The 71,657-nt window shown below is 31.9% G+C and overlaps 8 protein-coding genes and 1 long non-coding RNA gene across 10 annotated transcripts in view; 5 read left to right on the top strand and 4 right to left on the bottom strand.

Moving 5' to 3' along the window:
* Nucleotides 1-2,838, bottom strand: part of LOC144546232 (uncharacterized) — a 7,978-nt gene extending 5,140 nt beyond the window's left edge. Inside the window, exons 1-3 of the mRNA XM_078294777.1 lie at nt 2,694-2,838; nt 2,519-2,587; nt 1-1,453 (exon numbers count right to left, since the gene is read on the bottom strand). The exon at nt 1-1,453 is cut by the window's left edge and continues 1,383 nt beyond it. Of these exons, the coding sequence (XP_078150903.1) occupies nt 1-1,364 (1,364 nt within the window). The 5' untranslated portion in view covers nt 1,365-1,453; nt 2,519-2,587; nt 2,694-2,838. The remainder of the gene's footprint in view (nt 1,454-2,518; nt 2,588-2,693) is intronic.
* Nucleotides 2,839-16,449: 13,611 nt separating this feature from the next.
* LOC144546445 (uncharacterized) lies at nt 16,450-20,678 on the top strand. Its single transcript, XM_078294983.1, has 7 exons — nt 16,450-16,829; nt 17,116-17,174; nt 17,791-17,850; nt 17,952-18,021; nt 18,723-18,792; nt 19,869-19,895; nt 20,358-20,678. Exons 1-7 carry the CDS (start codon nt 16,521-16,523, stop codon nt 20,405-20,407), a joined length of 645 nt encoding a protein of 214 aa, XP_078151109.1. The 5' UTR covers nt 16,450-16,520; the 3' UTR covers nt 20,408-20,678.
* Nucleotides 20,679-26,049: 5,371 nt separating this feature from the next.
* Nucleotides 26,050-28,484, top strand: LOC144546425 (protein TIFY 3-like). 2 transcript variants are annotated; one of them, XR_013508778.1, is made up of 5 exons: nt 26,050-26,208; nt 27,216-27,318; nt 27,651-27,867; nt 27,952-28,118; nt 28,154-28,336. XR_013508778.1 is itself a non-coding variant. In XM_078294963.1 (5 exons), the coding sequence occupies exons 1-5, from the start codon at nt 26,135-26,137 to the stop codon at nt 28,275-28,277; spliced, it is 540 nt and encodes a 179-aa protein (XP_078151089.1). In that variant the 5' UTR covers nt 26,050-26,134; the 3' UTR covers nt 28,278-28,484. The 2 variants fall into 2 exon arrangements, 1 of the variants encoding a protein (XP_078151089.1); XM_078294963.1 differs by having other exon boundaries at nt 27,952-28,009; nt 28,190-28,484.
* Nucleotides 26,257-27,209, bottom strand: LOC144546426 (uncharacterized). The gene is made up of 2 exons (XR_013508779.1): nt 26,866-27,209; nt 26,257-26,792 (listed from the first exon to the last, which is right to left on the bottom strand). It is a non-coding gene; the product is annotated as an uncharacterized LOC144546426 (long non-coding RNA).
* Nucleotides 28,485-34,926: 6,442 nt separating the features above from the next.
* On the top strand, nt 34,927-35,967 carry LOC144546231 (uncharacterized). Its single transcript, XM_078294776.1, has 3 exons — nt 34,927-35,158; nt 35,255-35,310; nt 35,873-35,967. The coding sequence occupies exons 1-3, from the start codon at nt 34,927-34,929 to the stop codon at nt 35,960-35,962; spliced, it is 378 nt and encodes a 125-aa protein (XP_078150902.1). The 3' UTR covers nt 35,963-35,967.
* A 1,661-nt stretch (nt 35,968-37,628) lies between these two features.
* Nucleotides 37,629-40,033, bottom strand: LOC144546418 (uncharacterized). The gene is made up of 3 exons (XM_078294960.1): nt 39,585-40,033; nt 38,294-38,428; nt 37,629-37,924 (listed from the first exon to the last, which is right to left on the bottom strand). Exons 1-3 carry the CDS (start codon nt 39,979-39,981, stop codon nt 37,788-37,790), a joined length of 669 nt encoding a protein of 222 aa, XP_078151086.1. The 5' UTR covers nt 39,982-40,033; the 3' UTR covers nt 37,629-37,787.
* A 4,354-nt stretch (nt 40,034-44,387) lies between these two features.
* LOC144546378 (vacuolar cation/proton exchanger 3-like) lies at nt 44,388-49,568 on the top strand. Its single transcript, XM_078294920.1, has 12 exons — nt 44,388-44,545; nt 45,019-45,272; nt 45,394-45,461; nt 45,583-45,611; nt 45,977-46,176; nt 46,469-46,684; nt 47,391-47,570; nt 47,887-48,003; nt 48,121-48,174; nt 48,269-48,385; nt 48,571-48,664; nt 49,230-49,568. The coding sequence occupies exons 2-12, from the start codon at nt 45,045-45,047 to the stop codon at nt 49,238-49,240; spliced, it is 1,314 nt and encodes a 437-aa protein (XP_078151046.1). The 5' UTR covers nt 44,388-44,545; nt 45,019-45,044; the 3' UTR covers nt 49,241-49,568.
* A 3,794-nt stretch (nt 49,569-53,362) lies between these two features.
* On the top strand, nt 53,363-54,287 carry IAA33 (indole-3-acetic acid inducible 33). The gene is made up of 2 exons (XM_078295041.1): nt 53,363-53,698; nt 54,145-54,287. The coding sequence occupies exons 1-2, from the start codon at nt 53,403-53,405 to the stop codon at nt 54,224-54,226; spliced, it is 378 nt and encodes a 125-aa protein (XP_078151167.1). The 5' UTR covers nt 53,363-53,402; the 3' UTR covers nt 54,227-54,287.
* A 3,110-nt stretch (nt 54,288-57,397) lies between these two features.
* Nucleotides 57,398-58,964, bottom strand: LOC144546446 (uncharacterized). Its single transcript, XM_078294985.1, has 3 exons — nt 58,788-58,964; nt 57,868-58,549; nt 57,398-57,558 (listed from the first exon to the last, which is right to left on the bottom strand). The coding sequence occupies exons 1-2, from the start codon at nt 58,941-58,943 to the stop codon at nt 57,875-57,877; spliced, it is 831 nt and encodes a 276-aa protein (XP_078151111.1). The 5' UTR covers nt 58,944-58,964; the 3' UTR covers nt 57,398-57,558; nt 57,868-57,874.
* Between the last annotated feature and the right edge of the window lie 12,693 nt (nt 58,965-71,657).

The raw sequence follows: 71,657 nt of genomic DNA, 5'->3' as shown, positions 1-71,657 counted from the left end.
TCCGGGTCGGGTTCAAACCATACTATGTCTATCTCAAAAGTCGGTACAGTGCGCACAGCTTTGATACGGGCGTAGAAACGAGGCATCCCGTCTCTGTCATCATACACTGTCCAGACCTGGTCCACCGCGAACTTAGTTGGGTCCCTCAGATTATCAAACTGAAAGAACTCTGGATCTGGGTATGTATATTCTTTCGGTTCTGAATTCAAATCCTCTTCAGCTTCCTCTTCCTTTTCATCATCAACATCATCATAATCATCATCCATGTCATCATCCAAGTCATCGTCAGCTTCAGCCTTTTCATTGTAACTGACATTCTGTTTCTGACGAGATGACCGACGAGGCGGGTCATTGGACCCGTTTGGTTGCACCCGTGGTTCCAAAACAATTTCGTCTTCACTATCACTTGAATCGGTTGAATCGTCAGATTCTTCGTCCTCTTCTACTACAAATTTTCTCTTTCTCTTGTTTGATTTCACTGGTGGCACATTTGTACCAGCAGTGGTAGCAGCACTGGCACCTGGGCCTGAATTATGCCCGCTTGCTTTTTGGGCATTGCCAAGATTGACCTTTTCAAATTTTGGATCACCATTGGGAGTGGTACCAGCACTGGTACTGGCAGTGGTGGGGCCATTAGAGGGACCATTAGAGGGAGGATTCGGCCTCAAGTTTGGGTTAGGTTTAACACCATTACCGACACCAGTATCAGTGCCGGTACCTGTACTGGTGCCAGAGGGCCTGACCTGTTCATTCATATCATAAGCAATAAATGGTTTGAGACAGTTCTGACACCTGAGCGCCTTTTTCAAAATGGCCCTATAGTACTGGTACCGCATGCCACACGATTGGCAAATTGTCCAAAAGGTTTGAGCCGCATCTGACCCATTACAACCCACATTACCAGTTGTAGCACGACTAGCTCTTGCTGCAGGTGGTGGGCCCCTCCTGACCTGTGAATAGCTTGGTCTAGCATTTCTCTTCATGTCATGAAGAGATCTCTTGCCTTTGTCAGTTAAGATACCATTTGCCTCACCAATTAATTTAAAGGCTGCTTCGGCACCCGAAAATTTATTTTTATCGGGATGGAGTAATAAAGCAAGTTTTCGGTAAGCCTTTTTTATCGTCAGGTCATCAGCAGTGGTACCGACTTGGAGTATCCCATACCAGTCAGTTTCACCATTCACCTTAGTATTGGCTGAGCAGTGCACTTCACAAACAGTTACGATTTGGTTCAGGTTTTCTAGGTCAGGAAACAGCTTGCGGGCTTTTAGGGCTACTTTGTGGGCCCCGCTGTAGTCTTTTTCAGTTAATTTTCGTTCTGCTAGGTCCCGCGCTCTGACGGCCTCCTCCTTGTTGCATTCCATGTCTTTTTCTTTTACAAAACCTTGTTACAGTGAGTAATTATATTAGATGTCGGTTGTAACTAAAGGTTCTTCATTCTTGATTCAGGGGCCTGTGTGAAAAAAAATATCAGTAAAAAACTATTAGAGTTCTTGGATCTTAAACACATCCAATTTAGAAAAAGAAAAAAAATATAAGAATTACCTAGTTAAATTCTAAAAAAGAAAAACTCTAATAAACATAGCACATGTATCTTGAAAACAAGCTATACTTTCAACCCCTTTTAGTCTCCCCTATAAAACCCTAAAAATTGAAAAGATTGGTCATATTAACAAATTTATTTAACGAACACAATAACTGGATCAACATTTATCAAGATTCAAACAGTGAAATTATAAATGTGTTCTTTCTTATTTCAGGCTATGGATCAAAATATTGTGTGAAAAATTACAGTAAAAAATTATTAGAGGTCATGGATCTTAAACACATCCAATATTTCAAATAATTTCTTAAAAAAATGAAAAATATCAGAGAAAAGAATAGAAGAGCCAAAAAAAAAAAAAATAGAATTACCTAGTTAAGTTCTAAAAAAGAAAAACTCTTATAAACATAGAAACATGTATAAAAATTGAAATTATAAATATGTCTCTCTGATTTAAGGCCATTGATAAAAATATAGTGCAATTTAAAAACCTACTGCTCATGCACCAGAATTACAAAAAGATAACAATTTAGGATGCATTCAACACCATTTTAATTTTTCATATATTTGTTTTTTGAAATTTCTATTATTATTTCTAAAATAATGTTAGACTCCACCAATACTTGACAACCAAATACTTCAAAAAAATTCAATCAAATTCTAACTGATTATTGAGAAAAATTGCTGTTCTAATAAGGCAAAATATTGCTGATTTTCACTTTTGAATCCAATTCACAGAACAAAAACATACTCAAAAACTTATTTTTAGGTCATGCAACAGTACCAGGCAAAAATTTTCCAGTTTAAACCAAATTTACTCAATGTTTACCATCCATTATTCAAATTAAACCAATTTAAAAGTAATTAAATTCCCCAACTGTAATCGAACATACCCATAAACTAAAAAATTAAAAGGAATGCATTAATTTAAGCAAACTTAAACTTGAACATAAAAACAAAAGGGGAAATTAGTACCACAATTAAGACTAAGCACAGCGCTATCTCATGCAATGCTCTCCTTCTCCTGCTGCAACCAAATCAAATCTTCAAAAAAAAAAAAAAAAAAAAAAGTTAGAGAAAAACCCTAGATTTCGCACTAAACTAAAAGAATACAGAAATACATAGAAGCAACCTCTATCAATAAACTCACCAGCTCAATAAACAGTCGGTAAACCCTAAATCAATTGACCCAAAAAAACCCTAGATTTCGCACACAGAGAGAGAGAGAGAGAGATTGGCGAAGAGTTCTGAGCACGGCAGAGAGAGAGGATTTCAATAATTTCAATAAGAATAAGGGGGCGGAGAGGAAAATATTTGGTGAAGTGCAATTACGAAAAAAGCCCGCGAGTCGGTGTGAAAGGACGAAAATACCCCTGCCCTTTCCTAAATATTTCACGTTTGAAAGGCCAATGTGTTAAATTTTGGCGGGGGTAATGTTAGAAGAGCAAAGGGTATGGAGGGAAATGGAATTTGAAGTGAGTTTACGGTAATACCCCTGAATCTTTGAAAAAATTTCAGCGCGACTGCCCTAAGAAAGGTGTCGGAAATAGAGCGGAGGGGCACAAGGAGGGAAAACATTTTTGAACTGAATTTACACAAACACCCCCGCTGCATTGCTAATCTTTCATGTTTGTAAACGTTTGTCCATATCTAAGTAGTGAGTAGGGGTGTTCATTGGGTCCGGTTTAATCGGTTCTGAACCGAACCGAATTAGTTTGGACCAAACAGATCGGTTTTTTGGTTTAATGGTTCGGTCCAGTTTGCTTTCTAAAACCGAATTATAACTTCGGCTTGGTTCGGTTTGAAATTTTTTAAAACCGAAATAACTGAACCGACCGAACTTTTTATATATTATGAATTTGGTCTGGATTGTCCCGGTTTATTTCTTAATAGTCCAGTTTATTTCTTAATCAATTGCTTTAAATATTTCGATTTATTTCTTAATACCCCGGTTTCTCCATTCTTATATTATGCACGTAGTTGTCCTGATCCGTCAACGACTGAGATTGAAAGATGAATTTTTGAATTGAATATCAGCCCTCTAATCACATAATCTACCTTCTTTTGATTAAATACATTTATTTTATGTGTAGAAGTCTAAATTTAGTGAAAAACATTACTACATAGACCGTTACATGGTTTGTCACATTAAAATTGAATGAATTCCTATCAATTTGTTTCCATATTTTTCCTTACAGCTATCTTTGATTCTTGCAATTAATTTATTTCCTTATTTCTCTATTTCGTCCATTTCATTTCTCCTTTTCCTCTATAGTTTTGACAATGAAAATTAAAACAATCATATATTTTCGGATTTTGTTTAGGGCTATTATATCTTTGTGAATAGATGAATAACAAATCTTGTGTTGATATGAACAATCATATCTTTTCGATCTGTAGATAAAATGAAGAATATTTAGAACTTTCGTTTAAAATAATGATATGTAGATAAATTTTCATTGTTAGAATAATTTCGATCCAGAATATATATGCAGAGAAAATCCTTATTTGAATCATTTAAACATATCTTTTTTCAATTTTTTCTAGATCATTTCTCCTCTAAATCGTTTAATGACTTGTCTTGCTTGTGAGAAAATTAGATATTAAATTGCGATGGTACTTCAAGATTTTTTTTCATGTTATATTTGATATGTTTTTTTTTCATTTGTTGTTATTTCTTTTATTATTATTTATTATTTGAATTTTTTTCATTTGTATCTTTTATTTTTATTTAAATATTTTTTATTTTGTATGAATGTCAAATAAAAAGGTTTCTTCATATTCTATTCAATTTTATAATATGTCCCGTTGCAACGCACAGACAAGATACTAGTATTTATTAATATACTTTGGTTTATTATAAATCAATTGCTTTAATATATTTTGGTTTGAACAAACAAACCGAAATAAAACTTTGATTTGGTTCGGTTGCAATACTAAATCAGTTTGGTTCTATTTTTGAAACCGAATTATAATTTTGATTTGCCTAGTTCAGTTCGATTTGAACCGGACTGAACCGATGAACACCCCTAGTAGTGAGTTGGATATTTGCAGTCGAATCAAAATTCGGTGTCTATTAAAAATTTGAAATGTGGAGTCTGTTTTAAAATTTGTGTCAGATTTAAATGGGGGACTTACATTGATATCCTTTTAACTTTTTATCAGATGTATTTGATAAGGTGGGTATGGATAGGGGTGTTCAAATGATCGGTTCGGTTCAAACTGAAGTAAAATGGTTAAATTAAACTTTTTTTCTGTTTTCAAAAATAGAACTGAACCGAATCGATTAAATCTATCAACCAATTAAAAACCGAATCAAACAATCCGAAGTAAATTTCGATTTGTTTGGTTCAAACCGAAGTAAACCTATTGGTACCATTATTAATGAAAAGAATACATTGTCATATACAACAATTGAAGTTCGGTTTGGTTCGGTCCGATTTGGTTTAATGAAATCATAATAACAACAATAAAATTAGAGTCAAACTAATATAAACTAGTCGGTTCAGTTTAGTCGGGTTTGAGAAATCTAAACCAAACTGATCCATTTAAATCGAAATTATTCAAAATTTCAACCGAACTAATCTATTTAAACCGAAACTTTCCAACTCGGTTAAAAATCGAACAAACTAAACCGTTTGACACCCCTATGTATGGATAAGTTTTCTTTTTGTTAACTTATTGAGTATGGATAAAATAAAATTTTTGTTAGTTTATTGAATAAGTGTATTGATAAAAGTTATTTTGTATCGTTACTCTGTAAGGTAATTACAAATAACTAAAGCTAGGGAATGATATGCACATCAAATTTTTAGTGAGTACAGTTCTAAGAATTTATCGGACTGACTTCAAATGACGAACTATACTATTAAAATTCATCTATTTTGTGAGTGATGCATGTACATGCAAAATTTTGAAAGTTTTGAATTAATTTTGTACAAGATCAAGCATTAAAAAATAATGATAATAAATGAAGAGTATAACTAAGGTGTTCTTAAGCTCACCAAGTCTCTTTGTGAGCTTAACTAAAAAACCGATTGTATTGGTTTCAAACGACGCATCCAAATTGTTGAAATCGATTTATTTCACGAGTGATGCGTTTATACATCAAATTTAAAATTTTTTGAACTAATTTAGTACAAAGTCAAGTGGTAAAAAAAAGATAATTTATAAGTTAATTTTAATGCATTCATTTTTCATGATTTTTTGACCGCTTGACTTTATATTAGATTAGTTTGAAAAATTATAAATTTGATGTGTAAACACTAAACACATTACTCGTGAAGTAAATCAGTATCAAAGGTTTGGATGCGTCATTTGTAGCCAATCCGATAAGTTTTTGAGTTAATCTCACAAAGAGTCTTGGTGAGCTTAAAAACACCCTAGTTCTACTCATAAATGGATACATAAACAACTTATAAAATATCTTATAGAAGGTTCATTTTTTTTACCGCTTGATATTATACTAAATGAATTCAAAACTTCTAAAAAAAATTCATGTATATGCATCATTCATGAAGTAGATGAATTTCCAATTTGGTTTTATCATTTGAAGTCAATCCAATAGACTTTTTGCAGTTGTGCTCATCAAATTCTCTTGGTAAGCACATCACACTGTATTGTATTATGTGATATTAGATACAGGATGTGTGTGTACACACACACACACACATTCTTATATTGCACGTAGATGTCCTAATCCTCCAATGACGATGATTAGAAGATGAAATTTCATATTGAATATCAACTCTCCAATCAAATAGTTTGCCTTATTTTAATTCTATGCATATTTTTGATTTTTTTTTCTACGTGAAGAAGTCTAAATTTATTTAGACATACACTCGCTACACGTATTCACCACACTTATTTGATTATTAGATACTTAATTCTCATATTGATTCTGATTTCTTTCCATTTTAAAATATGTTTGAATTGATCAATCAATGATTGATAATGTATTAATTTCTTCTCATTATTTTATATAATTTAAAGGAAAATATATTTTCCATCTAAGCAACATCTTATATAATTAGTCCATCTTAATTTTTTTTTTAATTAGTCCGTCAACCCACCATCTTATATAATTATCAATCACGGTGGCATAACACAAGTGATGGTTTGTGATATATGCTCTTAATTATGTTGCGGGACATATATAATTAGCTATTGTGTGTAGTGTACGAGAATTATAAATTTTACTCTTAAAATAAATAAAAAATAACATAACTTTTTAGTCATTTACTATTAAAAAATAGATGGTGTTATGCTTTCAAAAGTCGCAACATAATTGATTTTAAGATGTAGATGGATAAACAAAGGAAATCGGTCTCCGCAATAAATAAAGTATTGAACCATAATTTTTTTTTCTTATAACATGTTCTCTTGTAATATATGGACACAATACTAGTGTGTGTGTAGAGAGATGAGGATTATAATATCCCATTGTTTTCGTGCTTCAGTTAACAAAAAAACAAAATTCCAGCTTGACTCGAACACAGACTTGGACTCGGTATGGGTTAATTGTTCTTCAATCTTCTTGAAAGGCTAGGTAAGAAGGGGTCTCGCTGGTTTATCATTTCCTATAATGATTAATTGCAATTTAAAATTATGTTGTGTTTTCTATGAGACTTTACTATATTACTATTTTGTAGATTTGACTATTTATATTTTATATGAGACTTTTTAATTATGTTAGAATTTCAAAAAGTTAATTAGAATTCCTAAGTTCATTATGTGATGTTAGTTTCTAAGTTGGACTTTTAGTTTTTTTAAGTTATTTATTATGTGATGGATGTATTATAAGAAGAGATGTCATGTCATCTTTTTCTTTAGACTTTGATTAATATATGAAATATTTTTTTATCTTCTCTTTCTTGTGATTTCTCTCTTCTTGTCTTGATTCTTCCCTTAAATTGTTCAATATCTCCCTTGGAATAGCAGAGTGCAACTATACTGATATGTTACTCACCCATTCAAATACGGAATAGAATTCAAAATAACTTTGCTAATATGGATTCCCTAACACTATTTCTATGTAATCCAAACACATTCTTAAAAGTAATTTTTTCTATCTATTTACAAAATTAGTATTTTTTTTAAGTGTAAAATTTAGCCCGCAAATACATTTTCATATAAAGATCAAATTGAACAGTTCAACTACTTAAAATTTTTGCTTAGATTAATTAATTATCATGCTAAAAAAGTAGAGGTTTAGGAATTTCAACTACTTGATTTTGCTTAGATTAATTAATTATCATGCTAAAAAAGTAGAGGTTAATTAGGAATTGCACTCTCTGAACATAGGATTTTTGTAATGGGTTCGAAACTTCGAATAGCACAAAACAAGAGAGACGAAATAATTTTATATAAAAAAAAAAACCTCAAAACTTGTTCTCCGGTTTCAACTGAAGCGAAACAAATTAGTGGAGGGTTCAAATGTCTTCATTTTTTGTACCTCCACTATACTTTTATTTTTAAAACATACTCAAAATTTAAATCGTAAATGTCAAAATAAAACCGTTAGATGTGATCTATATTATTTTATCTATGTGCCCATAAGAAATTATCACATTTTGGTTTTATTTTTATGTGAATCAATAAGTTGAAAAATCAACGTCTAAAAATTATCCACATTAGTACGTTATTACAAGCTCTTGATTACAACCAAAACAAACTCGAAATGTTATAATTTTTATAAGTGCATAGCTAAAATAATGTAGATTATATCTAACGGTTTCATTTTAACTTGTAAGTTTTAAATTTTGAGTTATTAAAGTTTTTTAAAATAAAAACATAATGGAGACACAAAAAGAGAGGCATTTAAATCCTCCTCAACAAACTAATACTAAACAAAATGATGAATTGACTATCAAAAACGGTGGCTGGAAAATCCTATTGAAATTGAAAAATATTTACTCTTGACGGTTCTTTTTTACTTTTCCAATATGGCAAAAGAGCCGTTCTGACAGTTCTAAAGCGCCGAACTGTCATCTATTAAATATTAGAAAGGAGATAGATGTTGATCTTAATTTTTGTATATTACGGAGGTGATGGAATGATGATCAAGATTATGTGTTAATTAATCTTGTAGAGTTTGTTCTTAGTTTTTTTTAACGATTTTTAAATCATCTCAATTGAAGTTCAAATAAAGAAGTTATGATCAAGTGGGAAATAAATCTGCTACGATTTCAACAAGAATAATAGGACTCTGTTTTTTCAAATCCAACTATGAATATTTTAGAATGCACGAATTTCAAAAACACTTAGTTTTTATGTACAAATCTCGAAACAAGTAAGTGGTTGGATTTGAAAAAGCAAGTTTCTACAATTCTTTAGAATCGTAGCAAATTTATTTCCGGTCAAGTGCGGATGTGGACACATCCTAAACGACACATAGGAGATATTTGGCAAACTATTAAAATAGAGATAAAGTAAAATTTGGAATATGCTTCAATTCTTTACTGTTCCGGTCGTGTTCAGTCGATGGTAAAAGAATGAAATAGCAGAAGAATATCAGTAAACGAGCTAATTAAATATATCTCTTGAAAATTAATGTCAATTCTTCTATTCCACATTTTTCTTAAAAAAGATGTTAGATGACACATGCACAATAATCATGAAAGGTGTCCTAGATGTGTTATAACTAACTTTTTAGCCTATCTTTTTAGCCTATTTTTTTTAGAATATGTTATAACTAACTTTGGTGGATTTATAGTTATTCAAAATTAGTGTTGTGAAACCGTGCCATGACATGCCAGTATGCCACCACGTTTAAAGTTCAAGATGTGTTATGTCGTGCGGTGCTGAATAATACTAGAAATGAACACAAAACGCCTACCAGCACATTATGATCTGGTAAGGTGTGTTTCTGCGTGCCGTGCCGTGCCGTGTCGGTATTATGCAGTGCCAATTTTTATTTTTTGTTGTATTTTGTTGATTTGTTACTTTAATAAAAGCACTGATATAGAATTAACGGACTATATTTCTAAAAAGAAAGCACAATCCGTGGCTTCAACTACAAATAATCCAAGCTGATACGTGGCGCAATCTGATTGGCCCAATTTTGAATTGATTTGAATTCGCTACTCCGTTCGGATCCGTTTGACAAGAGTGGAATAGAAGAATAGAATGGAAAAGAGGTTATATTTCTGCCGAATAAGAAAAGAAGTGAGTGAAATTGAAGAATTGAGTTTAAACTTTTGCAATCAAATCTCTATTTTTTACATTTTGATCCCTCATCTATTTCTCTATTAGCCAATTCTCTATTCCGTGGAAAAGATGGAATAAATTAATTGAGTTTTTTTAAAATATGAATTTAGCTCGTTTACTAATACTCTTCCACTTTTTTTTACCATTAACCGAATACAACTGAAATAGTGAGGAATTAAAGTCTATTCCAAATTTCACTTTTCCTCACTATTTCTCCGTTCCAATAATTTTCCGAACAGCCCTTGGGGATTTTCTTTAATTTTATGAATACGTGTCCAGAACGTGTCTGAATCTGTTGTCTTTTCCATGTCAGGATGTGCTGTGTTTAACCTTAGTCACTTTCAGAAAAATTTGTACACCACATTGATGGATACGACATGGTCATGTCCATGCATGACACGTCTGACATGGTTGTACTGTGTCTTTAGATGACCGAATTTTTTATTAATAGAAATAAAACAAAAAAAATATTTAAAAAGATCATTACTTTAATTTTTTTGCGAAAAGTAGGTAGAACGGGTTTATGTAACCCGTCCCACCGGACGGGACTACATAACCCGTCCCGGGTTTATCGTTAATCCATCTTCCTAATTAAATTTGCTAAAAAAAAAAAAACGGACGGGACTACACAACCTGTCCTAAGTTTAAAAAAAAAAATTGTACACAACACATTGATGGATACGACATGGTCATGTCCATGCATGACACGTCTGACATGGTTGTACTGTGTCTTTAGACGAGTGTATTGACACATGTGTCTGACATACTGTATTTTTACATTACACAATTCAAAACTCTGTGCTATAAAAGGTACTCTTAGGTGTGTTTGGATGAATCAAGGAATAACTCGGAATAACAGTTATTTCTGGGTTCGGAATAGCTGCTAACCCAACATTTCATAGAAATAGCGGAATAACAACTAATCCGAGCTATTCATTTGTTGAGAATAGTATTTTTTTTTTCATCCAAATGTGCTGTGTTGAGAATAGCTCTCCAAAAATAGCAACTATTTCTGGATTAACGCTATTCCTGTGTCAACTAGATAGTAACTGAGGAAAGCACGTCTCAAACTTACTCAGCTTGTGCATGTTACGTTTGATTTATTGAGATATTGAATAGTAAAAGGATAATTTAGATAAGAAATAGAGGAATCACAAGGACAATATTTAACCTAGAAAAATAAAAAAGAATATAACATGTTTATCTCTTTTTATAATACAACCACATAATAATTAACCTAGAAAAATTAAATGAACAACTTAAAAACTAACAAAATATAATCAACTTAGAAATTCTAACTAACTCTTAAAAACTCTAACATAATTAATCTAATTCGAAAATATAAATAGCCAAATTTAAAAATAACATAATAAAGTTTCATTAAAAAACAACATTATATTTAAATAATATAATTAAATATCATAAAAATGATGAATTAGTAAAATCCGTGGGACTCCTCGGAAATTGTGCACCGGCTTAATGATCCAACATTATATGGTAAATATATTGACAGAGCAGTTTTTGTTTTATACAGAACACAAGTCATATGTAGGACTGTTTGGACTTTATTTGTCCGTGCACTGCATTGAGTAAAATCTACCCTGTCAATATATTTACCCCATTTTATCCTAACACATGTATAATACTGATTTGATATTTTTGTAGATTAGTTAAATAAAACCTTGTGTAATGCGTATAGTATTGATTTACAACGAGGGATTTTTTTTTCCAACTATTTCTTTTGATTTCTAAAAAACACCTCCATCGAAGTACTGCCTCGGTGGAGAGATGAAAATGACATTTATTATACCTTAATTTCAATGTGCCATCCATTTCAGGTATTTTTTAAAAATCAAAAGTGATAGTTGCTTGTTCCTTTGAAATCAATCTATTTGTTTCTATTTAAAAAAAAAAAAAAATCTACAATGAGTGTGCTGATGCTTTAATTATGATGTATTATCTTTACCTACTATCTCTCTCGATATACAGAGAACATAGTAGATCCGAAGTCTAGAGTAAGTCCGATAGATATCAGACTTATTTTTGGATCCAATAAACTTTGACACTGTCTGATTCATAATAAGATCTTAATACAAATGGATTTTAAAACGAAGCACACACATCTCAATGCATATATCAAATAGTGATTGAACCCATCGAACCAAAATAAATCTAATAAGCATCGGACCTAATCTAAATTCATATACACTCCGAGATCATGACACCCAAATTCATTTGCATAAAGAAAGAGATAAATAGATTAAGACGAGGGTTCAAATGCCTCCATTTTTGGTGCCTCTATCATGCCTCCATTTTTTAAAACTTTAATAACTCAAATTTGAAATTTAAAAGTCAAAATAAAACCGTTGGATATGATCTACATCATTTTATCTATATATGTAACACTGTGAACTTTTAAAATTCAGATTAATGAAAATAATATGTGGTTAAATCAAATAATATATATATACGTATATACGAAATTAGTGACGTGGATGGTGAAAAATAATTATACGATTAATTGTGTTAAGAAAGAGGAACAATAGGTGTTTTATAAATCATTTAAACAATATCGAACAAGTGGAGGGTTTATTTTGCAAAATGACCACTTACAAGTGGGGGCCCCTTGTCATTCTTCTCTCTTCCCCTCCTTCCTTTCTTTTCCTGCGCCCCCTCCCTTTTTCCTTTGCTTCCGCCAAGAGAGAAAGAACGAGAGAGAGAGAGAGTGAGAGAGAGACACCCCGGTGACCATTTTGCCCGAAAACCGAGATCTAGGAAGAGGAGCTCAAATCTCGCACATCCATCCGTTCCATTGGTAATTCTCGTTTCTATTTCTCACTCGTTTCGTGATTCCGTGTTTTTAGGGTTTCGGTGAAAACCCGTAGAATCGTACCAAATTGATTATTCCGTGCCTTTGTTGTTTCTAAAGTGTAAATTGATTGATTTTGTGTTCCAAAGTGCAACCAAATTTCCAAATTACGGATTTTCCCAAAAATTGATTAGGGTTTAAATTGTAAAAGTGCCGGAATTTAATAAATTGACCTATGGATAGATCCTAACGAGCACGGCTAGCGGGATTGACGAGCTTACCGAGTCGCGAGATCGCGGACCCTCTACGTGCCCTACATAACCAGGTGCGGGGGTTCACGGGATCTGTTTTGGGGTTTATTCGTAGAACTAAATAACGGTGCATATTAATATATTTATGTTGATTGCTTGATTTAAATAAACTGTGCATAGCATGTTGAATCTCTGATTGAAAGCATTTGTTGCCGCATTGCATTAATTGTGATATTAGTGTAATTGAATTGTATAACTGTTATGATTCTCATGTTGGTACAGTTTATCGATTGTTGATCTGTCGTTTTGAATAAGTGAGTGGAACCACAGTATGACTTGGATTGATTGTGTGAAGTGAACAGTGTATCATAGTGGAAAGTCTAGCTAGCTACTAGACTTTCATCCAGGACCCTTATGCGCATCTGGAGAATGGCCCTAGTGAACCCAGTACCGGTTGGGTAAGGGAAGTGCAGTGTAATTTTAGGTAGAACTGTGGTTCAGTGGTTCAGTGATTCAGTGAAAGTGTCAGTGATTCTTTTTGAGAAAATTTATATTCTGTTGCATATTCGCGGAATATGCCCGTGCATATTTTAAGTGATGATTTGATGAAATTGTATGACTTGAAACCAGAAATTAGAACTGTTAAGCCGGAGGTGATCGATAGTTGATATCTGTACCTCATAACCAGACTTATATATATTATATCTGTGAAACCAAATCTTTCTGGAAAATTCGTTAATTGATGTTGATGAGATGTGAATTGAAATCCATTTGAATCTATTCCCGGTACATGTGCATTTATTATTACTGATAAATAAATAAATAGATGCCCTATTGCTAGTGTATTTAGTTCTGGTGATGGATTTCTCACAAATCCAGTAGCCCTTTAAATTCCGCACTGAGAAAACGGATGACAGGTTTTCTCACCCCCTCCCCTCGGGGAATTTTTCCCTTTGAACTGATATGTGCAGGTAAACGTGAGTGAAGTGGGACTCGGGCTCGACGCGTGAGTTTAGGCCGAGCTAATAGGTTATGCCAAACCCTTTTATGTCCATTTTGAATGTGTAGTTGAACCCGTAGTCGGTTATTTTGATGTATAGGTTATTATCGAACCGTATTATGTTATAAAACCCTAACGGTATGTTTTAAATAGTTGTTATGATTTAAATGTTGAAATTGCATTTTTAATGTCATTAAAAGGTCCAGTGAATGGGGAGTAATTGTTTAAGTATACGGGGATTTGATCGGGTTTGAAAACGGGGTGAAATTCCACGAAAATGGGCAAAGGAATGAAAAACAGTACTCTTATTGCGGGCCGCAATAACCCTATTGCGGGCCGCAATGAGAGCAGACAGAGGGAAGTTCGCAGGCTGACTTCCAACCAGGTCATTGCGAGCCGCAATGAATGGAGGCAGAGGCTCCCTTCAGAGGCTGGGAAATTTGGAAATTGTTGCGGGCCGCAATAAATTCATTGCGGGCCGCAATGAATGGAGTCAGAGGCAGTTTGCAGAGGCTGGAAATTTTGGGAAGGGTTGCGGGCCGCAACAGCCCTATTGCGGGCCGCAATGGGTTCCCAAGAATACTGTTTTGGGTATAACTTAGCCAAATTAAATCGGTTTTGAACCAAACTTGTTTTAAATCAAATCATATGATAATTTGACTAATCTGGGCCGTCGGTTAAAGGATTTTGATGCCATTTGACTTCTTTGAAATCAAATTTTCCGGGCTCTATTGAGCGGTGCTTCGTAACCTCAGACAACGCTCGCAGGGGGCTGCCGCCCCCCTGCCACCCCCCGCATACTAATAGAATCGGGCCCACACACATAAACATAACGTTTTATATATATATATATATAGATCTGCATGAACAAAACCGCATTTTAAAACAAAACTGCGCGACCCCCTGTTCCGGGGTGTGACAATATACATGTAAAATATTACAACATTACAACTTTGTTTTGGTTGTCATCAAGAGATTGTAAAAAAATGTACTAATGTGGATAATTTCTAGACGTTGATTTTTCAACTTATTAATTCACATAAAAACAAAATTTAAATGTGATAATATTTTATGAGCATATACAAAAAATAATATATATCACATCTAACGGTTTTATTTTGACATTTGTAATTTAAATTTTAAGTTATTAAAGTTTTTAAAAATAGAGGCATGATGAAGGCACCAAAAATGAAGGCATTTGAACCCTCCTCATAGATTAAACATGTACATAATATTATAAACTATAAAAAATATAATAATTGGTTCCTTTACTTAAAAACAAAAAATCATTAATTAAATAAAACAATACAAAATGATGTACTAATTAATTTTATCATAAATTATTAGTTATAAAATATTGAATAAAGTGATCTTGTCATACCTTACTAAACAAAATATATTACATATATCAAGAGTAGAACTAGGATGTTCTTAAGTTCACCAAGTCTCTTGGTGAACTCAAATCTAAAATCCGTCAAATTGTCTTCAAATGACGAATTTAAACTGTTGAAATCCGCCTACGTTATGAGTGATGCGACTACATGTGAAAATTTTAAATATTCGAATTAATGTAGTATAAAGTCAATTGGTCAAAATTAGAAGGTTAATAAATTAATTTTAATGCGTTCATTTTTTGAACGTTTTTTGACTGCTTGACTTTATACTAAATTAATTCGAATATTTAAAGTTTTCACATGTAGACGCATAACTCGTAAGGTAGGTGAGTTTCAACGGTTCAGATTCGTTATTTAAAACCGATTTAATGGATTTTACACTTGAGTTCACCAAAGAAATTGGTGAACTTAAGAACACCCTAGTTGTACTCCATATATCAATCTTATTATTTATTAAAGAGTAAATTATATAGTTATACATATGAATATAAAACTATTCGAGAAATGCTCGAGAATGCTTGAGAATTTAACAAAATGGGCACTGTTGGATTGTCATCGTATCAAATTCGGTATGATTTTCGATTTGGACTGTCTGATCTGCATTAAAATTCATACAAACTTGATAAATATGAATTTTTAAGTTGTTTGCACGAATTTTGATGCTGATATTAGGTTGGACCGTCTGATCTACATTAAAATTCATGTGAACTTGATTAGCATGAGTTTTTGTTGTTTTCACGAATTTTGATGCTGATTTTAGGTTGGACCATCCTATCCACATCGTAATTCGTGCAAACTTGATCAACATGATTTTTAAGTTGTTTGCACGAATTTTGATGCTGATTTAGGTTGAACTGTCTGATCCGCATCGAAATTCGTGCGAACTTGATTAGCATGAGTTTTTTTTTGTTGTTTTCACGAATTTTGATGCTGATTTTAGGTTGGACCATCCGATCCACATTGTAATTAGTGCAAACTTGATCACCATAATTTTTAAGTTGTTCGCACGAATTTTGATGCTGATTTTCAATCAGACTGTCCGATCCGCATGTAAATTCGTGCGAACTTGATAAGCATGAATTTTTAAGTCGTTCGCATGAATTTTTGGTCTGATTTTCAGTTGGACCGTCCGATCCGCATCGAAATTCGTGCAAAGCATGTATTTTTAATAAGTTGTTTGCACGAATATTGGTGCTGATCGCACGAAATTTGATGTTGGTCGGAGAGCTCCAACAAAATTTAATAAGCATTGAAATAATCCAACTTCTTTTTGGGTCTAAAATCTTTCCTCTACACTCCGGCGCAAAGAAAGTATATGGTGTCGCCGCCACTGCAGGTGGACCCCACAATGTCAGCGGCAGCGATCTCCGCTTCTTTTCTCATCGGCGCGGGGTTTTTCGCGCTGGGTTACCTCCTCGCTCGCCACAAGTTCTCGTCCCGAGATAATGACGATAAATTCAACACGAGAAGTTTCTGGAGCCGACTGCTGTTTTGGTCCCACAAGTCAGCGACCGAGAAGAAGGTAGATGGAGAGCGAGATTTGTTGAAGAGCAAAAAGGAGAAGAATAAGAAGCCTCTTTTGGAGATTGAGAATTTGGCTGAGATCATAGAGGATTTCAAAATGGTACAATTGCAGCAATAATTAACATGCAATTTTCTAAATTCTACTCAAAGTTTTTTTCTCTTTCCATTTTTGAGCAAATTTCACTGTTATGTGTAAAAAATCTGGCATAATTGCAGCCCTAATTGAATCATAAATTCTACTCCAAATTTTTATATGATACCAAATTCCTTGCATATTCAGGGACAAAAATGGAATATTTATGATATTTGAAGGATCATACAATTTTGTAGCTTGCTCTTGTATCTTATATGAAATTCTGTGTTATTTATTTTTTTGGGTTGTATAGGTATTAGTTGTAAGGAATGATTTGAAAATGGGAAAGGGTAAGATTGCAGCACAATGCAGGTACACTTGTTCTTCTTTTTCTCTGAACTTTTATTCATTTTCTTTTTAAAAATTGTAAATTTAAAGCATAATCACAGGGACTGTATAAGTTACACCAAGTAAACAATGACTGAGCTGCCCCTGGATCATATTAACTGAATCAAATTACTTGGAAGAAGTATATTTAAACCTGAAAAACAGTATTCCATTATTTTTGCTTGATCTTTTTTTATTTGATTTGTATGTAGAAATGAAACTTGAAAAACAGTAAAACAATTGAAGGTTTATGGTTTCTAGCACCTCAATATGTTGGGTATGAGTTGTAAATGTGCAAACTTTGAGGGGATATATTAGGGGTATTGAATATTGATACAAGAATCCGTATCACCCCAGGTACCTGAGGTGCAAGTGATAAGTCCGGACTGTTCTTTTAACTTGGCACGAATCTCAAAGCGGACCCCCTATAGTTTCAATAGGCACCGGATTGAGTTTGGCCCGGCTGGGATTAATCTGGGCCATCTGTTTTTTTAAATTGCACGGCAGGTACCTGCGGAGACCCGGACTCTTGATACAAGTCCTTCTCCTATTACTAATAGGTGCATAATATTACATGGTTTCTTTTCCCCTTAATTTACAGCCATGCAACTCTGGGTTTGTATAAAAAGCTTCTGAACCGAGCACCTAAATCCTTGAATAGGTATTCTTGTTTTGCTTTTTATTATTTCAATTTAGGAATTTCTAAATTATTTCTGTAACATATCATAATGTTGAAAGAAATTATGAGCTTAAATTTTATAGATGGGAAATGTGCGGCCAAGTTAAAGTGGTAGTCAAAATCGAGTCCGAGGAAGAAATGCTTGTCTTGCAGGTACACGATTTATGACTATTTCTGCACCAATCAGTTTGGTACCGGTACCGACCATGCCTGTACAGAGCGAACTGCATGCTATACTACTTGGTCCTGTATTTATACTGGCAATGATTCAAGAGTGATGCTATATTGCTATGGTACTATGCATAGCGCATATTTGATCCGTACTATGGATTCATATCTTTATATTCAAAGTCCAAACAATCAATCTCAACCGTTCAACATGATCTCCATATGGAAATGTACTTGTAGATCAAATTTTTTTTGCTACTTTTAGATAGATAGAAATCACTTGATCAAAGGTTCTAGACTACTCTAAAGTACCGATTTTCTACCTATCTAAAATATGTAAACTTTAGTCTGAAAATATATTTTCATATCATAATCATGTTCAAAAATACTCTAAAGTACAGATTGACTCTTTGAACTTTGAAAACAAAAATATTGATTCATAGTACGGACCAGTTTGTACTATGCATAGTACCATAGCCTCACTCATCATACAATACTGATCCAACTTGACTGTATTTCTGTTGCTTTGGTGGTTCATACCAGCTGGTACTTGGGTCAATCAGTACAGTCTTCTTTGGTGCTATTACTAGTTGGTATTACCTTGCTTGTTTGTTAAATTTTATTACTGATAATTTCTTGACATACTTTCTCATTATATGTTTGAATTTATTTTATTTTATGTACAGGAAAGAGCAAAATCACTGAGTATACCTACGCACATAGTAATTGATGCTGGCCGCACTCAAATTGCACCAAGTTAGTTTTTATATTTACTTCCATCTTTTTTTCTTGTATAAAAGAAATTGAGTGAGTCTATGGTACTATGCATATCACGGGTTGGTCCGTGCTATGGCTCAATATTCGAGTTTTCAAAATCCTAATGGTCGATCCGAACCGTTCATCTTGTTGTCCATATTAATATGTGTTTGGAGACCAAATTTTACATTTTTTGAATTTTTTTTACTATTTTTTTAGATATTTAGAAAATCACTTGATCTGAAAATTCTAGACCATCCAAAAAAGTGATTTTCAATAAATCTAAAAAAATAGTAAAAAAATTTCAAAAAATGTAAAATTTGGTCTCCAAACACATATTAATATGGAGAACAAGATGAACGGTTCGGATTTTGAAATATCAAATATTGAGCCGTATTACGGGCCAAATCGTAATATGCATAGTACCATAGACTCAAAGAAATTTATCTGTTTGTGTTCATCTCTTTTGTTTGATTTCATCCTTTTTTCATCTTCTGGTGCTTCACTTTGGTACATGACATGTAGGGGTGACAACGGGTAGAAAGCATTTTCATACCCCTACCCGTTAAGTTAACGAAAATAAAACTTTACCCTTACCCTTACCCGTACTCGATAAGCTAACGAAAAAAACCTTACCCATACCCGTCTTATCCAATATGGTACATGTCAGGTAAACAGATAAAGGGTGCTATTGAATAGATATATATGTTCTTGACAGCTACTGACAAGCTTTTTTTTAAAAAAAGAATAGAATATATATGGGCCATAAATAAAATTATATCACAGTATGCATCATCCCAATATGAATATATATATCTCCATATATAATTTTATAATTTAATTTTTTTAATTACCGAATAGGGTAACAGGTACAAAATAGTCTTTACTGTACCCAATAAGCTAACAGAAAAAAAACCTTACCTGTATCCTTCTTATTGGATACGATACTGGTCGGGAAAATGGATAGAAAGGGTACCATTGACACCCTTAATGACATGTGGCACAAAGTACATGCTGGTGCAAAATCATTTGTACAATATCAAGCACACTAATGTATCTTTGTTATTTTGTTTCAGATTCGAGAACTGTCATGTCTATTCTCGGTACGTTTTGGAGCCCCTCTCGTGCTAATTTGTACAAAAAATTTAAATTATGTGGTTTGGTCCCTGACCGTATATATATTTTTGTTTGTTAATCTTTTTTGAGAATGTGAAATATAGTTGTCTCTCTAATCTGTGGTTCTAGTTAATTGGACAACTATTATGCATGCTTACATCAATTAGGAACTAAAATCACACAAAATTGAAGTTCCAGGACTGAACTGCAAAAGTTGTTGTAGTTTCTGACTTGGATTGTATTTTAAAGATCAAACCATTTTATGTTTTCTTATTCACCCAAAGAAGTGCAAATCCTGGGTAAGGACCAAATATGTAATTTTTCCTTTGATACATTTGATTCTAACATAAAAAGTTCAGAATTGCTCCTATTATGATCTCTTGTTTTAACATTTTTGTTTTGAAATTTAATTATATAAATCCTGAATTTTTATTTTATTTTATTAACAGGTCCCGCTGACATGGTTGATGATGTCACAGGTGGCTTGAAGCTTCTATAAAGAATGCAATGCTAAAAATAGGAATGGTTAGATTTTATCAAATTTATGAAAATTAGTGCATTTAAAAATTTGAAAGTTTTCTATGTCTAAGATAGAAAAATTATGAGCTATCAAATTATTGTAGAGATTCTCATGCTTAGGAGGTTTGAAAAATGTTTCTCTTGCACTTTATAATTTTTTTTAGATATTTGAAATGGTTTGTATACTTAATTTTGCTGTGATTGTGAGAAAATTGTTTTATTTTGCATTTTTGCTAGATGGTCTTTTGAAATGATGAAGAAATTATATGGAGTAATGGTAAGGTATAACTGTATAAGGTCATATGTGATTTGCATGATTGATTTATTGAATGAAGCTCCCTTTTGTTTTATATATTGATATAACAAGTAGAACTAGGGTGTTCCTAAGTTCATCCAGACTCTTTGTGAATTTAAATTTAAAATTTATTAGATTGACTTGAAATGGTGAATCTGAACTGTTTTTTACGAGTGATGTGTCAACAGACAAAAATTTTAAATTTTAATTAATTTTGTATACTTAAAAAACGTTCAAAAAATGAGTGCATTAAAATTAATTTATGAATTTTTTAAATTTTGACCGCTTGAATTTATATTAAATTAATTCAAAAGTTTAAAATTTTACATGTAAATAGTCCTAAGGTCCTAAGGTAGATGAGTTTTAACTATTCGGATTCATCTTTAAAGTTAATCCAATATATTTTAGAATTGAATTTGGATTCATCTTTAAAGTTAATCCAATATATTTTAGAATTGAATTTACAAAAAAAATTCGATGAACTTAGAAACACCCTAGTTTTATATATTGATATAACTAGTAATTTCAGATCCGTTGGTTTGAAACTTTGAATCCAATTAATTAAAGAGTTGGTAAAGATACCTAATGCGGAGAAAAAACAAGGATGGGTACAGAACTAGCTGGACCTGCTCAAATTATATATATATATTTTTTGTACGGTGTAAATGGAGGCGTGCAAATCGTTTTTGTACGTTATGTCAAGTTACCAACATTCTCTCCGACATTCTCAAAAATACTCAATTAACTAAATTTTTTAATAATAAAAATTAATTTTGAGCCAAATTAATAAAAATATTCAAACCGTAGAAAATTTTCACGGTCTGAAATTTTAAATTTTAATTCCAAACCGTGGAAATTTTCCACGGTTTGTTTTTTTTTTTTTTTTGGAAAACATAATTTTTTTTTGTATTAAAATATTAGAAATGTTAAATATATTTCTTTAAAAATAGATGAAATTCAATATAATTTAATTTATTAGAAAGACTGTAACAAATAACCCGATCAACATTTTTCAGGCTGGATTTTTCGCGGCTGTAAGAAAAATTAATATATTTCTTTATGTGTTATTGGAAAAAAATAAAAATACTGGGGTTCTGAGTTATTGATCCCGGTTCAAAAGTTACTTCTAGGTAATATATAAAATATTGTGATCCTTCTAGGACATTGAATTTCTAAAAAGTTGTATCTATTTTGATAATTCTTTTTGAATAACAATCATTAAATAGCTTAAAGTTTTTTGTTTTCTTTTTCAAAAATAGATACAACTTTTTAGAAATTAAATGTACTAGAAGGATCACAATATTTTTTGTATTACCTAGAAGTGACTTTTGAACCGGGATCAATAACTCAGAATCGAAGCATTTTTATTTTTTTTTCCAATAACACATAAAAAATATATTAATTTTTCTTACAGACGCGAAAAATCCGGTCAGAAAAATATTGATCGGGTTATTTGTTGCAGTATTTTTAATAAATCAAATTATATTGTATTCCATCTATTTTCAAAGAAATATATTCAAAATTTATAATATTTCAATACAAAAAAAAATTTGTTTTGTAAAAAAAAAAAATGAAACCAAAACCTGAATTCATCTGGTTACATTGAAACCGTTTTTTTTTGTTTTTTTTTTTGCAAAACATAAATTTTTTTATTATTTTTTTTTTATTGAAATATTAGAAATTTTGAATATATCTCTTTGAAAATAGATGGAATATAATATAATTTGATTTATTAGAAAGACTGCAACAAATAACCTAATCAACATTTTTTAGACCAGATTTTTCGTGGCTGTGAGAAAAATTAATATATTTCTTTATGTGTTATTGGAAAAAAATAAAAATGCTTCGATTTTGAGTTATTGATCCTGGTTCAAAAGTCACTTCTAGGTAATACAGAAAATATTGTGATCCTTCTAGTACATTTAATTTCTAAAAAGTTGTATCTATTTTTGAAAAAAAAAACTTTAAGTTATTCAAAAAGAATTATCAAAATAGATACAACTTTTTAGAAATTAAATGTACTAGAAGGATCACAATTTTCTATATTACCTAGAAGTGACTTTTGAACCGGGATCAATAACTCAGAACCAGCATTTTTTTTTCAATAACACATAAAGAAATATATTAATTTTTCTCACAGCCGCGAAAATCTGGTCTGAAAAATGTTGATCAGGTTATTTGTTGCAGTCTTTCTAACAAATCAAACTATATTGTATTCCATCTATTTTTAAATAAATATATTTAACATTTCTAATATTTTAATACAAAAAAAAAAAAAATTTCTGTTTCGCAAAAAAAAAAAAAAATCCAATTCCACAGTTTGGGCATTTTTATTGATTTGGCTCAAACCTAGTTATTATTATTAAAAGATTTAGTTAATTGGGTATTTTTAAAAATGTCGGGCATTCTCTCCATCTTTATTTCAATAATAAAAAAGGAGTGGAACTAGGGTGAAGTTCAACAAGTCTAAAATTCATTGAATCGGCTTCAAACGATGAATCTGAATTGTTGAAATCCACCTACCTTACGAATGATGGGTCTACATGTAAAAAAAATATTTTTAAAATTAATTTTGTATAGAGTCAAGTGGTAAAAAAATATAAAAAAAATAAATTCATTAAAATGAATTTATTAACTTTTTAATTTTGACCGCTTGACTTTATGCTAAATTAATTCGAATATTTAAAATTTTTACATATAGACACATCACTAGTAAGATAGACGGGGTTCAACGGTTTAGATTTGTTAGTAAACTTAAGAACACCCTAGTTCTACTCATAAAAAAGATTCTCTCAATCTTTTTAACTCAGTAACACTATGTTTGGTTGAGGATTTAACATGTGTTATGTTTGGATGAGAGTGAAAATTTGAGATTAGTAGATGAGAATAGAGAATTTTAGATTAGTGTGTAAATGATGTTATTTGGATTAGTAAAAATATTATTTGGATTGTACGTTTTAATTGTAACTAAAAAAGAATAATATTAACAAGATGCTAATTAAAAAGAAAATTAAGTTAATTAAATTAAATAAGAAATAGCGAAAACTATAATATAACTAGACCGATTTAAGTTGAAATAACTAAATTAGATCTCCTTTACTTTAGTTCTCAACCAAATATCACTTAATATTTTCGAAATTGATTTTAGCAGATAAATTAAAATACCCACTTGTACGTTCTATTTTTTTTTTTTTTAGTTATTTTCTGAATGACTGCACCAAATATATATTTTTTTTCTTTCAATCTATTGGCCTTGCACAAAACGCACTCGGAAAATAACAAAATAAAACATGAATTAATTACTCTTCAATTATTATCTTAAGATAAACAATTTCAATTCATCATTTGAAGTTAGTTTGATAATTTTTTAGGTTAAAAATGATACAATATCGTTAATAAGCTCAAGTTCCTATCATCTTTACTAAATTAAATTAAAAGTTCGCTTAGAATTCCCAAAGAATGAACACGTGTCACAAGTTTGATGTAAATTGGCATAGTTGAAAGAATTGCTACTTTAGGTGAAGGCTTCACCTAGACATAATAATAATTGGTGCAATAATTGATAATTTTTTTTTTAAAAAAAAAAATTGTTTTAAACAACTTAGTAGCCACTCATCTTAATTTTGGAATATATTAATAAGACATGAAAAAAAATCATCAGTTTTATAAAAATACAAGGTAAATTTTGTTGGAGGTTATTAAACTTTGTCATTTGTTACGAATTGGTCATTCAAGTTTGATTTGTTCCTTTTTAATTAATCAACTTTATCATTTGTTCTAATCAAATCACTTTATACTTTTTTTTTTCCATTCAAAATACTAACGAAACATTCTCATTATGTTAGTATTTTGAACGGAATGAGTATATTTCGTTAATATTTTGGCCGAAATTTTTAAATATACCATCATCCCAAAAAAAATAAACCCAAACATCCCGGTTTTGAAAATTTTCTAATTTTGACATGACCGCATCGCCCAGATGCGGCCACTTTTCTGCGGGCCGCATCTAGGGGCAGCGGCCCATTTTTTTTTTTTTTTTGCTTTTTTCTCATGTGACTTTGAGCTGAAAACAGGGTGGCCGCTCCCTAGGGATGCGGCCCTGGCCGCATCGCCTAGAAGCGGCCCAAAATAAGGTGGCCGCTTCCTCGGGATGCGGCCGTGTCAAAATTCGAAATTTTTCAAAAAAATGGTGTTTGGATTTATCTTTTTTTGAACCATGGTATATTTAAAAATTTCGGATATTTTGGACATAATGAAAGTATTTCATTAATATTTTGAATGTAAAAGTATATTGTGACTTGATTGTGATATTTTTTTTTGATTGGAACATTTTTTTTTATTGCTTTTTAGATAATAACAAGAAAAAAAATTGGATTTATCATAATTTATTTTTGTGACAGAGTTGGAGAGGAGGTGGTATTAAATTTTGGCCAGATATTATTTGAATTATATATTAATTTATTTAATCAAGGACAACAAGTAACACGTGACAAAATTGAATAGTGGATGATTTATTTTTGAAAGCGACCTTGTTTCTTTTGAAAAAAATAGTACACCATTAATTGCTGTACCACTAGTACCCAAAAACTAGAACTAATTTACAGAAAAGGACCAAACCGCGTGCCTAAATAATTATTCTTTGCTTCTACTTTTCTCCACGACTATCTAGTGTCTTTCCCTTTTTACACATAAGCCCTCCTATTATTTATAATATAAAGAGCTCCGGTTTTATCTAATTACAAAAAAAAACCCATGAAATTTTATCTCTGAAAAAGATTGAAAGAGTTCATATAAATTAGGATTTCTTTTAATAGATTCAAAAATAATTCTTTTCGTTAAATAATGTGAGTTCGGCTACTGTGATACTGACAATATTTCAGTCTAAAATTACTAATTTTAAAATTTATCAAATCGATATCAAACGATGAATCCAAACTATTCAAACAGATCTATTTTATGAGTGGTGTGTTTACATGTAAAATATATAATTTTTCAAATTTATTTATTATCAAGTAAAGTTGTCAAATATGAGAGTTTTTTAAGTTAATTTTAGTGCATTTATTTATTTTTATTATTTTTTTACCACTTGACATGGTATTAAAATAATTTAAAAAATTATAAATTTTGCATGTAAACACATCACTAATAAAATTGATCAGTTTGAACAGTTTAGATTCATTGTTTGTGGCACATAGCAAATATTTTCATTAACTATATTGAGAGGATAGATTAAAGATTATTGATTTACTAGGGGCTCCTGTGAACAATTGCATCTAGCCTAAGGGCCTACTAGGCTACTTTTACCTGCCCCTAACTTCTCCACATCCGTGTAGAGAGAGAAAGAAAGAGAGAGAAAGAGAATAAATTTAAGGGCACTATTATAAATTAGAAGAGAAGAGGAGGAGAAGAGAGATGGTGAAAGAAGAGAAAGAATCAGAGCAGCAGCAGCTTGAGATCTCTCTCAAATCAGCTACACCTCACAACAGGTACCAAATTCTCTCTCTCTCTCTCTCGCGATTTTGGTTTTGGGTAGATTATTTTTTTCCAATTTTTAGTTGCTATTAAGAACAGATATTTAGTCTCCAATTTTGGGTATTGGTCAATTTTGTAATGTACTGTACTTAAAATTAGAAAATTAGGGTTGCTAATCTTGTGATTACTTGAAGAGAAGCTTCAAATTTAGTAACTTTAAGTATAAATTCTTGGTTTCAATTGTAGTTTAATAGAAGAACCTTTTTTAATTTGACCTTTTTTTGCAGTGATTTGTCACTGCATTGAGGTTAAAATAAATAAAAATCTTGTTGTTGGTTCATCCCAATTTAATTTCCCTCTCAAAATTCAGATTTGAATCAGTAGTTGAATATTAGTTTAACAGGTGAAATTTTGACCAAACCCAATTTCATTTTCCTCTCAAAATTCAGATTTGAATCAGTACTTGTACTGAAAATTAGTTTAGCAGGTGAAATTTTGCTCAAAGAAAATAGAAATTGCAATTTGTAGCACCTTTTCTGGAACATTTCCAATATGGAATTTCAATTGGAAAATACCTTCATTAGTAAAAAAATGTTAACTAGCATCACTGTTCATCTATAGTTCTTTCTGGAAGCAAGTAAAAAAAAAGGGTAATTTATTTTTCTATATACAATTTTCTTTTTTCATAATAAGGTTTATGTCATCTTTTGAAGGTTCAATGAATCCATGTATTTAAACTTATTCATATTATTTTTTTTCTCAAACCTTAGTACTAAGAATTTCATAATCATTTGTTAGGTAAACTGTCTAATTTCTGGTACATATTTGCTTGTACTAACAAACCAATCACATAGAGCATTTTTGTTTGTTGTTGCTTTCATATTTTTCTTTCTAACGGTGTACTATGGAAAATGAAATAGAAACCCTAAATGTTTTGCTCCTCAATAGGGAATTTTGAGTTGTGGAATGATCCGATAATTCTGTCTAACTAGTGTTTAAGTCATTATATATTATTTTGAAGGTCTACAGAGGTTCCGATGTCGACCCCACAAGCTAGCAAATCGCAACTCACAATTTTCTATGGGGGTTCCGTGTGTGTCTATGATGCTGTACCTCCAGAGAAGGTAAAACCTCAAAATCGTGTAGTCTACTGTCAAATACCTAATTGTTTGTCTTTAATTGTTTTTTTTTTTTTGAGTGAGGCTATGTTACTATGCATACTGCAAATTGGCCTGTACTATGGATCAATATATTTTTTACTCCAAAGTTCAAATATTTGATCTGAACCGTTTAACATAATCTCCATATTCAAATGTACTTGCAAATCAAATTTTACATTTTTTACAATTTTTGTACTATTTTTTTAGTTTTTTAGATAGGTAGAAAATCACTTGATCTAAAAATAAAAGCATCGTAAAAGCTTTTTTAATCTAATCTACACATTTGCAACAACCAGGCACAAGCAATAATGCTAATAGCCGCGGCCACAGCAGCAGCAAGTGCAACCAAACCGCCAGCTGTCAACTCAAACCCTATTCCACTTATAACTGGGCCTGTCACGTCAGCGTCTCCACCTCTGACGAGATCCCCATCTTTCCAGAGCAGCAGTGCTGCCGCTGCACAGGCACAGATTGCAGCAAATCCAAACAGTTCTCTTTGCAAACTTCAAGCTGGTAATTTTTTTTTTTTTAAAGTTTAATTTTTCTTGTTTGTATTCTAAGAGATGTTATTTAATTTTACTATACTCAAAATGCCAGAATTGCCCCTTGCAAGGAGGAACTCGCTCCTACAATTCATGGAAAAGCGCCGTAACAGGTACTTGTCAATATTTGAATATATACAAAACAACCATGCATAAATGGAAATTTGATACATTTACAAAACATAGAAAATATTACTGATATACCCTTACAAAACACAAGATGTATAATGTATAATGATAATAATGAGTTTTAGGAGGGGCAATTTTGTCATTACATTTTTTGCTTTGAGCAGGATTGTTAGTAAAGCACCTTATGCAGTGGAGAAATCGTCGGATGGAAAGGAGATGTCGGTTTTGGAATTGAAACCTCAAGTTGCATAGATGGTTTTAAGTTGAAACTCAGATTCATGTGTTCTCTGTTTATTGTTTTACAGATGTAATTGTGTTGTGTTGTTTATTTTTAAGACCTGTTTACTCTAAATCGTTATGCATCTTGTTAGTCTAATTTGGTATTTTTTTAGTGGCTTTTATGCTGTCAGTGTAAGTTAACTTGACTCATTAATGTAACAAGTGTTTTCAGTTTCTAAATTGCCCCTTCAATTTTTATTTATTACAGTTTATGATAACTTCAGCTGGGGTCTATCTGTTCTAAATTGTTGTTGTTTTTTTTTTTAAAGTATTTTCAATACTGAACTAAAATGTTTCTCATAACAAAGGTTGGTTTTACTAGAATTCTCTGATTACAGTAGTCCGGTAAGTTATAAGTTATGACCATATTTTGACAAACTAATTTCTTTTATATGATCAACCACTTGAACAATGTCTAATTTGTTTTGAAGAAATAAATTACAGTCGATGGACAAGAAAAATATGAAGTATTTAGTTTAAAAATAGAAGAGACATACAAGGAATAAATTTACAAACATGCCCCTAGGCCCTGTTAGTCCTCTACTGATCAATTTTGGATTGAGACCCTGTTTTAGATATTATATCAGAATTTCTGATATTTAATACTGGTACTAATTAATTAAAAGATAGAATGTTAATCTCTTGTAGAAAAGTTACAAATCACAAAAGATAGAATGTTAATTTGCAATTTACAGTTTAACCAAAAGCAATGTACAAGAGAATACAAGTAAGATGTAAATGTGCTGTCTGCCATCCAAAACACATATGGGGACTTTACAAATTAAGATATACATGGATATCTGTTAAGGAGGGGCATGAATTAGATTAAAATAGCTTATTGGGTTCAAATCTATTAACTTACTAGACAAAAAAAATCAACATAATAAGAAATAATAAAAATAATATACTCTTACATAATAAAAAAAATAACAAAATAATATCATTTTACATATTAAGAAACAAACAAAGTTAGTCTGGACCCTTAAATTTCTATAAAATTTCTACAAAAACAACAGTTTCTCATTCGCAGTCTTTGTGAAATGGTTTGGTGGGTTTTCCAGTTCCAGAGAGAAAATAATTTCCAATGAGGGGGCAAAGTGGTACCGAATTTGTATTTTTTCACTGAATTTCAAAACTAGGGAGGGCACTGCCCCCTCTGACTGTGCATGGGTTCGCCTCTAAATATATATATGTGTACGTATAAAGAATCAATATTTGCCAAAAATAAGGATAACATTTGTAACAGTCCTGACTTGACAATTGAAAGAGTTCTTACAAACCTTAGCATAATCACCAGTATCAAGGAGGTACCAAAAAAATTGGGAGGTATGTTATTAACTTAACATTAATAATATTAATTTGTTAATTAGAAAAAGGAACTGAGAAGAGAGAAGACTCATACCAGTTGTCTGAGGTTGTTGATTCAGTGCTGATATCTCTCTACTCTTGTTTATATAAAATTTTCAGTACCAGTTCTGTAATTTAACTTCAGCGAAACACGGTATGGAGGGGTAGTTTTAAAACGTTTTAGCAAAATTTGAAAGGGGAAATGCAAATGAAATCCATTTTATTTCATTTGATTTCTGAAGCAAGCATGAATTCTTTGTCTAGAAAGGGCCGAAAGAGAAGAGCGTGAGATCAATTGTTTGACTCACAACTCAATGTAGTGAATTTAAAATGATCAAATGACAAATTTTATGTATTACTTACCAAAATACCCCTTGTTATTACTAAATCAAAATATACTCTGTATCACTGATTACAAAATCAAAAACAGAAAAACAGAAAAACACAAATTTTGTGCATTTTACTATTGAGCTAACAGAAAACAAACACAAAGCATATGATCACAAAAGCACTCCTCCATTAGTAAAAGTCACATGCAATACAGTTTTAAGTTTTAACAACAACAACAACAAAATCAAATCAAGAAATCAACTACATACTTATTGTTACAACACTAATTCCTATTCAATGTTTTAACATTTGTCTTGGTATAATATGACTATTTTGCCCTTGCAGCAACTCTTTCCTTTGAACTGCACATGAAAAGAAAAAAAAAATATAAACTGTGATTAACCTCTAATTAATCAAGTGTGCAAGGAGAGAAATTAGACTTTTCAATTAAATTTGAACAAACCAAATGTTCAAAGACTTTTTAATTGAAGAGAAAATACCAATCAACAACCCCTCAAAATTGTAAAATGTACGCTTAAAACTTGAAAAGAAAAATGCAATCTTCAATTCTGGTCCTTATTTTATCAGTTCCAGATTTATTTACATAATGTTCAGCCAAAAATAATTTACACTACATGAATCATCAATCATACAAGCATTACCAGTAAAATAGTAAAAACAAATATAAGTGGTATCATATGATACTGGTACATTGGTACTGTACTTGAAGTTGCATCAACACCAGAACTCCCCTGGGAGCACACGCTGGTACCATACTATATTGGTACATTGGTACCATCCACTTGTCGTTGTCTTCTCTGTGCGCACTAATATAAAAACAAAATAATTAATTGTTTCCTCCGAGAGCTTGTGATAAGCCACTGCTGCTCTAATTTAACTTTTATTTAAGAAAGGAAAGCTGCCTCAACATGTAAACTGCATGTACTCTTTTTGTAAATATGAATGACGGCTCCCGGAGTTACAATTGCGGGACTCACACTGAACCTCAATACGTACCATTCCAAGCAGAGTCAGTGATGAACCAACTTGTTGCATTATTTACAATTCCATTTTTCACCTTCGATTTGCAGTTCATACCAACCCATATAAGTTTTGTGAAATCAAAGGTGAAAAATGGAATTGTGAATAATGCAATGTCTCGGTTGATTGTATCGCATTGCTCTGGAATGAAAATCTTCCACCACCGTACCAACCGATCCGTAACAGAGCCCGATTACCACATAATGTGCTACCATGGCACTTGATATATACCTTGGACATAGTTTAGGGTTTCGAACTCTTAGAAGGAATTTGCTCTACAAGGCTAACTGATATGCTTCATACCGTGCCCCCCTTTTATATATCAAGCCATCTTTTTTTTGTGTGGCAGATGCGTGTTTGTCGTTTTCTTTTGTTAGTAATTGGCTAGCTTGCTTTTGTTTTGCTGTTACATTTTCATTTTTATGACTAAACGTTAAAAAGGCTTTTTGATGGTTGAGTCAGTGTTCTCTTTCATGAATCCATGAGAAGGTATCTCAAAAATTACAATAGTTAATTATCTCCAATGTGTGGAGAGAATTTTTTTTCATTATTCAATGGTGAGAAAAAAAAAATATAAAGAGAGATCCAAAGTTACAGTATCTTACAACAATTCGATTTTATAATTTTCACAGTCTAAATAATCGATTCAAACCATTAAACATGATCTCTATATTAAAATGTGCTTGAAGATCAAATTTAATATTTTTTTTTCTGAATTTATTTATTATTTATTAAATATTTTAAAAAATTGTTGTTTTCAGATCATTCTGGGCCATTGAAAAACATCAACTTTGTAAAATACTTATTAAATAGTAAAAAAAAATGTAAAAAAATAATATAAAATTCGATCTCCAAGCACATTTTAATATAGATATCATATTTAACGGTTTGGATCGACTATTTAAACTTTGAAAATCACAAAACCGAATTGTTATAAGATCTTGTAACATTCAAAAATGTTGTAAGTGGATCCCTCCTAAAAAAATATAACAAATAAGAAATGGGTTCAAATGTCTCTATTTCTTGTACATCCTCCAAATTTTGATTTGCACATCATTTATGTACTCATCCATTTGCTCATACTTCTTTCTTCTTAATTTATCTTAATCATACGGCTATGTGTTCTTATGCTCTCTTATTATCTAAACGGAATGTGTTTTATTTGTGTAATTTTCTTCTGCAAAAATATTCATATAACTTATGTTAATTTCCACTACAATTTTTTAGTATTTAAAAAAAAATAAATCTATTTGTGTCTAAAATTTGTTGAATGTAAGATTAGTTTATAAAAATTGTTCTATTTAGAAACTTGATCTTTCCTTTTAGATTTTTATTTTTTCGGAGCGAAGTCCGAATAACAATCTTTATTTAGATAAAAATAATTAAATCACCATCATTTTAATTCAGTATTACATTAAATAACTTCATCCCCTATTTATTAGATGATTAAGAAATCTAAAAACTTAAGAAACAAATGAAATTTACTGAAGACCAAATTACACAAGGTAAATGCATGTCTTAAGTAGTAGTTAGTACTAAGATATGCTATCAATTCTTGGTCAAGAATTGAAATTTTTACTATAATTTTGATTTTCTCATCGAAATTTAGAATGTTTTACTATTATTAGAATTCTTTTTTATAATTAGGATTAAAATTAGGTTAAATTTCTTGAATTTTAATTAGTAAGTATAATTATAAGTTAGAGCATTGGAAATTAAAAGCCAGAGTATTATTTTTTTTATGTAGTATCCGATTAGCTTTTTTTTGCTCCCAAGAGAAAATTTTGAATTTGTCCCTGCTCATAAATAGCATTTAGTGTTATAAAAAAGAAACACAAAACCTCTCTATATAGAATAGTGATTTCGCTCATGAAAATCGTACAAATTTTGCTCAGCACATGATTCATTCGTTAATTACCGTCATTTGTTTTGTTACTCGTTATCTTAATGAATAATAGTAGGATATGAATAAACTAATATTTAATGAGTAAGCATAGGATTTAGAAAAAAAAAATTAAATCAGTATGGGTATAAAAATATCTCCATCTAACCCCTACTGTGACACCCCTAAGAGAAAAATAAAAAAGGCAATAATTAATAATAGAATCACGCGGGTCAATGTAAACCGGATCCGATATCTAATTTTAGAATGAGTACATCACGTTATATGAATTGTTAAAAATAATAAAAGCATGTTATGTGTTCTTTTAGAATGAACATCACGTTGTATGGATTGAAACTTTAGAATGCATGAACAATAAATGTTTATGTATATACACATTTATAAGCTAAGAGGCGAAAAGGGTCTTATTATAAGTTAAATTCTTATTATTTTATGTACACACGCATACAGAGTTCAGCTTCCATGTTGTTGATAGCAACAGTTAGTAAATACAAATAATATAATATTTGTTCAAACATAAAAAATTCTGTCACATGTTTTCTAATATTTTCAATGAATTACCATGTCAATTAAAAACAAAACAAAATTATTCTTTATATATGTCAATGGTTAATAATTGAGTCATTGGAGCAAACCTAATTAGAAGTAATAACAACGTTTTAATTATTTTAATTATCTTATAAAACTTGTTTTTACAGTTCTACAGATGGATTAATAGACGATGATGATGCTATTCAAGTATAGGGTGTTAGAAAATTAGTTAATACATTTTCTGAATTTATACTTTATTTTATTTATTTATTAATAACCGTAAATAAAAGATGGTTGCTCAATTGTGTGCTAGTGCAAAAAAGTGTACCAATTGTTAAAGTTTTCTGTTGGGTTAATATAGTGCTGATTTTGAATAGTTTAGACAAGTATACAGAAATTGCTCTGATATAGGCATTTGTAATTTAATAGTTTCAATTAATGAAACATACCTATGCCTCTTTCTAAAAATAAAAATAAATAAATTCATGTGTATCTATTTAAACCAACCAATCAATGCAGGACTATTAAATAGATTGGTAATTAACTTTAAGAAATGACATTGATCTCCACACAAATGAATTATTAATTTTCTGCATTGAGAACATAAGATTGAATTTGATCCGATGCTCGTCGGATACATCCTCTCCGCCAATTTTATCATTTTTGTTTGTACGACCTTAATTCATGTTTTTCCTAATAATTGTGTTAAAGATATTATGTGTTATGTTGGTTGTTTTCAGAATCTGGTTACTCTGTATTCCAATGTAGAGTCAGTTTATATAATACTAACTTTAAAATTTATTAAATAAAAAATTCAAACCGTTCAAATTGATCTACCTCATTAGTTGAACATTTACATGTAAAAATTTATAATTTTTGAATTTATTTAGTATCAAGTCAAGCGGTCAAATGTGAGAGTTTTTAAGTTAATTTTAATGTATTTATTTTTCAACAGTTTTGACCACTTAATTTAATACTAAAATAACTCGATAAATATAAAATTAACATGTAAACGCATCACTTATACAATAAATCGTTTCAACTTTTCTTCAGGGCTTTTATGCTGTCATTGTAATTGACAATTAATGCCGTTGTTAAATTGTTTGATGGTGTTTCATTAGGCCCATATATATGTTTGTTTCTTGCTGTTCAAGGCCCAAACTACTAATGCATGGCATAGTATTTCGGCCCACAATTAATGCAGACCACTAATTAGGTTGTAAATGCTAAATTAGTAATTATTTCTCTCTCTCTCTCTCGCTATATATATATATACACACATACTATTATTGCAATAGCTAGCTCATTATTTTCCAACTTTGTAAATATATAGACACTAATTAGTACCATGCATATCCCTATTTTAGGCAGATCAAATCAAAGGAAAATTAATTTGCCGAATTATTCAACACATCCATATATATATTTTTCTTAAATAGATGAATCTGAAAGAAAGTGAAACATAAAAAAATGACGCAATATCACGAGCACCATCACCACCATCATCACTATCATAATTACCAGCAGAGCATACATGTCAGTTCTCTCAAAGTCTCTGATAAGATTACTGGTAAAGCTCTAGATACTGGTAAAGCCATGTGCACCATCCAAATCGACAACAAGTCCGGTGATCAAATCAACACTATCACAATTCCTCCTCCTGTTAAAGCTCTAGATGGTACTGGTAAAGCCATGCATACTGGTAAAGCTCTATATGATTCTTATTATTTTATTTTGAGGGGAATTTTGTTGCTCAAAATTATGATATGACATTTTTATAAATTGAACATATATATAGCCAAGGCCAAGTGCAAGCTTGAGGATGACACTGAGGAATTACCCGAAAAGGAGGCAGTTAAGTGTTGATCTATGATCTCTTCTATCTATTACACAAATAAACTGCTAGATTTCTATTTCCTTCCATTGGAATTATATATATATATATATATATATAGAGAGAGAGAGAGAGAGAGATTGGCCAATATCAAAATGTTTGTTCTAGAGCCGCAGCACAACTAATTTGTTTTCCAATTAGATGTGATTTCTATATTAAAATGTGTTTGAAGATCAAATTTTACATCTTTTAGAATTTTTTTACTATTTATTAAGTCAGTTTTAAAATTGTTGATTTTAAGAAATAGTGAAAATCATTTCAGATCATTGAAAACAACGATTTTAAAACTGGCTTAATAAATAATAAAAAAAAATAAAAAAATGTAAAATTTGACCTCCAAGCACATTATATTATAAGATTGAATGCTGAACATTTTGAATTATCTATTTTGACTTTGAAAATGTTAAAACCGAAACATTTGTTCCACAGCTTAGGAACAAACATTTTGATATTAGCCAACTGCATGCCTTGCTGAGCACTTGTATTACATCATAGTTACTTGTTTTTACTGTTGTTTTGTAGGTGATATGTGTATGTACTCTGATAGTCTTCCTGTTGATGTTTATTGGCGGATTACTGTATGTTTTAATCCATTTTGGTTTCGATCGCTAGAATATAGAAGAAGATCATGAGAAAGCGTTTGTTTTGTGGTTCCTCATCAACTTAGCTGTGCTTATTGCTCTACATTATTGATAAAACACTATATATGAATAATATTAAGCTGCTATCCATGTTTACACCTCTTAATTTGTGTATTATCTGTGTGTCTTGCTATTTATTTACTTCAAGACAGACTTAAATATATATAGGAGGGATTCAATTACATCATTTTATGATGACACATTTTCATACCATATATTTATAAGTTATTTTTGTGATTTTAAAATTCAAATAGCCGATTGGAATTGTTCAACATGTTCTCCATATTAAAATGTGCTTGGAAACTAAATTTTACATTTTTTTGAAAATTGTTTACTATTTATTTATAATTTTTTAAAATTGTTGTTTTTAAATAATCCAAAATTACCTGAAAACAACAATTTTGTATATACCTTAATAAATAATAAAAAAGTTCTAAAAAGTGTAAAATTTGGTCTCCAAGCACATTTTAATATGGAGATCACGTTGAACGGTTCGGATTGATTATTTGGATTTTAAAATTGCAAAAATAACTTGTAAACATATGACGTCAAGATGTGTCACCATAAATATATTTTAGCACTTGTTGCAAGAAAAGGATAACAAATTAATATATTTTATTATGCTTGTTCCAAATATGTATAATTGTTTCATATCATGCTTATCCACCAATAAAGAAACTCTAAATTTTGTACAAGTTTGTAATTTTCAGTAATGAATTTAGTACGTACCAGTATTCTTCCAGCCCAAACTTTCATAGAGGACAAAATTTCTTTAAGAAAAAAATATCATTCAATACAAAAGATCTGATTTATTTATGTTGGTAAGTGAATTTTTTAATTAAAAATAAATCAAATCTTCTTAATTTTAAATATCAGAATATTTTTGCTTAATTTATTCTGCAACTTCTTTTAATAATTTCTCAATTGTTTTCGTTAATTTAATTGAAATCTTATCATCTCAAACCAAGTCTTTCCATATCATGGATGGATCCGTATCACCCCAGGAATTTGAGGTGCAAGCGGAAAATTCGGACTGTTCTTTTAGCTTGGCACAAATCTTAAAGCAGACCCCTACAGTCACAATAGGTCCGGATTGAATTTGATTTGGATGAAATTAATCTGGGCCGTTCGTTCTTTTTAAATTGACATAAAAAGCCAATCAGAAATTTTAAAGTTGGTTGTGTGATATATGCAGAGGTATTAAGGGGCATATAGGTATTTACATGATTTAAACTTTTTTCTAGGGCTAGTTGTGCATTACATTTTTTTTTTATTATAATTTACAAGAAACTTTACGGTCTACCTATTCTAATAGCACACAGTTCCATTTTAATTGCAAATTTAACTTGGACAATTTCTTTTTTATTTATAAAATACATGAGAATTTCATAAAGTCATGTTTTCTTTTAATGAAATCGCTTTCAGAACGCCAGTGACATAAAAAATCGATTTTCCTTCGCTTACCAATCTCAACAATCAATTAATGAGATGTATGAGATTTTTTTTAAGTTAATTTTAATTTTCCAAAAGCTGTCATAAATAAATAAAAATCCTGTGCATGGTATTTTTTCTCTCAGCAATAATAATACTTCAAAATTAAAAATAACCAACAAAGGTATAAAGAAAAGAAATAAAAATTAACCAACAAACAAAGTACTCCATAAAGATTTATTCAAATCCAAAGTTTCCAGAAAACTTCAAAAAAGTACATACCAGAAAAAAAAAAAAAAAAAAAAAACGTTACAAGCGTCTATTAAAGATAATAAAAGTTCTCTATTGATTGTTAAAACTCACACTTAATGGCCACGAAGGATCGCATGTAGATAGCCACCTGTCATAAAGAGCGAAACCAGAGATACAATACCGGCTGGCATTATCTTCCCTGAATTCTTAAATCGGGATCCCATTACTGCCAGAAGTGCCCCTGATATACCTGAAATAGTATATAAACTTCATCTAATATAGTGCTGGTACATGATGTTGCCAGTTTACTTCAGAGATTAAATTTTACATTTTTCAGAATATAGTAATAAAATTGTAAAAAATGTAAAAGTTGGTTTGCAAGTATATTTTCATATGGAGTTCATGTTAAACGGTTCAGATCAATTGTTTGGAATTTGAAAACAAAGATATTGATCCATAGTGCAGAACAATCTACGCTATGCATACTACCATAAGCCTCACTCTTTTTCTTATCATGCAACAATTAAGATCGAATTCAATTTAGACTGAATTCCACCCAATTTAGCCTAAATTTTACCAAAAACAATAAAAAGATGAACTAAATGACATGGATTTGTACCTAGACCAATGGACGAGGCAAAAGTGGGGTTGGTAGGGAGCTGAGAGTAGACATAGAACAAGAGAAGCGAAGATAAACCTCCAGCTGCAGCTGATTTCATGCTTCCCTTCTTTATAAATCCTATAATTCCTCCAGCTGAAATACCCAAAACACAAATTAACTAGGTTATGTCTTTGATAGAATTCCCAAAATTAACTAGGTTATTTCTTTGTTGGTTGAGTATGATTTTTTTTTTTCTCTATTGCAAATGTATGTTCAACTGGCCGGGTTAACAGTAGCATGCCATATTACAAGTAAAAAAAATAACCAAAATACAAAAATAAAGAAACCTTTTATGTGGTGTCATTACTGATAACAGTTAGATAATAATGTTGTACCAGTAGAAAGTATCTGATACGAGTTAATAAATTCCAATTGTGCCCCTAAACAACTTACTTTGGTCAACAACTAGAACAAAAGTGAAATTGTAACAAGCCAAAGAAAGATAGCCAAAATTCAAAACAGAAAAGTACTTAAAGAATTAAAAGAAGGTAAAAGTGCAATCTTTGGCCAAAAAAAAGGACATAACAAGTAGCTAGTTTGCCAACATATGAAGCAACCTTTATTTTACATAAAGCTTCTACAGTTATTCTTCTATCTTTTTTACTTTTGTAAAAAAAAAAAAGAAAAGAAAAAGAAATGTATATAAGTAGGCTCCCCCAACAGGTTCATATTCAAAACTCAAATCCACCTTTTATTTCAGAAAAAAAAAAGATTTAAAAATTGAATGTCAGGGGTATGTCAGACAAACAAAGGCAATTGCAAAGTGAAAAACACAGATAAAATTATCCCCTAAAGTAACACAAAGTTTTAATTTGGGTTATGTTGAAATTACAAATTCTGATCAGACGGTCCGGATTCAAACTCAAATTTTGAATTAGTTTAGGGGATCCGGACCCTGAAATTACACCCTTATGTTGAAATTGTAATTCCTAACACCAAAAGTTTTACATAAGTAAAGAACCATATAATACCCACAAGTAAAGAAAGTATCCCCTAAACTCAAAGATTGAATTTGGTTTATGTTGAAATTACGAATTCTGATCAGAGGACCCTGATTCAAACTCAAATTTTGAGTTAGTTAGGGGATCCGGACCCTGAAATTATTGAAATTGTAATTCCTGAAACCAAAAGTTTAGCACTTTCTTGAGCAGTAACATACCAAAAATTTGTTCAATCAAGCACTAACCTTTATACTGAATTATAACCTAAAATGTACCAAATTGTAATGAATAGATAAAAAAAAAGGTACCTCCTACAAGAATAGCATAAGCCAGGGTGAATTTCTGAGACATCAGCATCTTCTTCTTCTTTCCTTCTTCTCCTTTTCCTTCTTCTTCTTTGAACTCTTCTCCGTCACTGTCACCGTCACCACCACCACCGTTACCAGATCCTTCACCTCCGTTACCAAATCCGTCTCCTCCGTCACCACCAGTGGTATCTAGAACAGGATCGGAAGGTTCGAACTCGATCCGCCTGCCCAATTCAGGAGTAGAGGAGACTCGGGTAGTGAACTGGAGAGAAACTGGAGAGAATCGAATGGAGGGGAAGTAGAGAGAGGGAGGAGATCGAGGAAGGCGGAGAGATGGAGATGGAGATGGAGAGGGGAGAGAAAAGGAAGGAGCAGTCAATGCCACTGCGAATGTCATTGATTTGTTTTGATTCGGGGTTTTAGACTACTCAGACTTTGAGAGAGAGAGAAAACAGGATGTTACAAGTGCTGAACCCACAGCCACAGGACTCATTAGGAATTCACATCTCTGAGATATCTCATATTTTGCGTGACTTTTCGGAAAATTTTAACCGTTCAATGACGTTCTACATGAATCTCAAAGCTGAAATAATACTGACCCTCACGTCACCCCCGAATAGGCATCGGACACGTCGGTCACGCAAAAGTTGAGATATCTCAGAGGATACGCACTCCAGGATTAGACATTTAGACGACCAATGAATGTTTCCATTTTCTGTTGCCATTTCTCTATTATCATCCGTATAATTAATGAGCTGGTCATCAGGATCAGAGTAACATAGGCAAACAACTCGCGTTTAATTCGAGAATTATTCGTGTTTTATTCTTTTTTTGATATTTTCAAACCAAATTTCAAATAGAAGGCAAAAAAATGTATAATACATTATATTCGCGAATAAAATGCGAATCATGAATTATTTGAGAGAAAATGTTAAAAACGTCAAAAAAAAAATTTGAATTTTTTTTTTTTGGGGTTTTCTGTGTGTTTTATTCGATGTTCGGTTGGAAAATGTGAAAAGAATATTTTATTTACAAATAAACTACATACTTTGTTATTATTACTATGTATGTAATCATGAATTATGATATACAGATGGATCGCCTCGGGATTTGAATCTGTTGTTTTCTTGAGATGGATTGTCGCGGATTCGAATCGGATAGTTTCGATTTAAAGCCAAAAATTGGATTACTTCAATGGATTTGAATTCTACCCCTATTAATTTTATTTTTCATTTCAGTACTATTGGGACGCTTTTGTGAGAAACTAGCGATGTTTGGACTCTTTTAAGTATATGTGATAATGTGAAATAAATGGACTATATTGAAAAAAATGTTTATGAAATATTTCACCGAACGTATTTGCAACCGAAATTTTTAATAATAACATTAAAAATAAATAAATTAGAGGATATGGCATGAGTTTATGAAAAATTTAAATTATGATATTTTCATTGGATAATTCAGCTAGTTGATCAATTTATAATTCAGCGGAATTGTTCTTCAAATAGTTTAATGAAAAAAGAAGAAGAAGAAGCAAGGACAACTTTTTATATTAAAAAAACAATTTATTCGGTTCTAAAATTTTAATATAAGAAACAGAAAAGTCAAACTAACGTTGGAATATAAAAAATATTTATAATATTCTATGCAATTACGTTGAATAATTCAGGTAATTAGCTTCAATTTTTCGCTAAATTATACAACAAAAATGTTGTTTTTGAAATTATTCAGAAACTAACCCACATTTTATTTATATCCAACATAAAATAAAAATTATCAAATGTATCCAGGTTCTCTGAGTATTTTTAAAAATGCTCATACCGGCCAAAATATGGCCGGTTGGAATTTAAATTAGGACCGGCAAAAAAAACTAGTTACGTATGTTATTTTTCTGTTTCAAATCCTATAAATACCCCGTTTCTCACTCCTCCCACTCACAACTCACTGAAACTTACCAGAAGAGAAAGAGAGAAAGAGAAGAAGAGAAAGAGAAGAAGAGAAGAAGAGAGAGAGGGCAATTTTGGAGGCGACAGGCAAAATTTGAGGTGATTTTTTGGGGGTGAAAATGATGAACAATAGCAACCGAGGTAGATCGTCTAATCATGGCGTAGCTAGAGAATGGTCAATTAGTGGTCGAGGTAGAAATGAGGGGAAAAAACTGTCAAGTATGCTTTAGTGATAAAAAGAATTGTCAAGTATGTCTGATGGAGGAATTTCTTAGATGGCCTGTTCGGTTGGAAATTTCAGATGATGACTTTGTGAAAAACCCCTATGATTACGGTTTGGAAAAAGAAGAAGGTTGATCCAAGGTTAAAATTAACCTCGAGTTTTTCATCGAGAATCCCAATTTCCTCTCTCGATGCTTCATGGAGGAAAGATCCAACTACATGTCACTAATTACAAAAACAACAACAACAACAACATAGTATACGTGCAAACAAAGCACTTAGTATTAGCTAATCAAGCAGACTTTGGAGCTCTTTCTGTCAAAAATCCATACTTAAACCCTAAATTCTAAATCAAGAATCAAGACGTACCACACTATGCGAATAGAGAATATATGAGTACCTTTTCTTTTTCGTATTTTCTTAATTTATTTTGTTAATACCTCATGGTGCTTTCTAGGTCTGCCTCTTTTCTTGGGTGTGATATTAGTTTGCGCCACTTTTTGTGGACTACTACTACTTTCATTGTCTGACATTAACCCGTTTGACTTTCTTAAAGCTGCCTAAACCCATTTAAAGATCAACTTAATGACAAATAAAAAATATAACTGTTAAAATATTTGAATTTTTGTCCAAATTTTTTTACCAGAACGAAAACTTTAGAAGGAGATTAAATCTCAAATTAAACAGCCTTAAACTTAAACTTGTAGACTAGGCTTTTTTTTTTAATGAGATGTAGACGAGACTTTTACTTACACGGGTGAGTGGTAGCTATAGTAGAGGTGTTAACTTGAAAGAGAAAAAAGAAAAGAGGGCGGAGGTAGCGAAGGAGCAGCAATGACGAGAGGAGTTATGGATGAGAAATAAAAATTATGATGCGCGAGAGAGTAGAAGCAAACTTTATAAGGGGCTTTTATGCTCAGTGCGTTATTTTCCATAATAGAACTGTCGACCTAGACGCGTTTCCTTCCCTCTACCAAATTTAAAATTATTTCTAACATCTTTAGAATAAATTTTTTTTTATAAACCATAATTAAGAAAAATAATTTTAGCAAACCAACATGATTATTATTTTTTTTAACAAAAACAAGAAGGACCAAATAGCCTATTCGGTCCCCTGTTATTTCTCACATTTTCGTGGACGCGTCCACAAAAAATCCCAAAAATAGCTTGACCGAATAGGCTACTCGGTCCCCAATTGTTTTGTGTTTTTTTCACCTGTAGCGGCTCTCCCTTCTTCTTCCTCCTTTCTTCTCTTCTTTTCAAACCAAATTCTTAAACTTTTTTTTGAACTCTCAAAATTTGATTGTTTTTTTTATTCTAATCACATAGATTTTTTTATTTTTGAAAGGAGAACAAGAAAAGCTTCAGATCTGTAAGTTTCTGCTGAGTCAGGTGGTGTCGTGTTCAAACGTGCCATGATTATCAGATTGAACTAGTTAGGGAGCAAACGAATGCCAACATATATATGTTTTCTTAGCTCATCAAGACTCGTTAAGTTAGTAATAGGAAATGTGCAAGTCGGTGTGTCTGAAATTTCACGTCTATGATAAACATTTATTATTACGTGAGACATTATCTGAACAAAAAAAATTTCACAATCAATTGTCGATATCATTTTTAATTTTACAACCTAAAATATGATCATAATTGAAAAAAAAACTTACTACAATCTTTAAATGAAAGCTAAAAGCACAATGCAGAGGCCGATCTGTAGATAACAGACTTCCTAACACTCGGATGTGGAGCTTCGTTCTCAGCTGGAAGGGAAAAAAATGGTGACTGAGTGTTGAAGGGAGGGAGAAGAAGAGTATTTATATAACATGAGACCGAATAGGCTATTTGGTTCCAAAAAAAGTACAAATTCGGGACCGAATAGCCTATTCGGTCGTTCTTGGTTTTGTATAAAAAAAAGAAGTAATCCTGTTGGTTTGCTAAAATCATTTTTCCTAATTATAATTTATAAAAAAAATTCTTTAGAATGACATAAAAAGCAGTTATTTCTATGGAATTAAAATTTTATTGCAATCTATCCTTTTTCTATTTTATTTTAAAATTTTTCTAAAAATAAAAATTCTGATGTAGGATTTTACCATGCCAATTAAAATAGGTCTAACCCTATATTGTACCTGAGATTCTGGTGCATGCAAAGCAGTGACATGCACGTCAAAAACCGCGCCTTCGCTTTTAATTTCAGAGTCTGTTTGGTGTTCTCCGGTGCATGCTCCAAGGCCAGATAGATTTTCCACATGAAACGAACCTTCAACGAAACTTCCGTTGTTGGAGATGGAGTGTCAGTCCATTTATTTATAACCTGACGTGCACATGGATTACCAACTTTCAACAAGAACCAGTGTGGAATAAGGAATCAACCTTGTTTTATTTTGGTTCACCCTGTAGAACTGGTCCATACAAATATACAAAATAGCGTTGAGTAAACGACAGGATACATCGCTATTTGACTACGCACGGAATTAATATATTACAGGTTTTTTATTTCTGTGGGTCCCTCAGGCAGAATGTCAAATATGATGTGGACCTTGTCCAGAGAGAAAATAGTGAATAGCGTTCTGGTCTTCTGTAAAGAAACGGATAATTTCAGTTTTGTTCAGCGAAATTTACGAAGCGAACTCAAAACGAATTCGCTAGAAATTTGGCACGCCCGCTTCCTACGCTTGCTCTCTCTCATTTTCTCAATTTCTCTCTTTCTCTCTCAAATTGTAGTAAAAATGGAAGAGGTCATGATTCCAAGGGGGAATTTCGCGCTTGCAAACGCTGCTTGTTAATCGCTTAAAGGTGCGTTCTTTTGAATTTGTGTTGTTTTTTTTTTTTTTTTTTTTTGGTTAAAGATTTGTTTGTTTGATTTTGGTCGTGTTAAATTTAGTCAATGCAATTCGCAAACATAGAAAGAGTTAAGAATTTGAACGAGTGGGCCCCACGTATTAGAAAAAGAAAAGAGAAATCAGGGGTAAAGATTTTAGCAGAGAAGTTTTGGCTTCATACAACGCATCAACTATCAAATCAAAACAGCGCTGCATCAAATCAAAGCAGTTTTGTGCTATGATCCGTAACACCAATCACTATACCAGGAATGACCATATGAAATCTATTATCAACAGTCTGACATGTGGGGCCCATTTTTTTTTTTTTTTTTTTTTTTTTTTTTTTTTTTTTTTTTTAGCAATTTTTGAAATTCAGGAGTCACTTGAGATGATATCATGATTCATGATTTGTAATTGCCATACTGTGAAACAATCTGTTGGATGCAGATAAAATAACTGGTGAAAAAGGAGAAATGATGAACGGGGGGATAGAGTTGGAGACATCTAGCAATAAGCAACAAAATTTGGAGACCAATAGCATCCCCGTTTCTACTGTTGCTCTCGCACCCGGTTGCAAATTGCATTTTGCTCTGCAAAGAATAGTGCAGAGTGTGAAAATTGTTATTTTTAGTGCGAAGATCAATGTGCTACTGCCATTCGGGCCCGCATCTATTATTCTTCATTATCTAACCAACCATCATGTGAGTGTCATATCTGTTCCATCAATTTCGTACCAGTACTTACTTGGTACCAGTCCAAATTTCATACCAGTAGCTTTCAATGTTATATTTGGTTTTGAACAAAATTTGAAAACAATTGTAGGGGGTGGTGTTCCTTTGTAGCTTGATAGGTATAATTCCCTTGGCTGAGCGCTTAGGCTATGTAACTGAGTAAGTCAGTACCTGCCGATTCTGACTTTCTCAATTTCTCTTAATTTTTGTTTCTCAAATGACTTCTGCCATGATTTCAAATCACTTACCAGTTGGGTTTCTCATTTTATTTTATTTTCAGGCAAATGGCTGCTTACACTGGACCAACAGGTACTTCATAATAGTTGCAAACCAATTTTTTTCTGAAAAATGTTTTTTTTAACATACTGATATTTGTGGTACTGATGTAAAAAAAAAAAAACTTTGTTAAACCTAATTTAAAACCAGTCCAATTTATCCTCAAATTTCAGTTGACTACTAACTAGGCTAAAAAAGGGCAAAAAAAGAAAGAACAGTATATTACTGGTACTAAATAATAGTTGCGAAATCCATTTGTTTTTCTGAAAAATGTCTGTTTCAGTAGTGCTAACCTCAAATATACTGATAATTTGTGGTACCGGTGTGGGATAAAAAAAAGGAAAAAAAAGACAGTACAGGTATGATTTTTAAGCACTTACATTTTTCTATTGTTATAGTTGGAGGGCTACTAAATGCGACATTTGGGAATGCAACTGAGATGATAATAGCTATATACGCATTGAAAAATGGCATGATTCGGGTGGTGCAACAGTCACTCTTAGGTTCGATTCTATCTAATATGCTTTTAGTTCTGGGTTGTTCCTTCTTTGCTGGTGGCATCGCGCACTATGACAAGAAAGAGCAGTTCTTTAACAAGGTACTTTTCATCCTTTTTATGAACTCAATAAAACAAAATTAAGTGTTAATTGAGAATTCTTTTTACGATACCCTGTTTAGATTTCTTTTAGCATAGTATCTTTGGAATGTTGTTCTTAATTCTTGAAACATCAAGTCATCAGATCTTGTAAAGTACCAGAGATATTGATCCATAGCACGGAGCAATCCATGCTATGCATAGTACCATAGCCTCACTCTCTTCAATTTCTCTGTAACTCTTAATATTTTTCTTTTTCTGTGTTCCTTTTGCTTGTTTGTTTGCTTTTGCACAGGGGACAGCTGTGGTGAATTCAGGGTTGCTTCTTATGGCAGTGATGGGGCTATCATTCCCTGCTGTTCTTCATTTCACTCACTCAGAGGTTCGCTATGGAAAATCAGAGGTAGCTTTATCGAGATTCAGCAGTTGTATCATGCTTATAGCCTATGCCAGTTATTTGGTCTTTCAACTTAGCGGCCGTGAAACCAATCTTTATAGGCGCATTGACAATGTAAGCTCCTTTCTTTTAATATTTGTGTTGTTATTATTGGTTATTATTGGGTACGTGGCACAAAAATTACGCATGTATCCTCTGAAGAAACTCAAATTTTGAGTTTAGATTGATTGTCTGATCAGAATCCGGGCCAATCCTCTGAAAATTTGAGTTAAATTTAGGTGATATGAATTTTAACCTTATCTGGAGGTGGGCTTATTCAGGTTTCTTGCTTTGTCATGCTTACTATCCCATGCCAGCTATTTGGTATTCAGCCATGTTACTGTAAAAAACAATTCATTTTTCTTTATATATCGAAAAAAGAGCCTATTTGGTATTTTGATATTAGCCGTATTCATGATCTAATAAATAATGAGGCCAAGAATTTCAATAGATAAGAAATAGAAATAAGATTAGGATTCTGAAATGCTCAAATTGATTAAATTGTCAGTCAGAAAACAAGAAAACAGTGATTTACTAATAGTGTCAAGGCATACATGAATTGATAAACTAAGAATGGAACCAGTACAGCATTGATCCACTTTGCCACCCTGAGAAAAAGAAAAACCAAATAAAAAAAGAAATGTTGAGCTAGCTAGTGTACAATTTAAAATGGCTAGTTTAGCATAAATAATCAATGAGAATTGTCATATGATCCTTGTAGAAGTGATAACTCATAATTCGATTGCATACTTCCGAAATCTTACTTATTGTTTGGATATAGGAAGAAGGCAGTGAGAGTAACCGTCAGAACCAAAGTCAAAGTCAAAGTCAAAACAGAGAAGAGCCAGAAGAAGAAGAGGAGGAAGAACCAGAGATAGGTTTATGGGAATCGGTTGTGTGGCTTGCTTTGATAACTCTTTGGGTTTCTATTCTTTCTGAATATCTTGTCAATGCCATTCAGGTACTCTCTCTCTCTCTCTCCTCATTAGGGGTGTTTCATTGGATGTTTTCGGTTTACATGGTTCGGTTAGATTTTTGAAAACTGAATAAAATTTGGTTTGACTATTTAAATTCGGTTTTAACTGAACCTACCATTTGAACATCCCTACTCCTCATCCATGTGAGAAAAAAAATTGAAATCTCAACTGAGTCCGAGATTTAGTCCAATTGAGTTTTGATTAGCTTTCAATTCAACATGAAATTTAACTGGGATGTCATCCTGAAATGTCAAGGCCATATTTATAATTTTTTTTTTCTTTTGTTTTGTATATTATTAGGGGGCGTCAGAGTCATTTAATCTACCAGTAGCGTTTATCAGTGTGATTCTACTACCTATTGTTGGCAATGCAGCTGAGCATGCCAGTGCTGTTATGTTTGCTATGAAGGATAAACTTGTAATTTCTTGTTTCTCTCTTTTTCTTTATTATATATATATATATAATTGTTACTGTTCTTTGTTATTATTGTTAGCGATATTAATTACCTGATTCTGTTTTTCTTGTTCAATAAAGGACATCACTTTAGGAGTAGCCATCGGTTCATCTACACAGATAGCAATGTTTGTGGTAATTTTTTTTTTTTTAAAATCAATTTTTACTCTTTGTGCTAAAGTAATGTATATAATATTTTATTTAATTTTATTGAATAATCTGTTTATAGATCCCATTTTGTGTTGTGGTGGGATGGATTATGAAGAAGAACATGGATTTGAATTTTCAATTATTTGAGACCGCTACTCTCTTCATAACTGTTATAGTGGTCGCTTTTATGGTTCAGGTTAGTTGCCATCTCTTATTTATTACTTTTTATTTCTCCATGTTTAAATGACATTTTCACACATTGCAAGTATTTGAAATTTAAAACCTGATTATATTTTTCAACATTATGAACAATATTTGAATTTTTGGATAATTAAATGTGATAAATGCCATTAAACTATATATATATATCTCTCTCTACAGGATGGATCAGCAAACTATCTAAAGGGTTTGATGCTTATATTATGCTATCTAATAGTGGCAGCAAGCTTTTTTGTTCATGTTGACCCGACAACTGGTAAGCTCTCACATACATATATATTTCCTTTCATAACATGTGATTATATATATAGAGAGGTTGACTAATATCAAAATGTTTGTTCCTAGGCTGTGGAACAAATGCTTCGGTTTTTACATTTTCAAAGTGCAAACAGTTGATCCAAACCGTTCAACATTCAATCTATAATAAAATGTGCTTGGAGACTAAATTTTACATTTTTTAGAATTTTTTTTACTATTTATTAAGGCAGTTTTAAAATCGTTGTTTTCAATTATCTCAAAATTTTTTGCTGTATATTAAAATCAGTGATTTTAAAACTGGCTTAATAAATAGTAAAATATTTAAAAAAAATATAAAATTTGGTCTTAAAGCACATTTTAATATAGAAATCACATCTAATAGTTTGGATAGAACGTTTGGACTTTGAAAATCAGAAAATCAATTGGTTGCATCATGGTTCCGGAACAAACATTTTAATATTAGCCAACTTCTCTCTCTATATATTTATTTATTTGCCTATTCATATATTTTCTTTTGATAAAACAACTTATTACTTGTGTTCTTTGTTTTCATTTGAAAGCAGATGATGATTAACCTAATTACAGAGCATGTAGATTACTACTTACTAGAAGAAAATTAAATAGAAAAGGAGAAATAATTAACTATACATCAAGATAGGTTTTTTATTTTTCTCTAAATATTTTTGGTATCATAATTTATTGAAAGCATGATTTGCTGATGGAGGCTGTTTGTATCTAAGAATTTTCATCAGCCTTGTATTTTTGTTCATGATTTTATACATGAATTTTGTATATGTATAATATTTCCCAACTTAGTAATGCCATGCTTCGTCTCATCTCACATATAATAAATGGATCAGATATTGTTGTCATTTTGTATATAAGATTTGTTCAAAATTCTTAATACCTATTCTCATGTTTTTAAATTTTGTTTGACATAAATCTCCTTTTATTTTATTTATTTTTGGAAAAGAAAAGGCAAACATATTTTTGTAGTTCCTTACTCATGTAAGGGTTTGATACAATTCAAAGGAAATGAGATATTCAAGTTCATAGTCATTGGCTTAAAATCTCAACCTTCAACTTCAAAATCAAACATCCGATATAAGTTGAAAACATTAGAATTGAAACTCATATTTTATTAGAAAAACTTCAAAAAAGCAAAGGATATCAAAATTCAGCTCTGATCTTGACATTACAATCTGAAATTAATGTATCAAAATATGTTGCTTTTTCTAAAAGAAGAACATCATCCTTCTTTCAGAGACAGGTACAGAGAAAAGAGAGAGGGAGAGAGAGAAATGGAGAAGAGAAAAGAAGGATGTTCTTCTTATCACAACGAATTTGAATCCAAAATTAATATATGACGTTGCAAAGGGTAGATGTATGGAAACTTCTTTTTGACAATCAAAGCAGAGAGAAAACAAAGGAGAGACATAGTTCGGCCAAGATTGAAGCAGTAAAAAGGAACTTGAAGGAATATAATGTATCCAAACAGTTGACTTTGAATATGAGCGCACTAAAGTTAGTGATTCACGTATCAAAATCATGACTTAAAAAATATTGTTTAGGAATTTTTCAGAGATAGTATTATAGGCTTTAGATCATAAGACTAAAGATTTGAGATCAATGACATAGAACTTAGAACTTAAACCCTACGATACCTATATAGTGTAGGCATAATATAATTAATATTATTATTAGTATTATTACTATTATTATTAGTACCATTACTATTACTGTTACTATTATTATTACTACTATTTATCTATATATTTATCTTACCTTGTGACTACGATTGGATTTCATTTCTAGTCTACCGCAATTTATTTGGAACTAAAAACTTAGTTGTTGTTGTTGCTATTTCATCTAAATGAAAATATGCAGGCATAGAAAAAAAGAAAAAAAATAATAGATTGGAGTTTTAAATGTAAAATGCATTGGTGGTCTGGTGAGACTTGAACTCATGTCTCTCCAAAATCAAAAAGTAAAATTTTAGCTAATAATCTACAAAAATACATTTAATATTTATGAAGGTGTTGAACCATATAAATGCTATTAAAACAATAAAATTCATTAAAAAAATTAATATATATAATTAAAATATTTAAAATTATAAGAGTAACTAAGCACCCTTGATTTGTATTAAGATCCACTTGAAAATATGAGAAGCAAAAAAAAGAGGTAAAAGAAAATAACAAACTGAAAGTTGTTGTATGGCACGAAAGATATACCGCATGCACAAGGGCTAATCATATATATATATATACACACACACAATTTCTTAGAGATAATTTGCTACTTTTTTTTTGTAGAGCTAGAAAGATGAAGATTCAGACTTTCAAATTTTAATGTTCATGAGAACTCTCTATATGAATTTCAATCCTATAACCTTCAACACAGAAAATGTTACTTTTTGTCACTAAAACACTCAAAATATTAAAAGCCTTTCAAACACAAAACATTTGTTTTATTTAGTAAATATATTCAACATTGATATATATATATATATATATGATCGATCTCTTCTTACGATATTATTAAATTATGATTTAGATGAGCAATGGTAGAGAGTAGAGACAGAAGCAACGACATGCGTAACACTGACTTAATTAATTGCATGCTTCATCTGAATTCACGTGCTATTTCCGTCTCGTTGCCTCTGCCATAGGATATATTATACAAGAAACAGTTTACAAGGTTTCAAATCCCGAATTAAAACTGTTTCAATATGAAAAGAGAATAAAAATAAAATGAAGAAATTTTTTGTTCTTAATAATTAAAAAAAAGGTGCTCCGATTAAATGAAAAAACATATAGAAAAAAGCCTTGCCAACTTTTCATAAATTATTTGAAGTGTAATTAAAATAGAATTGAAGTACTTATAAACCATGATATAGGCAAGGGATGATTAATTGGTATTAAATATACATTGGATTGTGGGGTTTCAAACAGGTCGGATATTATCCACTGTATCCGAATCCATATTTGAAAATTAGATACAGATATCTGATATCCGAATATCTGTGTGGATAAGAATACAAATATGATTTTAAATTTTAATTATCCGTATCTGTATTCCAAAAATAAAAGCGGATACGGATATGGTTTTACCATTATTCAATCTGTATTCGTATTAGAAAAATAAAAATAGATACGAATATGGTTTTACCACTATCCGATTCATATCCGACCCGTTTGCACTCCTATTGGATAATCCAATTTGGATTGTATGATTAATAAATAAAATAGGAGGGTCTATCGGCGAGTCATTCGGCGAGCAGAGCGGCTGTTGCATGTAGCTGCTGAGTCCAAGAACAAGAAATTAGCAAAGCAAGTGAGAAAACATGAATCTCTCCTACGCTTTCTACAAACACAACCCCTTCTTTCAGTTCACTTCATTTCATTTCCCCATAAATATATATTTTATCTCCACTTAACACAAAATGTTTACATGCACTCTATAGTGTACACAATTCCGCTTGGTGTAATTGATCACTACGCCTGTTAATAAATTTGTTGAGTTAATTAATATATTTTTTTAGTGGAATTAATTTGTCAAATATTAACTGTGGATGATGTTATTTTGCATTGTATATATTACATATGGACATCAGTTTAATTTTAAGAATATTGATTAGCGATAACATAGAGATACTTTAAAATAAAACAATTGTCACTTTGTTGCACGTTACTCTATTATAATCCATTTTACAGTTGAATTTATACTTTGAAAATTGTTTTTCATGAAATAGTTTGAACTAGTTATAATGCCTCTATAGTGTCGTAAATTAAGATAACTAGTATCGTGCCTGTGCGTTGCAACATAAACATATTATAAGTGAAGAAAATCATACAAAAAATTAGGCTAAATGACAAATAATATTTTTTAAATGACATATTAAATGACATCTGCGTATAAATAACATTTCTTAATAATATATTAAATGACATATATTTTTGATTTGTTTGACATCTTCTCAAAACAAATCTCATAATATATAAATGACAAATAACATTTATTAAATGATATAAAAAATAGAAAGAAATGAAGGCATGACCAATTAATCAATTATCAATCAATTAAATTTTTTAAATAACATTTTAAAAATAGAAAGAAATCGTGGCCAATCAGAAATATGATACAATTTGCATGAGATGAGTATGTGTAGTTAGTATACTTCTAAATTTAATTTGGACTTCTACATGTAAAGAAAACATGAAAAAGATGCATAGAGTCAGAATATTTGATCGGAGCACTGATATTCAATCTAAAATTTCATCTTTTAATAAACCCGTTGGCGGATTAGAACATCTACGTGCTTAATATAAAAATGGCGATATTGTGTATTTTTATGTTTTTAAGAGGCTTAAAAAAATTTGGCTGGATTGGAGTTAATTTGGGGTACGTACACTAACGGAGTCCCAACATAGTTAAAAACAAAGAGATATCCTACCTAGAAAATCTCCAATTGCATGCCACCGCCACAAATTAACCTCTTACCTTTTTCACACTCCTAAGCAAAGCAACTTACATTTACTTTTCTCTCTCTCCCTCTGTATATATATAAATCCACCCACTACTACTACTCCTAACACTATCAAAACATATCTAGCTATTCATCTAGCTATAGGCACCATCCATAATTATTTCAATCTATATATATCAAAAAACCCACAACAATGCAAGAGATCACACAAAAGAGGCCATACCCGATCCGGTCACACGCATTGCGCATGCCGGATAGCCCGTGCAAGCTCCTTAGGTTGTCGGTCAATGATGATGACATCGCATCCACCATCGTGCCGCCAGTGACAGTGGTGCTAGAGGGACGGTCGATATGCCATCGTGTCCACCTCAGTAGGCACACGGGATATGATAGCTTGGCTGTGGCACTGCGGCGCCTATTTGTCGGTGACATGGATGATAAGCCGAGCGAAGGGCTTGACCTGTCGAATGCGGTGCCGGGACATGTGGTGGCATATGAGGATATGGAGGATGATCTCCTACTTGCTGGTGATCTTAGTTGGAGGTAATTAATAGCATCTCTTTTTAATTTCTTTTATTTGATATTTATATATATTTATTCATTTTTAATGAGTTAGCATGGTAATTATATATGAGATGAGAAGGGTTAAAATGTATTATTAATTGTTTTTGTGTTTCAATTATGCTTCATATTTTTTATCTCTGTTTTTAAAGTCCGAACAATTGATATGAGTCGCTTAACATGATTTTTATATTAAAATGTATTTGGAGATCAAATTTTATATTTTCTAGATATATATTTTTTTAATATTGAGCGGTTCATATCGACTGTTCAAACTTTAAAAACAGATAAAAGAATGCGAAACATAATTAAATTACAAAACCAATAATATATTTAACCCTACTCTTTATATATTATATATATATGTATTGCTTCAATTGGCACTAGATTATATAACATTGTTTTGTTTACTTTTGGAATAAATGCAGGGATTTTGTGCGGGTAGTAAAGAGAATCCGGATAATTCCAGTGAAAGCAAGCCGAAGAAGATATATTGTTAGAGAAGTGTAACAATTCATTAATATATTATGATTAATTGTGATGGTTCTCTATTAAATATAATATTCAGTTATCTCATTCTTAAAATGATTTTACCTACTTTTAAACTTGTTTCATCATACCTAAATTAATCAGTCCGATGTCTACTTAAAACTATATGATTCGCTTCATAGTACGTATGCATTTGATCTACGTACATAAATATTGAAGCCACACGTACGAATCACAAAACAAATCAGACGGTTCTAAACATGCAAAGACCACATAATGCATGCCAACATGCGCTGTACGTATATTCAATAACATAATCTATTTTTTTTTCTAAACTTTTCATCCTGTCATATGTATAAAATTGATAATATGACATATACCATTTTATAAATATAAAATATACTACCATCTTTTTGTATTTTTTGTATAATATTGCCTAATAAAAAAATTCTGGAAGTCCGGTCTTTCTTCAACAAAAGACTGAAGTATGTTTTTTTTAGACTTTTCAGTGGCTATTTCTTCAATAAATCTCCTTTAATTGCAAGCTATGTTGCTATGTATCCGACTTACAAATTAAAGGAGAATGAAATAAGATCAGACGCTCAACATCTAATTCTATCTTATTCATTAAAATATGATTTAATATTGTCAAGTACGGTTTTTAATTAGATCTTATATCTAACGATTCCCGTTTTTTGAACCTGATCCTACTTAAAATGTATGAAATTGATTTTCTTAATCAATGGTTTTGATTATCTTAATTATATTGTTTTGTTCAATATAAACCGTTCACATAATTTTCATATAAAAATATACTTGCAGACTAAATTTTATATGTTTTAATTTTTTTTTTACTGTTGTTTAGATATATAGTAGAAAATCACTAACTATATAAAAATATATAAAAACTTCTCAAAAAAAAAATGTAAAACATGATCTACAAGTACATTTTCATATAACAATTATATTATGTTGAATGTTCAGATTGATTGTTTGGACTTTAAAAATAAATATATCGATTTATAGTACGGACCAATATGTGCTATTCATAGTACCTTAGCCTCTTTTGTTATTTGATAAATATTATCGTGCAAAAATAATTTGTTATTATATAAATTTTGGGCACGAGCAGCAAAAATAATATATATATATATATATATATATATAGAGAGAGAGAGAGATGGGCTATGGTGCATTGCAATGCATAGGCCTCTTGTGCATTGGATCATAAATCATGGATTCAAAGTTCAAATGACCGATCCAAGCCGTTCATCTTTTTCTCCATATTAATATGTGCTTGGAGACCAAATTTCATATTTTTTGGATTTTTTTTACTATTTTTTTAGATTTATTGAAAATCTGGGTGAACAGTAAAAACAGTAAAAATTTCTGGACCATAAGATCAGCGATTTTCAAAGTGGCTTAATAAATAGTAAAAAAATTCCAAAAAATGTAAAATTTGGTTTCCAAGCACATATTACTATGGAGAACAAGATGAATGGTTTGGATCGGTCATTTGGACTTTGAATCGATGATTTAGGATCCAATGCACAAGGATGCCTATGCATTGCAATGCACCATAGCCCATCTCTCTCTCTCTCTCTCTCTCTCTCTATATATATATATATATATATATATTTGGGATAATTTTTTGGTTATATTTCTTGCCGAATTGGTAATTGAAAATTTGAGAACTGATAATTTCTGGTAACATCTTTAAGACTATGGGCCATGGGCCGAGATGTTGAAATCGTGTGTTCTTTTTTATTTCTTTTAAGCCAGTACTTGGAACAATAGAGTTGGTTTTTATTTTTTATTTATTTTTATTTAAGTTATTATCTTTCACATTTATTAGATGCATATTTGCACAATAAATGCATGAACTCCTCAAGTTTATATAAAACTCTAAAATGCATTTCCTACATGAGATATGTGTTTTCTATCATTATTTTATATAATTTAAGAATACATTAATGTATATATTGTTCTTATTAGTTATTCTCTCAACCGTTTAACATACACTACAAACAATTTTTTTTAATAAATAGAGTATTTAGATTTAATGTCGAGATCTAGTTTAAAAATAAAATTTTCAGCTGAATTTAGATTCATGAAATTTTGGAGGAAGTCAACTCTCAATTGGAAATTAAATAAACATAGTGATATAATTTAAATACTCATTTGGCATTTCAAAAATGAAACTTATAATAGTTGCAAATCTTGCCATTCGAGTGATATTAAATATCAGACTTAATGAATATGAATTAAGAGAGAAGTCCGAGCCACGAAGGGAACTGAGAGGACTGCTGGAGGAGGAGAAAGATGTGCGCGAGATGATCAGTGGAGGAGGGTTGGCACAGAGATGGAGATGAGTTGCTGGTCGGAAAGGAGTCAGATAGAGAGGTCGGGAAGAGTCGCTGGTCGAGAAGGAGGGTTTAGAGTTTTCTTTCTTTCTGAGAAATATCGAGAATGCATGGAATGGATGGATTTGGGGGACAAAAAAAGAATTTATTTTGAAAAATTCTAAAAACGATGTTGAATGTATAAAATATTGATCAAATTATTTATCATAAGTGTGGTGTTTCTTTGTTTTGGTAGTGCCGGCGCCTTTTCCTTGGAGCAACTTAAACAAAGTGTGGCGTTTCTTTGTTTTGATAGTGCCGGAGCCTTTTCCTTGGAGCAACTTAATGAAATGGCCGTCGGTCTTGAAAAAAACGGTCAAGAGGTTTTTATGGTTGGTACACAACCTGGCAAACAAGTTTGAAGGACCAGATCTTAACCTATTGCTACCCAAAGGATTTCTCGGACCGGATAAAAGATCTGGGCATGGTCGTGAAGTGCTGGGCCCCCACAAATGGAGGTGGTTTAACACAGTGCCATTGGTGGGTTCATGACACATTGCGGCTAGAACTCCGTTACTTATTTTTATGATTTTTTTTTGAGGGACATATATTGATAAATAAAATTATTTACATCTTCAAGGGGGTTTCCTAATAACTATATTACACATTAATTTTTGAAAAGTACACTAATCAGGATACTTATTTTTATGATTGAAGTGACAGTATTGCAGGAAAGTTCATGTACCAGGAAGTGTTTGGTTTTAATCATCCCTGTTGTTTCAGAAAATAGGTTGATCATTATGCAATTAAGTACGCAGGTATTGACAAATTTATGAGAAATTACACAAACTAATCAAAGACCATAGTAATCTCTAGATAAACATCAGTACATCATCCAATATTACAAAAGAAAATATAACAAAGGTCAACTTGAAAGGAAACTGGCACACGACGAACATAAGTTCTTTCTTGTAATTAAAACTAGCATCGTTCTTTCAGTTGGGTTATACTCTATACTTATTTTTTTTTTTTTTATAAAAGTGGTATATACCATCAATTTCAGTAAGAAATGAAACCTACAAAGTTTTATCAGACGTGGTACCAAAACCTCTGGTACTCGTCTGCATATCCTACAACAAAGTAACCAGTACATCAAAATAAATCACATATCCTACTATAATCTGAAACTAGAAAATAGTTTGCAACACAAAACCATCAACTATCAACACAAACAAAATAACACTTGTAACATCTAACTAAATGTCAAAAACTGTTGAATGAACTACCAGTAAAATATCGTCATCAATCTGATGGTTATACAATATACTTATATGAAAGGACATTCTATGTTAATGGGTTCACTCGTCTTAGCCCACACCACACCTACATTAACTAGACATGCATCCCCCCTGAAAGTCCTGACGTCCTGGGCCCTCGAGTATGTAAATTTGAAAGTCTCATTTTCAGCAATCGGCTGATCTTGTGAGCCCATGATACCGCTTTGCCAAATGTTCACAGTAATGGTGACATCTGAACCAATTGGATGTACAGTTGTAGATTTTGAAAGAGGAAGTTTCATGATGTTATCCTTGTAATTACTAACATCTAAGCAGATGCCTTCAGCTTTATCCCTATTGAGTAGGAAGCTTCTAGCCCTTTCACCAAGCTTTGAATTTTCAGCAGTTATGCACCCGTAAACTACTGCTGAGGCAAATTGACAACCTGTGAGCGAAACCTCAGCACGAGCCTCCACGCCATCCTCATAAACAGCAAAGTCCACCTCTATCGGACCAAATCGGCTCTGTATCCTCTTGGACAAGAACATGTCATACCCCCCTCTCATTGATCTATCATCCCATATCACCTCGTCGCCCCAGCACACCTTTTCGTCATAATCTTTGAACTGATTGCTGCAAGTTCTATATTTAAATAGATGGGGAACAAAAAGTACAGGACCATATGCCTCTATGGCTATATTGGGACCTCTCAGCTTAACAAAACCCTGCAGTAATGAAACAAGCAATTGCACTTTAATATCAATTTAGCTATACCCATTGGCTTCTCAATACAGTACAAGATTAAGAGACCAAAATATAAATAAACAATTTATTATAATGGATGTATATATTACGATATACAAATTAAACCACTTATAATCTTATCAAAGATAATATACAATTTATTTTAGTGGAAAGAAAAAAGAGAACCAAATTAAAATAAATTGACCAAAAATAATTAACCTGAGGAGTAATATTCAGAGGACCCCCCTGTTTCCTGCTAAAGACGACATACGTGGGAGTTAAGTTTATCAATATGCAACCATACATCTGGTCAAAATCATGTTGATTGAATTCGAGAAATTTCACTGAAAACACCTCCATGAGGGTCCTTGGCATTTGCTGGTCCACAATAACACTTTGAGTGGCCTCCAATGGAGGAAATTTGCTAAAAATTCAAATGCGACGTTATATACTAATCATTCAAATTTTATAAAGAGAGAAGATCGACTTAGGATTTTGACATGAGAGGGAAATAGAGAAAGACCTGGTGTGCACGTCAGTTTCGTACTCAACACGAGGCACTTTTATATCCCTGAAGCAGTCCATCACATTGCTTTTTTGAGGCCCAGGATCCCCTTCTCCAGCATGGGCGTCTAAGAAATTGGCTACCTGAGAAGCAACATCGTCTTCTTTTATGAGGCAGTCGTGTCCATCTCCATCTAGGGTTTTACAATCAACCCAACTGACCATCACTAACACCTTTCCACGGCCACGGTTGGGAAGGATAATAGACCCTTCAGTAGTGCCTAAACTAGGATTGAACTTCACTGTCTCTTCAATGACTAATAGATTATCAAGTTCAATGCCTACATCTAAACTCACATGAACAAGCAGAGATGATTGGCGTGGAACTGCTGTTACCTTTCTTGATAGAGGGAGAGGGACCAACTTGCCAGGTTTGAGGCTGACACACTCTTTGCTCAACTTATGGAAGAGAATGCTCTTAGCCTTAGAGTCGGTGAGAAAACTATTTGATGCATGCACCGTTCCTGAACCTGTATGAGAGCATCTTCTCCTTCATAATCAAAGTCAACAAAATAAACATTCAAATGCACCTCTACGGCATCATGGTAGACTGCAAAGCTAACATCAAGATAGTTTTTGTGAAAACACTCGATAGACCGGCTAATAACTCCATCCATGTAATCTGATTCAGCTTCCCACAAACGGGTTTGAGTTCTATGCATAGTACAAACAGCGTGATCAAAGAACCAAACAAATATGTCTATGTTATCTTCTACTGGTATGCTACACCTCGGGCCTGATAGATTGACATGATCCTGTGAGTATTAACAAAGAACATGATAATTACATCAATATTATAGGAAACTAATTAAGAAACTTATTGACAGTGTTGTTTCAAAGTGTTTTCTACCTGATTTAAGTTGGGATGTTTTTTGAAGTATAAGATTGTTAAATATAGGGCTGAGTATATGATAAAAATTAAAATTGTAGGTTATGTTAGTGTGACCGAAATGAAAGACCTCTGAATTAATTTGCGGAAGCTGTAGGGCCTCGGCATCAAAGATGACGAAATCTTGGTTGAAATCTTGGTTGCAGCTGCAGAGGAAAATGACACCAAAAAAATCTTGGTAGCCACGTGGCTTAGTACAGATGGAAATTGGCTCGAATCCTTTATCTTCCATGACAGCTGAAAACACCTCGATCCGTGCACGTGTGCAGCTGCGACGTGATTGGTGTTCTTCCTCGGTTCCCATTCGGTTGCTGCCGTCAGCCCTAGAGGCGATTGGGTCTTCCCCAGTTAGCATTTGATTGCTTCCGTAAGCCCTAGAGACGATAGAGATTAGAGAGGGGGGTTAGGGTTGGAGTCGCGTATATGATTTACACAATTTGTCTGTGTGGTAATGTAGAGACGTAGAGTGTTCCAATGATTCAATTTTTACGCACCTGCAATAAGATGGGCATCTCTTCTAGGCCTGCTAGGCTTTTAAAGGCCCAAATGATTGGGCTTGCGGCCTTTTGGGTCAACGAGTGATAACGCGGCAGGTTAATTGTTGAAGACTTTATCTCTGATTTTATGGTAGCTTATGTAGTAGGCAGGTTAATTGTTGCAGATTTTGTAATATTGTGGCTACTTGTATGTTTTGACAGGATAGATTTTGAATAAATAGCTAGGAAGCCATCCTTTACATCATGTTTGTCTTGTATTTGTTTATCTTTATTTTATAACACTGCTTATAATATTAACAAATAACCTTGCTATACGTTTTGCTTATGTATATTGTTAATTAGAAAAAAGTTTCAAGGAATTGTAAGGAGATGACTAATTATAGGTTGTTGATAGCAGTTTCGGAGTAAACATCAATATATACTATTTTCTAATGCACACTTGCAATTCAAATTCATTTTGGCCGGTGCAAATATTTTACTTGGTAAATGATTTAATTATTCCCATTGACATCATGATAGAATTATATGATTCTTTCCTGCAATGACTTTGGACAATTTTTCAGGCTATACTGTATATGTTAGTTAATATTCACAAAAATTAAAATTGGTAATTAAGAAGTTAAAAAATATGTATCTTGTTCCCCAAGTAAGTTCTAAGCCTAATTAATTAAGGTACAACCCTTTAACAATTATTTAATTAATATTTCATAAGTACTAAAACTGCTGACCAAATTAAAGATACGTGATTTTTCTTTCTATCTTAAAATATGGTAAAAAATATTTTTTAAAAATATAATATTTTTGCGGCCTGCTTTTGAAAAACAAAATTAATTCCTGTAAAGAATACATGAGGATAATACATGAATATTTTGATTTTGTCAATCAAAATAGCATGTGAGGATTAATTATGTCAATTCAATTATATACAAATTACACCAATTAATTATATACATAGTACTCACCGTTGGTATACAAATTTCTCTGTATTCAATTTAGGTCTCCATCTCTTTAATTTTGGTATTACAAATTTAGGTCTCCATCCCAAAGTATGTCGACAAGGTCTGCTGCCAGCCAATCCTCCAGCTATGCCGGCTCTCGTGAAAGCTATGCAAGCATGATTAGCACAGTCAGGTTTCAATAAATTTAATTATTTCTAGCTATAACATAACTGGCATACAATCAATTAACTAATTAGTTTAACTTTTATTATGTATGAGAAGAGCGCCATCGATCCCTCTGGAAAGGACTGCGAGCCATGCAAGTAAAAGCAGCCGAATCAGGTTTTAAAAGACCGTCTCTGCTTCTGCAGCACAACCAAATTGTTATAATTATGTTAATTATTAGTTCTAGCTGAATATCATTAATACTTTATTGACCGCCTCTCCTTTGTTGGTGTTTCAGTACTTTGAGTATCCCGCCGAGTCTTGACACCTACCGACCATCGTGTTACCTGCGGACGATGAGCTTTGCTGGAACGCATGTGAGCGGGTGCAGCAGAATCAGGTTTCCATTAATTTCATTACTTCTTACAGAGATCCGATGCACTATAACCATGTTTTATTTGAGGAAATAAAAAAGAGTCACACCCTCATTTAATTAAACGGTGCAGGGTTACATGAGATGTATTTTAGAGTAAAATGCTTTGGCTACCATAAAATTCGACCCCCCATACTTTTTGTAAATATTCTATATGATTGACCTCTATAGTCTATACTATCTTCTTTTCAGTACGATGACCAATGTGAGCAGCATCAGCAACACAATCAGATTTCAATTGATTTCATTATTTCTGACTATATCATTGGAAGGAAAATTATCTCTCCTTCTACAGCATAACCATGTTAAAATTAAGTTAAAAATTTAAAATTATCTCTATACTTTCTTTGTATGTGTTGCTTCCACAACTTCAAAGTTTGCCTCCGCCACTTCCGCCCCTGGCTGGCACCATATACCAACCATCAAATGCCTCTCAAGGAAGGCATAGTCCTCTGCCCCTGACGGTCACTAGCAGAAATACGTATCCTACTCCGGGAAGCCGTGCGGTAGTCCAAGCATCCACATGTAGCAGCATAAACAGGTTTTAGTTAATTTAAATAGTTCTATCTATGTATATATATTTTTAAAAGACAGTTCAGTTATGAGGATATTTCCGGTACATATGATGCGTCGACTTGTTTCAGTAAGGACATTCCTGGTGGTACATCAGATGCACCAACTTGGTTCAGTAATAAGCACATTCCTGGTATATATGATGCACCGACTTCGTTCAGTTATCAGCACATTCCCGGTACATATTACACACCAACTTCGTTCAGTTATCAGCACATTCCCAGTACATATTATGCACCGACTTGGTTCACTTATGAGCACCTTCCTGGTACATATTATGCACCGACTTCATTCAGTTATGTGAACCTGGCACCACCGCCGCATCCCCTGATGGCCAACAACCATGAGTTAGGAGGATCGCGTAGTCAGGAGTTCGAGTATGCAGCGCGCACGGGACTTTTTTGACACACCAATGCCAGCAACGCACCCACACATATATAATCCAGGAGGAGCCGGCCGACAATAGCACTTTGTTGTTTCGTATTGTTTATTTTATGTATGACTGTCACACCCCAGATCCGGGGCAGAACATTTGATCTGGATATTTATCTTAAAATAATTCAAACCCCAGATTTAGGGCGGAACAACCTGCCACGTATATTTATATTAAAATATACGCAAGGCAGTTTATTTTTATATACACTACCAATAACACAATTTAATACTGCTATAATTCTATTACTTCCCAAATTTTACAATTAAAGAACATGAAATAAGATCAAAAGAACCATCCCGATAATACAAGATAATACTGAACAAAATACGGTGAGTAGTAATGCAATATTTAAATCTCATTGTAATCTATTCAGCTATAAACAACACATAGTAATTTATACCCGTGTTGGTAGTAATGCTGATATGATCTTAGTCCAAAGGCTCTCCTTACTTCAACGCTCTTGTACCTGGAATCCACGTAAGTGGAACGGGTGAGAGCTCAAACCTAGGCTCTCAGTGCGGTATTTAGTTTCAGTCTATGGACCTGTATCATCTGCCTAGGACATATACCAACCGGGTTGTGTAACTGCTATGCGATAGTGCAAGTACAAATATGTGTATTCTAATTTCATGGTTTCATACATTTACCTGAATTAGTGGTTAATCCTAATCAATTCTTGGGATCTAAGGTTCAACTTAGCATTTTTCTCTTTCTGTCTATTGGGGAGTTATCCTATTCAGACTTGCAAATATCAGTTTTCAGTATCACACTAATCCATCACTTTGTATGCAAATGTGTGCAGATGGTGAGAAACAATACTTAAAGAAATAACAACTTGTGAAATTGTCAAAAAAAAAAACAGTGTTTGACCAAACCCATCTAATTAGATATAGATTACACTAAACAAAAACATGGCAGCAGCTCAAATACACAAATATTGAAACTTTAGTAGAAACTTGCTAACAACATTGATATGCAAGCATCATACTGACAACATAAATACCATCAGCCCAAAAAAGTAGCATAATAGTAGATTAAAATGGTCTATTGATGCAATATCATGTTTGAGCCATTTCTCTAATATCGTCTTGGACATTCTTCAGTTTATTTTTCTTAGAAAAAATAAGTTAGTAGACCAATTGTTTTCTAAATAACTCGGCCTATACCTAGATCAGTATATGTAACAAAATGAATATTGTGAAACAAAAAAATAAATCTAAATTTTATAAATGACATAACTACCTTCAAAGATAAGCTACGCTTATCATTGTCCTCTCATAATTCAATAAATTTTAAAACAAAGAGGTCACAAGAGTGATCATCTTGTTATTGTGGAGCCTGAATCACATTGAGTTCCAAGTATGTTTTGATTATGATTAACCTAAACCAGACAACAGTAGTTCTAACCAACACTTCTCCACTTTTTTCAAGACCCGCATTGTTAACACTTGAGCACTCTCTCTTGTGCTAACTTGATCATGTTGAGCTCTGGCTTATCTACAGCCTCCGCATACTTCTCATTGACAATGGTACACATCTGAGCGTTCAAAAAGCAAAAACAACGTCAAGATTGGTGATGCAGTCAATTCATACGAGTATTGCCAAAATGTAAAAAAAAAAATTGTGACATCTGTGGCACCGAAATTCTCCTTTAATTAATAAATATAGGCTGGCGGCAATTGTTGCTAACAACTTGTATTAATAAAAAAATTATTTATAGGTAAAATGATTATTCATGCAGAAAAAAACAATATATCATCCAGTGCATCTTGGCCTGATCATTTTTTTTTGTCTCCCACTCTTACCTAAAATCTTATTACCAATTTTTTTGAAGCATTCAAATCTGAATAAGTTATTATAATTCCCGATGTACATAAAAAAAATGCATCAAGTTATGTACCCACAAAAGAATATGTGAATAAGACATGGCAACACGTATATTACAGAGTATTAAATTCTGCATCTATGTTTCATTATTGCTGTTGACATGGTTATAAAATTTTCTGAGAATGATTCTCTCAGAGAAAAAAAAGAAAAAGAAACATAGCAATAGAAACTTTGAATTCTAAAATTTGAAATACAAATATAAAAGAAAATTGAGAACTAATTTTTGGTCTAATAATGACAAAAGCAATGCTATCTATGTGTGGGAGGTGGCAGGTTCAAAATTCAAAAATGACAATTCTTTGTGAATATTAAATAGTTGGATGGCATGATCTCCAATCTTTACTAAAAAAAATGTAAAAGAAAATTATGACATCTGTGGCGCCGAGCTAAGTGCTATTATTGCAAAAAGAAACAAATATACGTTATTGACTTGATTACCAATTATCACAATTAATGTAATTGCTATAGATTGGATCAAGGATTGATGACGAATTCCAACTTTTTTTTTTTACTTTTTGGCATCGAATCAACTCTTTTGTGAACAAATAAAATAGGAAGCAGCTAACAGTCCTCCAACTCCAGTTCCCCAAAAATTCCCGGAGATTTTCAACTAATTCTGTAAACATCAATACTAAATCCTGTAAACATAAAAACGCATGAAAGCTGTTAAAAATGCGTGAAAGCTGTTAAAAACGCGTGACAGTTGTTGAAAACGCATGACAGCTATTGGGGTCCACCTTCTGTGAACATACACATAATATCATGTAAACATACACATATTATCCTGTAAACATACACATATTATCCTATAAACATACACATATAATTCTATAAACATACATAGTGTACTTGAAATTATAGCAGTTGAAATTATGACAGTTGTGGCAGTTAAAAACGCGTCAGAACTAAGCTAAAAAATGAAAGCTTTTATACACGAGGATTTTTGGGGGACTGTAGCCTGGGGACATTACCTTTTCTCAATAAAATATTCTTGTATTAGTTCGAGCAGATAAAGGGATCGGTCAAATATATCTGGTTAAATTTCATTTCTTTTGTTCTCATATATATATATATAGAGGTTGGCTAAGATCAAAGTGGTAGTTCCTGAGCTTTGGTGCTACCAATTCGTTTTTCAATTTTCAAAGTTTAAAACGTCGATCCGAACCATTGAAGTTGTTCTCTATATTAAAATGTGCTTGGAGACCAAATTTCACATTTTTTTAAATTTTTTTTACTATTTATTAGGCCACTTTGAAAATCGCTGATCCAACGGTGACTTCTGATTTTACTGTTTTGTTAAGCTACCGTTGGATCAGTGATTTTCAAAGTGGCTTAATAAATAGTAAACAAATTCAGAAAAATGTGAAATTTGGTCTCCAAGCACATTTTAATATAGAGAACAACTTGAACGGTTCAGATCGATATTTTGAACTTTAAAAATTAAAAAACAAATTGGTAGCACTAAAACTCAAGAACTATCACTTTGATCTTAGCTGACCTATATATATATATATATATATATATATATATATATATATATATATATATATATATATATATATATATATATATATATATTCCATTCTCATTCTCAAAGGGCACAATTTCTATAACTCCTATACACTGAAACAAACCAACAATCCACTTTATCATTAATTTTGTTATAAAGGAATTTGTATAACAAAAATCGACTAAAATTAAATTTGTAAATTAGTAATATGTTAAAAATAGTAAACTTCTCAGTCACAACTTTATAAATAGTGGAAAATCGCCCAATATTCTTTAGCTGAACCATGATAATTTTTATAAGAGTCTTTGTGGGAGCCCCTAATTGTATTAATAACCGAATAAGTATTCATAGTTTGTATGATGCTAATAGTTGATAATGATATTGTACCAATTTCACCATTGTCGTTGTTAATCAGCCTCTCTCATGCATGATGCATCCTACTAACAATTATATTAATAACTGAAAAGTATTTGCAACACTTAAATAAAAAAACTTTATTCTAGAATAGATCCGATGCAGTACACCATGTACGACGGTCTTGGAATTTGTCGGTGTACGTGGTGGGAACTTTGCTGCCATGGTCAATGAAGTTGCGAGAAGAACAGCTTTTCGCCTTACAATCCGTATCTCCGGAGGAGTCTCCATCCCCAGAAATCAATCTTCCTCACCTTGTACATTTACATATATTAAATTTAAAATCAAATGTTTAGTTTAATTAAACCATTCATGCCATCCTTTCTCACAAAAAAAATGCATATTCAAAAAATGAACACACACTAACATTATGTCATCGTTTATAGTTTGATCTATTCGTCCATTTTTGGGGTTTTCATCTTACACAACAAGAATGAGACACTTTTTGCGAGGATAAAAAAGTGACTTTTTGTCACACCCCCGATCCGGAGGTGCGATGATGCAGCCGCGTCTATTTACCATAACAATATACGTAACATAAGACATGGATCTTTTTATGCATTGCCAATAGCATCCATTATTTTTGCCACATCCCAATTTATTTATAAAATTTATCTGACATTTTATAGTGGATGATGCTAGAGATATATTCTCTGCACCCTGTCAGATATAATAAATCCAAATCCCATACCTTTAGGTGGCCCTGCTATCAAATATTACCCGGAAGCCCTCTTTATCTTCGTATAATAAACCTGTAACCCACAAGGGGAAACGAGTGAGAAATAATAAATTATTTCTCAGTGCTGATTGCCACTCAGATTATTGGATTCGAAGGAAATCCATATTCAGAATGAAATCACCGCACGAGAAATTATCAGTTCAGTTCTATAATGACGAATGCAAATGCTCAATAACAATATCCAATTGAATAACAAATATTTCAGTAGTAAATCATAACTCTAAGAATCTTATCAGCATAAATGGTTTGGGTCAAAATCTTTTAAACCATAAAGTCAGGTAATGTTTGGAACCTAATCTTTAGAACCATTAAATCTGATAACGTACGGTTTCTTAACTTTACAATATCTAGTCTGGTAGCACTGAAAGATATCATACATGTATCTGTCGTGTCATGGCTTATACCATTCTAAATATCCTGACACCTGATTAACGGAAACAATACGAAATCAATATCACAATACTGTCATTATCGGAAAGAAAATCAATGATAAGACAGTTACCACAGTTCATTAGTCTTACAGTCACAATTCACATTTATTCAATATCCCCTATCCAACCGGTACTGGATTCAGTTGGGGCCATTCACCATATGCGCATAAGGGTCCTGGAGTAAAGTCTAGTAGCTAGCTAGACTTTACGTATAATAATCCTTTTTCTCCACTATATGGAGGTTCAAGGATTTCATTATTCAATATTCATTCAATTCAATCACTGTGGTCTCAATCAATTATTTGCAATAAGAATCAACCAATCGATAAACAATATCAACATGACAGTCAACAGACTTACCTGTAATTCAGTTTCAGTTGTATTGGGCTATGCATATGATGCAACAGTTCAATCAATGCAGTCAATCAAATATTCAAAATGCACAGCAAGTTACGATTTAATTCCTAGTTATGAATCTCAGACTAATCCAATAACCTCGCACCTAATATCGTAGGGCAATAGGTGAGATCTATAGCAATCTGTTCTTCGTAAATATTCATCTCGTCAATTTCCTCCGTTAGTATGCCTATATCAGAATTATATATATTCTGGTCAATACTTGTAATATTTCTATTATAACATAGCAGTCAAGGTATTTCAATATTTAACTCTCATGGGCTTATTTGGTAAATTCATATCAAGTATTTCTGTAGATATTTATCATAACTCCGTCCTCATTCTTTTTGTTTGATGTTTAAAATTAGTCATGATCATTAAACAATATTATTAGTATCCTTTCGATTCAAAGTATAAGTTCGGGTCCAATCTATTAATTAAGTTCAAGTCCAATAACAAGTCTAGTTTGAATTAGATTAATTGTTCAAGTGTTATGAGCCTACACCCTTTTCTTCTTTCTTATATTTTACTTCTATTAATCCATTGCTCATAGCTCAAATACATTTTATCTTAATACCTACCTGACACTATTAATACTTTACCATAATGCACCTTAATCTCTCTAATTTGATTAAATTACCAACTCATAGGAATTTATTCAATTAAACCTTTCATTTTGTAATTCTTTTACAATCAAGCCCTTGAGAGTTCAAATCAGTATACTATACAAGCAACCATAATAGATTAGTATCTCTTATACAAGTAACCATACTAAATTAGTACCAAGAGATACTGATTTTAGTAATACACCCATAGCATTCAACCACAGATCAATTTATTGGAAATGAATTAAACCACATGAAAAGGATAACCATATACCCGATATAGGACAGTTTGAGTTCTAAATAGGAAACCTTTAATTTAACCAATTTAACAACCTGCACACAATCAAATAAAACTATTATATAAGTTTCAATTTTAAAGACAAGGATAAAGAGAGACCTCAAGCGAATTCTTTAACACACACAAGATTAACGGTTTCAATTAAGTTGCTACAAGATTAAACTTGCACTTGAATTTATTCAATCATTTACCCGAACCCTAGATCAATTAAGAGAGAAAATCATGACCAATTATAAAAGAGGAGATTACCTAATAACCATGCATCTCAGAAAGAGTACCATGGCCAGACCATAACTGTCTTCTAGTATGTAGCGGACACAAATTCTTAACCCTCATGGATTCTTTAAGCAAATAAAAGAAGAGTGCTACAGAAAGAGAATCCCTATATTACTTGGTGAAAAGATGAACATGAATGTTCCAGGGAAGAGGTGAAAAAGAGGCACGTAGACGGTGAAAAATATCATAAAAAGATAGGAAACCAAATTGAGTCGGTGAGTCCCACTTGCCAAATAAATAATTCATTTTACCTATTTAACATTTAACCTTTCAATTTCATGAATCAATCCAAAAATTTTAATTAGGGAGTATCAGTATTTTCCAAATGTTAATTAACTTTATTTTATATCCAACTATCATATAAATTATGACTTTAACATATTCATTTCTTATAATATTTCAAACCTTTCAAATTAATAGCATACACTTATATGTGATTTATTTAATAACAATACAAAGTAACTTAGTTATCCTACGAATCATTCAAAAATATAACATTTGTTCAGAGAAGAAAAGAAAAAAAAATAAAATGTTTTACTTGAAAATTTTGCTCATACATTTCGTATTTTATTTTCAGTTATAAATTTCATATATGTATTTTGCAGAATGTTACACTTTTTGCGACGGAATACCCTCATTGTTCAGCTTTTTCTTTTTGCGACAGACGACCGTCATAAATGTGATTTTTCCCTCGCAAAAAGTGTTTACTTTGTTGTAGTATTATTCAAAATGAAACTAAAAAGTATCATAAAATTCTGCCAGTACGAATCTCTCGAAAAAAACAAGATAAATAGTTTGAATTGAAAAGTTGGAAATACAAATGTAAAAAAAAAATTGTGACACATCTGTGGCACCGAAAATCCCCTTTAATTAATAAATTGACACATCTGCCAATTTTTTCTTGTCGCCCACGCTTTGCTCAAATCTTATTACCAAGTTTTTTGAAGCATTCAAATCTGAAGAAGTTATTATAATTCCCGAGGTACATAAAAAATGCATCAAGTTATGTACCCACAAAAGAATATGTGAATACGTCATGGTAGACGTATTTTACAGAGTATTAAATTCTGGATCTATGTTTCATTATTGCTGTTGACATGGTTATAAAATTTTCCGAGAATGATTCTTTCAGAAAAAAAAAATTAGCAATAGAAACTTTGAATAAAATTTGAATAAATGAAAATTGAGAACTAATATTTGGTCTAGTGACAAAGGCAATGCTCTCTGTGTAGGAGGTTGCATATTTGAAATCCGAAAAGAATAATTCTTTGTGAATAAGTTTGTTGACAGTTGTTTCCGAGTAACACATCAATACATTTTTTTTAATGCACACTTGCAATTGAAATTCCTTGAGGCATTAAAAGAAGAATTTAGTTTTTCATCAACTCAGTCAACTTTACTTGGTAAATGATTGAATTATTCCCATGACATCATGTAACAATGAGATAGTATTCGCGAGGATAAAAAGTGATTTTTTGCGATGGAGTACTATTATAAATATGTTTTTTCTATTCGCGGCGGTACTTTTCGCGAGAGAGTACCATCATAAATGTGTTTTTTTCCTCACGAATACTATCTACTTTGTTGTTATATATTATATGGTGCTTTCCTGCAATGACTTCGACCATTTTTTGGGCTATATTGTATATGTTTATTAATAATCACAAAAAAAAAAAAATGGTAATGAAGACGTTCCAGATTATGACCATCATAAAATTTTGAGAAAACATCGAAATAAAATAGCAGTAGACTGTTCCATGCCTGGCTTGTACTATTGGATCTATTAAAAGTTACAGTTTATATATAAAGATGTATAGATATTTGTTGAAAATTAATTAAGTTCCTAAATTGTAACCTGCGAGGAAAATTGTCTGACAGAGAAAAGATAACTTGTTCCCCAATTAAGTTATAAGCTTAATTAATTAAGGTACAGCCCTTCAACAATTATGTCATCAAAATTTCATAATTAAAACTGTCGACCAATGATGCATGATTTTTCTATCAATCTTATAATATAGTAAAAATATTAAAAAAAAAA

Source organism: Carex rostrata, chromosome 29 (genome assembly GCF_964058835.1).
Source record: "Carex rostrata chromosome 29, lpCarRost1.2, whole genome shotgun sequence".
NCBI classification, from domain to species: Eukaryota; Viridiplantae; Streptophyta; class Magnoliopsida; order Poales; family Cyperaceae; genus Carex; species Carex rostrata.
Note: the sequence above shows the minus strand (reverse complement) of the source record. Positions and strands in the feature narration are given on the sequence as shown.

Coding starts and splice junctions, on each gene's coding strand:
- LOC144546231 (XM_078294776.1), top strand. CDS start 34,927: ATGACGCAATATCACGAGCACCATCACCACCATCATCACTATCATAAT. Junction 35,159..35,254: donor TGGTAAAGCCATGCATACTG/GTAAAGCTCTAT, acceptor ACATATATATAG/CCAAGGCCAAGTGCAAGCTT. Junction 35,311..35,872: donor AATTACCCGAAAAGGAGGCA/GTTAAGTGTTGA, acceptor GTTGTTTTGTAG/GTGATATGTGTATGTACTCT.
- LOC144546425 (XM_078294963.1), top strand. CDS start 26,135: ATGGTGAAAGAAGAGAAAGAATCAGAGCAGCAGCAGCTTGAGATCTCT. Junction 27,868..27,951: donor TCTTTGCAAACTTCAAGCTG/GTAATTTTTTTT, acceptor TCAAAATGCCAG/AATTGCCCCTTGCAAGGAGG. Junction 28,010..28,189: donor ATGGAAAAGCGCCGTAACAG/GTACTTGTCAAT, acceptor TGCTTTGAGCAG/GATTGTTAGTAAAGCACCTT.
- LOC144546446 (XM_078294985.1), bottom strand. CDS start 58,943: ATGCCAAGGACCCTCATGGAGGTGTTTTCAGTGAAATTTCTCGAATTC. Junction 58,550..58,787: donor CTCTGAATATTACTCCTCAG/GTTAATTATTTT, acceptor TCATTACTGCAG/GGTTTTGTTAAGCTGAGAGG.
- LOC144546445 (XM_078294983.1), top strand. CDS start 16,521: ATGGTGTCGCCGCCACTGCAGGTGGACCCCACAATGTCAGCGGCAGCG. Junction 16,830..17,115: donor TCATAGAGGATTTCAAAATG/GTACAATTGCAG, acceptor TGGGTTGTATAG/GTATTAGTTGTAAGGAATGA. Junction 19,896..20,357: donor AACTGTCATGTCTATTCTCG/GTACGTTTTGGA, acceptor TTTTATTAACAG/GTCCCGCTGACATGGTTGAT.
- LOC144546378 (XM_078294920.1), top strand. CDS start 45,045: ATGATGAACGGGGGGATAGAGTTGGAGACATCTAGCAATAAGCAACAA. Junction 46,177..46,468: donor AAGAGCAGTTCTTTAACAAG/GTACTTTTCATC, acceptor GCTTTTGCACAG/GGGACAGCTGTGGTGAATTC. Junction 48,004..48,120: donor TTGCTATGAAGGATAAACTT/GTAATTTCTTGT, acceptor TGTTCAATAAAG/GACATCACTTTAGGAGTAGC.
- IAA33 (XM_078295041.1), top strand. CDS start 53,403: ATGCCGGATAGCCCGTGCAAGCTCCTTAGGTTGTCGGTCAATGATGAT. Junction 53,699..54,144: donor GCTGGTGATCTTAGTTGGAG/GTAATTAATAGC, acceptor GAATAAATGCAG/GGATTTTGTGCGGGTAGTAA.
- LOC144546418 (XM_078294960.1), bottom strand. CDS start 39,981: ATGACATTCGCAGTGGCATTGACTGCTCCTTCCTTTTCTCTCCCCTCT. Junction 38,429..39,584: donor TTATGCTATTCTTGTAGGAG/GTACCTTTTTTT, acceptor TGGGTATTTCAG/CTGGAGGAATTATAGGATTT. Junction 37,925..38,293: donor TGCCTCGTCCATTGGTCTAG/GTACAAATCCAT, acceptor ATACTATTTCAG/GTATATCAGGGGCACTTCTG.